Genomic DNA, 70,000 nt, shown 5'->3' on the forward strand with positions numbered 1-70,000 from the left:
TATTGTATTGTCATCGGAAACAAAGCTTCCCTGAAAATTTCAGCGCGCTAGCTAACTGGGAAGTGCCCGAAATTTCGATCGCGAGATTTGATAGAAAGACAAACAAACAAACAGACGCGAAAGCAAGTTAAAGAAAACGAAAAAATAACCAAAATATGAATGATATGCATAATATTTACGGCAAAAGAAACATACATCAAAGAAAGTGGAGTAATATCTTTAAAATAGGCTTTGAGGATATTAATTAAAAATTTGTTCGTTAAAGCCAAATATAGTACGCCATCAACAGTCTAGAATTGAAGACGGACAAGAAATACTACTTTTAAAATTTCTAAAATGTATAAACATAGTTTGTAGAAAAGTATAGATTTCTATTTATTTTCATTTGAGTTTATCTTATGTCAATTACCACTATTTTTTATCACCAACTTTCTTTACTCCAATTTAACACTGAGCAGGAGAAAAAGACTGCACCAACGACGCTTCCCAGTACAAGGACTTCAGCACCTTGAGATGTCCATCAGAATCTGGACGCTACGTTGTGCCAATGTTAATGTGGGTCTACATGATCTTGACCAACATCCTGCTCCTCAACTTGCTCATTGCCATGTTCAGGTACCCTTCAGATATATCTCAACCACCGTCTGTATGTACCAAATAACCACCTAGACACAACAATTTATCAAAAGATACATTCAAGTACCGATTATTTCAGCTACACCTTTAAAGAAGTGGAAGAGAAGACGATAAACCATGCCAGTTTCCAGCAGTTTAATATTGTTTTGGAGTACGCCCAACGCCCACCCGTCCCTACACCACTCACAATTTTGTTTATTGTTTGCAAGTGGATTTTCAACATATGCAACAATTCAAATATAAGATCCACAAAATTTAGTAAGTCACATTATTAAACGCTATTTGTGTTTTTTACACACAAGCGAGAATTCTACTACCAAATCAGAAAATGCTTTTAAAACGTTTTAATAACAAGCATTTATGCAATAATGCACTTAAAAGGAGAAAATTAACGATTTTCTTTAAATATATAATAATAAACTACTATTTAAATTAATATAAAGAAAAGCGTGGGTTGTTTTATTTTCTATTTGATACCTTTATTAGTTTTTAGGAAGAGACCCATGCTTTTCCTTATAAGTTTTCAAATATTAGTATATTATTATATATTTAAAGAAAATAATTGATGTTCTCCTTTTTAGTGTATTATTACATAAACATTTGTTATTAAAACGGCTTTATGCATTTTTTTATGTACATTAAATTTGTAATACAATAGAATTTCTAAAATGACTAAAAACAATTGCGAACCAAATGAACATAATAATGTGCGTATAATAGTATGGAAAATAGTATATAAGAGCCTACTTATTTCAGAACATTTTAAATAGTTTATTAAAAATAAATTAATTAGTCATCGAATTAAGTCCAATTTGATGTCAAATGGCATTGTCATCGAGTTTTGACCAACGTGCAGAATTTTAGAGAATAAGGTGGAAATAATGCTTGCCCGTTCGATCGAGATACAGAAATACAAAAAGACGGACGAGACAAAGCTATTTAAATAAAAGCTTGTAAAAACGAGTGACGTAAAAAATATAAGCATTTCTCAATTTTAATATAACACTAATACTCAACATAAATGTTGATTTGCATTATATTATAAATATATAATTGTCAAATGTTGTCTAAATGAATGGCATTTACGTATGTGTATTAGGACGTATCTATAGTCGCGACGAGCTAGCTGAACAAAAGAAACTCATTCAATGGGAGAACGCAATTATCACAACATACTTCGACACGGTTCAAAGGAAAGATGATGTTAATGGGATCTCCCGAAAAGAGTTTGAAAAGTACAGTTTTGTATTTTATTTTATTAAGGAGTGTAGCTATGAGCTTAGCTATATTTGAATAAAATTGAAAATTTAAAACAATTGTTCATTGTGTACATAATGCATTTAGTCTTTTTAAGTTTACAACTACTTGAATTCGAATATTAAAATATTTCTGTGATTTTCAGATTATCAAAACACATAACTGATCTTCAAAAACAGGTAACGTTTTTTTTTAACACATAAAAAACTAATTTGTAAATTAAATGCAAAATTATTATTTAAAAAAGCATTTATATATAAAAAAAAAAAAAAGGAAATTAGATCCAGTATTCTGTGTATTAATAAGTACTGGAATACCCATTATTCTTAAATAACCGTGTGTTTCAAGGGTCAACCATAAATGTCATGCTAATTTGATGATTTGTATCATTTCCCTCCACTCCCTACAGTAATTTAGTATTACAAAAAAAAAAGATACATACATACATACATGCATGCATGCATACATACATACATACATACATACATACATACATACATACATACATACATACATACATACATACATACATACATACATACATACATGCATGCATATATACATACATACATACATACATACATACATACATACATACACTCATACATACATACATACATACATACATACATACACACATACATACATACATACATTCATACATACATACATACATACATACATACATACATACATACATACATACATACATACATACATACATACATACATACATACATACATACATACATACATACATACATACATACATACATACATACATACATACATACATACATACATACATACATACATACATACATACATACATACATACATACATACATACATACATACATACATACATACATACATACATACATACATACATACATACATACATACATACATACATACATACATACATACATACATACATACATACATACATACATACATACATACATACATACATACATACATACATACATACATACATACATACATACATACATACATACATACATACATACATACATACATACATACATACATACATACATACATACATACATACATACATACATACATACATACATACATACATACATACATACATACATACATACATACATACATACATACATACATACATACATACATACATACATACATACATACATACATACATACATACATACATACATACATACATACATACATACATACATACATACATACATACATACATACATACATACATACATACATACATACATACATACATACATACATACATACATACATACATACATACATACATACATACATACATACATACATACATACATACATACATACATACATACATACATACATACATACATACATACATACATACATACATACATACATACATACATACATACATACATACATACATACATACATACATACATACATACATACATACATACATACATACATACATACATACATACATACATACATACATACATACATACATACATACATACATACATACATACATACATACATACATACATACATACATACATACATACATACATACATACATACATACATACATACATACATACATACATACATACATACATACATACATACATACATACATACATACATACATACATACATACATACATACATACATACATACATACATACATACATACATACATACATACATACATACATACATACATACATACATACATACATACATACATACATACATACATACATACATACATACATACATACATACATACATACATACATACATACATACATACATACATACATACATACATACATACATACATACATACATACATACATACATACATACATACATACATACATACATACATACATACATACATACATACATACATACATACATACATACATACATACATACATACATACATACATACATACATACATACATACATACATACATACATACATACATACATACATACATACATACATACATACATACATACATACATACATACATACATACATACATACATACATACATACATACATACATACATACATACATACATACATACATACATACATACATACATACATACATACATACATACATACATACATACATACATACATACATACATACATACATACATACATACATACATACATACATACATACATACATACATACATACATACATACATACATACATACATACATACATACATACATACATACATACATACATACATACATGTATGTACCTAAGTACATACGTACGTACGTACATACGTACATACGTACATACGTACATACGTACATACGTACATACGTACATACGTACATACGTACATACGTACATACGTACATACGTACATACGTACATACGTACATACGTACATACGTACATACGTACCTAAGTATAGACGTACATACGTACATACGTTCATACGTACATACATACACGCGTGTCGATTACGCTTTAAAAAATACAATAAATATCACACAGGTACTGACGACGAAAAAGGATCGTGAAGATGCTTATGAGATAAGAAGTTATGACGTAAGCATCCATCTTATTTCATTTTTTTCTTTAAATTGCGATTATTTTCTTTTTTTTTTCCCCAATCTAGTCTATTTAACTGTCAAAAATACATAGTTTTTCAAAAAGTTTTTGACTGTTCAATCTATTAAATCATTGAAAACATATTGCATAAATTGTTTGCGTTTCTTTTTCTTCGAGTTTTTCATTATCTTTTTGTACTCAAACCACTTTTTAATAATCCAATAGCTGTTTGTCAGCAAATATGTACCATTGCTTATAAATGAACTGATTACTCTCTTTCGACTTATTTGTTTTTATTTATATATTCCGGCCATAAAGCGAATTGTAATATTACCATTAACAATTACTCATAATCAATTAATTTTACGGCTGTTTTATAACTGTTTTATATAATTTACACATGAATTTTTCCTCTATCCAAATGTATTCTACTTCTATTTTTTGTGTGTAGTTGAAGAACTAGGGATATTAAAAGTTACAATTATTGACGCGGTTACATCTCTTTAGTAGTTAAACCATCGTTCAGGCATGTCAATTTACAACCCTTTGATATAACATTTCTGAAATTATGTCATTTTTACCGCTGGTGCTCACTGCACCAGAGCTATATCTGTGCAAAATATCAAGTTTGTGTTGTATCTGAAAGTAATTAATCTAATTCAAGAGCTTTAAAAATTGCATAATTTATAAAAAAAAACCTCCGTCATTCTAGGCTCAGTTTTTGGTTATTTTGAAAATGATTATTTAGATTGACAGCTACACCGAGAGTGAGTACCCGATGCAATAAGTGTTGGTAACCAACAAACAAATATCCCATACTTTTTATAGATATAAATTAACTCAATTTTCATATTATCGTATACAGATTATATAGAAAATAATGTGATCGTGCTTAATAAGTAAAGTTTATTGCGTCTGTTTTGCAGCTTTAAACTTCCCTATTTTATCGTGTGTTAGAATATAAATGCTGTATTATAAGTGTTTGAAATTATAATTCGAGATATGACACATTTTGACGTTTTACACCATCCCAGAACCGGAATAAATTAGATTTGAAATCATGTCTGATTATGGCTGATTTAGTTTGATTGTCGAAATTTCTTCTATATATGTTATATCGAATGTTTAGTTCTCTTTCACCTTTTGAGTCAGTTAAAAAAAGAGTTAATTGTACTTACTCCACTTCCATCTTTTTAAAAGTCAATAAATTGATTACCGATTGAGACAGGCAGACGAAATTTAAATGTTTATACATATTGTTGTCAAGTTTTCGAAGATTTCTGGTAACTGGAAGTGGTAATTTATTTCAGTAGGGACACGATAACTTGAGTACTGTTTCACACGAAATTTAATCTATAAGTATCAGTTCTTGTATTTGGATTGCAGTCAAAGTGTGTGTGACCTTAAATAACTAGAAACATCAATAACATGATTACAGTTTCAGGAAAGCGGACTAATTTTTATTCATAGGTATAACATCATCTTCTCTTAGTGCAACACATTTTGTATTATTTCTGGTAAACGGAAGTACTACTTTACGCTATTTCTTATGTCTCCAAAAAACCATAAGAATATGATAACTTTATATAATTTTGGTGCATTTAAAAAGAATGGCAAATGAATGCTTAAAAATGTTTTTGCTCTAGTTCCATGATTGATCAATAGATTGATAAAACAATTTAAATTGTAATTTTACATATCCTTGGAAAACAAAATCTAATCTTGAAGTCCTACTTAGCTTTCCGGGACTATAAAATTATAAAGTATTGATATTTCATATTTTCTTCATCACTTTGTTATCAATCTGTTTCTAGTTAAAGAAACTTAGCCCAAGAAAAGACAAGTCAACATATAAGTAAGTATTAATAATGCATATGCACATATACGCATATATCTAACTTGGCAATTTATATAGTGTTGTTGATTTGCATAGCTATTAGTTTAATGATGTGAAGAAAATGCAGACTTACGTACTTATATATATATATATATATATATATATATATATATATATATATATATATATATATATATATATATATATATATATATATATGACAATAATGCTTTTTTTAAAAATGAATTATCGAACTAGAAGAAAAGAAGAGGAAGAAATAAAAACAATTGTGTGGCATATCAATAGAGGAAGTGGCAAGGGCAGCGGCAAGGTAAGCGGCACGAGCAGCGGCAAAACGAGCGGCACGAGGAGCTGCAAGAGTAGGGGCATAGGAATCGGCAAGAAGGGCGGCAAGGGAAGGAAAGTGGCGCCTTTAAAAAAAGCAAAAACACATAAACTGAAACAGAACAAAAATTGATAAATAACTACCACACTGGAGCTGTAATGTTTGGGGAGGAAGGCGCCAATCTTGCGGTCACCATAATTTCTAATTTGTTGATTCATAAAAGCGTCTATTTACTTCTGTCTGTCTTCTTTTAACGTAGTGTATATACTGTTGGATCTCGAATATTACTGATAGCGTGACCATCGTAATACATGTAGTCGAGACCGAGCTATAAAAAAATAAGAGTTTCACAATAAAATTATATATGTTTATCAAATTATTATGGATTTCCTTTTTTTAGAAATCGGAGACATCGTAAAGTACTATTTTCGGTCCCCGGAAATAACATAACATTTTAAAGTATCAAGGGAAAAGTATATAAGACTTAAGTAGGCCTATTTCATTGCGTTAACTTAATGAAAGGGTATTAAATTTCAGAATATTAGAAACCAGAAAAACAGTAAAATACCATTTTCAGTTATCGAAGGTCAATCAGAATCGAGAGTAAATCAAGTATTAGACTTTATAATCATATATGAAATGTATATGAATATAAGTTTTTATTTTTATAAACGAAATATTAATTAAACAGGAGACTTTTCCTGTTAGAATGTACACACTGAAATGAAGTAACAGTTTTAGTTATTGAAAGTCATTTAAAAGTTGATAGAAATCTGCACATGTAATCTAACTAGCTGAATAGTCGTGCTTCGCCACGGTGAATCATTTTTAAATGTACCACCTTCGATACAGAAAAAAATCAAATACAAAAACAAATGAAAACACAAACATGAACGAAAAAGTAAACACAAAAGCAAACGCTATTGCAAACACAAATACAAACACAAACACAAATGAAACATAAATGTTGATATCTTTGACCTGTCAAAATAGTTTGTGCCTTTAAATTTTCAACTACGAATTTTCTCATTTGAAAACTATCCACTTTTAATTTCGTGTGTTTTACATTTTTGTTTTTTAATGAGTCTTGAAACATTTTTCTGAAGAGTACATATATATTTTAATTGCTTCTAAGCATTCTCCTTTAAATATGATGTTCCTTACTTTCTACCTCGAGTTTGTCTTACTTATTTTATATAGTAGATTTCGTTTTTATTAATAATTATATGACATGGAACACATTTAACAAGGCACATGAAAGCAATTTTTGTGATTATTCATTTTGAAAAATAGCTTTTTATAACTGTATATTCCATAATCATTGAATACAATACATCATGTTAACCTTTGCTTGACATTGATATTTCATCTTTTCGTCTTGGAAATTGTTTAATAATCCTGAAATTGTTAATATGTCATGGAAAATACTGTAAATGCACAATAGCTAATCGGTTGTTATTTTTTTTTTCATATGTCTTATTAAAGCTTAAACTTTGAATTGTATTTTGAGCACCTACATACATTTGAGCATGCTGCTCCTACATTTCATGTTTTGAAATAATCTAAGGTGGATTTCGTGTTAATGTTTTGAATTTCATAAGAATAATATGCGTTTCATAATAAAAAAATTAATGTGATGATATTTAAAGTTTTAAAAAAGTAACACTTCTAACAGTGCATTTGTTTTGTTAACGACACAGACTATTAAAATATTAAAATTAAACTATAGAAAATGTTGCTTATCAACAATTTAATTCACCTGGCGCAACAAGAGGAGAGTAGACAACAGACCACAGAAGTGGACAGAGACGATTTGTTAAATTTGTATTACCTGTGAAAGATTTTATTCATCCGATGAACACCCGCTTAATAAAACCTAACATTTAAAAAGAAATATTTTCTTAAAATTAATCGTTACAAACCCATTAAATAAAAGCATTAATGGTTTAACGTTCCATAATGTATTTTCTATTAATTTAAAAAAAAAGTGTGTTGTTTTCAATCATGATTGTTTGCCTTTAAGTTACAAATTGTAGTTCAAATATTAGATGAAAACATAATGAAAAGGTTAGACAAAAGATAATAACAAAGGGGTCGTCCATAAATGATATCAAACTTGTACGGGGGAGGGGGGGTCCGTAATTTTGTGATGGTGTGTGATGAGGGGGAGGGGGGTCAGATGGTATGACGTCACATTTTGCATTATAAAAAATGTTAGAAAACGAGTTTTAGCCGTTATTTCGCGTTTTAGAAAACGGTTTTAATAAATTGTAATAGGAATTGATTAAAATACTCTATGTTGACAGTGTTAAAATTATCGATGTTTTAAGATAAATTCAACAGCAATTTTGAGGGGGGTTGTAGGCTGAAGTGTGACGTCATTTTAGTTTTGGGGCGGGCGGTTGACTTTTTGTGACGACAAGTGACGGAGGGGGGGGGGGGGAAGGTAAAAATTGTCAAAAAAAGCGTGACGTCTTTTATGGATGACCCCAAAGCAAAAAAAAAATACTATTTCTTCGATGCACGATTTATCCCATTAATTTAACAAACCCTATGAAGCCAAGAATAAACTAGAAAAAAATGAGCTTAAAAATGGAGAAATAACCAGTCCGTAACATTTATTTTTTGGAAATCGTATTTTAAATAATATTTTTAAAAAACTATTAGAATATCAAAAGATGCACACGAGCGACTGAGGATGTACCAATAGTGTTTTAATTGCAATTTTGGATTTTATATTCAATCTGTGTCGATTTTATGTCACAAATTATTCCTTTTTTTGTAATTTGTAGTATTTATCATTACGTGGTTTAAGCCATTAATACATGACGATAATTTTGGACAAATATCTCAACTCCCTTTACTTACCTCTCTTATTAAGTAGCTTTATCCCCCTTTATTAGTTGACAGGCCTTATATAACCTTTCTAGATAGCACATAGAGTGTTTAATAAGTCTACATAGTCTACAACGTTGTTTTAATAGAGTTATGAAAATGCTAGAACGCATTAGTTATCCAAATACCTTCATTTATCCGATATCTACCACCTTGCCTATTTGATTTTTTTCTTAAAATGTTAAAACTTGCTAAACAGCCTTCGTATTCTGATACATGATACCCAAGTGCTGAGTAGTCAAACATGAAAGGCCATTTAAGCTAGCAATTTTTTTTTGGTATCCAGTCAGGTCACACATGGGTCACTCTCACAAGTCACATAAATGTGACTTTAATCATGTCATGCCAGAGTCACTTACAAATGGTGACACAAGAGTTACCCACATCAGGTCACAAGAGTGAGTCTCACCAAGTCACACAAGTATATAGGGGGACTCAAGGGTCACTTAATTGTTACACGAGTGTCACTCCATTCAGGTCACATATAAGACCCTCACATGTCCAATAACTTTCAATCCCAATTGGTTATACAAGAGTCACTCTTATCAAATCAGAGTCACTTTCATAAGGTGACCTTAGTGGAGGACTTCTCTCCCTACTCCCCGTGATAAAGATTATAGTCGGTCCAGAGAAAATAATGGACACCAGCGAGAAAAGTCTCAAAGGTATTTGAGAGGTGCATAAATTAATTTAAAAATCTTGCACGGCGTAGTTACAATAAAAATTGTTATAAAATCTTGTCTCTCTGGTTTTTTCGGACTTTACTAAAGATTGGATGTATTTTATGTTTTTAATATTTTCGGTAACTAAATAAAAATTTTAAAAAAGCAAAAACAATTTGGTTTTCACGTGTAATGGCGACATAAACAATGGCCGCCATAAATTTTATTGTACACATTGTAAGCTAAAAATAGAAAAAATAGGCCATGGTGTTTAAATTTGCATAGTTATTTAAAAACTTGATCTGCAAAGTTTTGTAAACAAAATAACTATAAAAAGGGGCTGTCAGAAATCGATCACGGAGTTCCTTTACAGCCAATCAATGTTTTTCTTACGAAAGTGAAACATCGGGTTATAACTTAGGCTTGATGAAAATAAATAGAAATGTAGCCTTAAACTCAACAAATTATTTTCAAGTTCTCTGGATCTGCAACTTGTATAGCATTGATTCTAAAAATATTAAATTTCTGAATTAATTTTAGGCTTAAGTTTTTAATAAAATTTTACCATTTATTATTTTTATGGTCCTAAATCTAAAAAAGCACATTTTTAGTCCATGTCAACAACATTACGGAAGGAATCTCGTCAACTCGCTGGTTTCCATTCCTCTAAACTACTGAGTGTCGTTGATATTGAGGTACTGGATATCAAAAAATGCATTTGCTATTTTATGACTATGACACAACTAATTGCACTTGGTGTCGTAAGACTGCAACAAATATAATTGCATCTGACATCTTAAGACTGCAACAAATATAATAGCACCTAATATCTTAAGACTGCAACACAACTAAATGCACCAGACAGACAGTCACACAACTAATTGCACCTGATACCTTAAGACTATGACACAACTAATTGAATCTGACATCTTAAGACATTCAAACAACTAATTGCGCCTAATATCTTAAGACTGCAACACAACCCCAGCATGGTAGATCTATACAGTTTAAAATCAATCGAACGAGATCGATTGTAAACCCAACAAGTGCTTGTTTAAACGGCAATGTCTTACAATGGCAATGATACAAACTGTTATAAACAAATGTACGCTGCTTGCAGTGAATTGAATTATTTATAATGGAGAAACATTTTTTTATGAGAAGCACAACCGTGTATGTTTTTCTTCATCGGTCAGCTCGCGATGAGAGCTTAATGACCTTGAAAAAACTAAGGTAGCCTTCAGAGCTTAGTGACCTTGAACAACTAAGGTAGCTGTCAGAGCGTATTGACCTAGGGAAAAAATACGCTGAGATTGAGGTCTGACCTTACTGACCTCGATGTAACTGTAGATGATATACCTAGAAACAAAAGGATATATATATATATATATATATATATATATATATATATATATATATATATATAGAGAGAGAGAGAGAGAGAGAGAGAGAGAGAGAGATAGAGAGAGGGAGAGAGAGAGAGAGAGAGAGTTCGATGTATCAAACACCGACATTTGAATATAGTCCATGATTAAAACTTCCATAAAGTGAATACTGACAGTTATTTTTTCTACTATGTTGATAGTTAAAAGATCTAGTCCTTTTCGTCTTACACAAACTCTCAAAAGTTACAAACGCGTGTGCTTCGAATCAGCTGAATAAGACGTTTTAAAACATATCTAAACAAACGTGAAGCTATTCAAAGTACTGACGTGCACATTTATTATTGATGATTTTTTTTCCCATGTCTTTAGTTATGCATGAAAAAAAAACTGTTCAAGCGTACAAAGTTTAAACCAATAAAATCAATGTAGGAGGGTTGGCTCCCAGGAAGATACTTTGACCCAGTTCTTGTGTAATAATGCAGGTAACGTCTTCAGACTTCGATAGCTCTGGTTGGATTAGGGTGGGTGAATCGATCTGATCAGCCTTACTGTAGGTATTACAGTTTAAACGCAATCGCTTATCGGGCAGTTATTTTTTTTATCTACAAGGTAGAACAACTAATATGAAATGAATTATCTTGGTATGGCAAGTTCCTGTTTGCGATTAAAAAAAAAACATTTTCTTTTATACTGGAAAAAAGGGATATTTTAAATGTAGATAATGTAAGTATTTTAAATTTTATTTAATTTACATTTCAACGTTTTACTTAATTAAATATACAACGATGTTTTCTTTGTTGTTTTTTTCATCTTTATCATCTCTCTGGTTGAGCATATTGCTGACCACACTATCTCTTCATACGCCAAGGTCACAGAAACAAGTAAACTCTATTTCACTTGCCCCATAGAACTCAGTTTGAAAGAGAACTTTACTTTATTATCATCTCTCAGTGCCGATTGAGGCTTCAAAAAGTGTGAGCAATGCCATACATACTCTAGATCAGGGGTTCCCAACCTTTTTTACTCTAGAGCACATTCTTAAATACCGGTAGGATGGCGGGCACCACCTATTTTAAATCGACATACTCCTTCCCGTCACCCGGGGACAAAACTTTCGATTAGCACCCCCCCCTCAAACTTTCGATTTGCACCCCCCTTAAACTTTCGATTTGCACCCCCCCCTCAAACTTTCGATTTCCATCCACCCCCCCCCTCCCCAAACTTTCGATTTCCATCCCCTTCAACCTTTCAATAATGTTTATATAAAAAATTCTGTCTCTGTCGAATAGTGAGAGGCGGGCACATACGAATCGTTCGGCGGGCGCCATTGCGCCCTCGGGCACAGGGTTGGGAACCCCTGCTCTAGATTAATCCCCTGCTCATGTAATACAACGAAGGCCACCCTCTTTAACATTTTTTCTTCGTTGATCTTTTCCATTTTTCTTTTGAAATCCTTGTTTTCTCTTGTCCTGTGGTATCTAACTAAAAACAATGCAACCTCTCTTGTTCTGAGAGTATAAACCAATATTTTAATTCAAGTTTATTTAAATTAAGTGTTTTTTTTATTAATAATGTTAAAACGTTATGTTCTGTATATACTCAATCATTCCTGAGCTTGCCTTTTAATTAGCTCAAAATTTAAGGTTTCTTTAAGTTTTCTTCGTACAAGTAAACATCCGTATCATTTATTAATTAGGTCAATCTCGTGAGTTAATTTATTTAATATACTAAACTGCAATAATAATTACTACATATATGTTTGAAATAAGTTATTACTATCAATCCCAAATACTGCATAATGTATCTACGGAAGTAATATGTTAGACGTAATTCGTGAAACACTGATATAAATGTGACCAAATACAATTAAATGCTGATCAAACGTCGAGTGTATAGATTACATAATGATATAGACAAACACGACTAAATAGATTCACTAACGACACTGACACGACTATATATACAAACTAACGTTTGATGTTTGGATAACATGGACATGTTTTGATTGTATTGAAAGTACTAAAATAGAAATAGCTGCATATAAATGACTGCATATGTCAAATACTGACAAAGAAATTATTGCATATATCAAATGCTGAAATAGAAATATTTGCACAGGTCAAATAGACATAGATATAGTTGCATAGGTCAAACATTTACGTAAAAATGACTGCCTCTATTAAATACCGAAAGTATGCTGCTCCTACATTTCATGTTTTGAAATAATCTAAGGTGGATTTCGTGTTAATGTTTTGAATTTCATAAGAATAATATGCGTTTCATAATAAAAAAATTAATGTGATGATATTTAAAGTTTTAAAAAAGTAACACTTCTAACAGTGCATTTGTTTTGTTAACGACACAGACTATTAAAATATTAAAATTAAACTATAGAAAATGTTGCTTATCAACAATTTAATTCACCTGGCGCAACAAGAGGAGAGTAGACAACAGACCACAGAAGTGGACAGAGACGATTTGTTAAATTTGTATTACCTGTGAAAGATTTTATTCATCCGATGAACACCCGCTTAATAAAACCTAACATTTAAAAAGAAATATTTTCTTAAAATTAATCGTTACAAACCCATTAAATAAAAGCATTAATGGTTTAACGTTCCATAATGTATTTTCTATTAATTTAAAAAAAAAGTGTGTTGTTTTCAATCATGATTGTTTGCCTTTAAGTTACAAATTGTAGTTCAAATATTAGATGAAAACATAATGAAAAGGTTAGACAAAAGATAATAACAAAGGGGTCGTCCATAAATGATATCAAACTTGTACGGGGGAGGGGGGTCCGTAATTTTGTGATGGTGTGTGATGAGGGGGAGGGGGGTCAGATGGTATGACGTCACATTTTGCATTATAAAAAATGTTAGAAAACGAGTTTTAGCCGTTATTTCGCGTTTTAGAAAACGGTTTTAATAAATTGTAATAGGAATTGATTAAAATACTCTATGTTGACAGTGTTAAAATTATCGATGTTTTAAGATAAATTCAACAGCAATTTTGAGGGGGGTTGTAGGCTGAAGTGTGACGTCATTTTAGTTTTGGGGCGGGCGGTTGACTTTTTGTGACGACAAGTGACGGAGGGGGGGGGGGGGGAAGGTAAAAATTGTCAAAAAAAGCGTGACGTCTTTTATGGATGACCCCAAAGCAAAAAAAAAATACTATTTCTTCGATGCACGATTTATCCCATTAATTTAACAAACCCTATGAAGCCAAGAATAAACTAGAAAAAAATGAGCTTAAAAATGGAGAAATAACCAGTCCGTAACATTTATTTTTTGGAAATCGTATTTTAAATAATATTTTTAAAAAACTATTAGAATATCAAAAGATGCACACGAGCGACTGAGGATGTACCAATAGTGTTTTAATTGCAATTTTGGATTTTATATTCAATCTGTGTCGATTTTATGTCACAAATTATTCCTTTTTTTGTAATTTGTAGTATTTATCATTACGTGGTTTAAGCCATTAATACATGACGATAATTTTGGACAAATATCTCAACTCCCTTTACTTACCTCTCTTATTAAGTAGCTTTATCCCCCTTTATTAGTTGACAGGCCTTATATAACCTTTCTAGATAGCACATAGAGTGTTTAATAAGTCTACATAGTCTACAACGTTGTTTTAATAGAGTTATGAAAATGCTAGAACGCATTAGTTATCCAAATACCTTCATTTATCCGATATCTACCACCTTGCCTATTTGATTTTTTTCTTAAAATGTTAAAACTTGCTAAACAGCCTTCGTATTCTGATACATGATACCCAAGTGCTGAGTAGTCAAACATGAAAGGCCATTTAAGCTAGCAATTTTTTTTTGGTATCCAGTCAGGTCACACATGGGTCACTCTCACAAGTCACATAAATGTGACTTTAATCATGTCATGCCAGAGTCACTTACAAATGGTGACACAAGAGTTACCCACATCAGGTCACAAGAGTGAGTCTCACCAAGTCACACAAGTATATAGGGGGACTCAAGGGTCACTTAATTGTTACACGAGTGTCACTCCATTCAGGTCACATATAAGACCCTCACATGTCCAATAACTTTCAATCCCAATTGGTTATACAAGAGTCACTCTTATCAAATCAGAGTCACTTTCATAAGGTGACCTTAGTGGAGGACTTCTCTCCCTACTCCCCGTGATAAAGATTATAGTCGGTCCAGAGAAAATAATGGACACCAGCGAGAAAAGTCTCAAAGGTATTTGAGAGGTGCATAAATTAATTTAAAAATCTTGCACGGCGTAGTTACAATAAAAATTGTTATAAAATCTTGTCTCTCTGGTTTTTTCGGACTTTACTAAAGATTGGATGTATTTTATGTTTTTAATATTTTCGGTAACTAAATAAAAATTTAAAAAAAGCAAAAACAATTTGGTTTTCACGTGTAATGGCGACATAAACAATGGCCGCCATAAATTTTATTGTACACATTGTAAGCTAAAAATAGAAAAAATAGGCCATGGTGTTTAAATTTGCATAGTTATTTAAAAACTTGATCTGCAAAGTTTTGTAAACAAAATAACTATAAAAAGGGGCTGTCAGAAATCGATCACGGAGTTCCTTTACAGCCAATCAATGTTTTTCTTACGAAAGTGAAACATCGGGTTATAACTTAGGCTTGATGAAAATAAATAGAAATGTAGCCTTAAACTCAACAAATTATTTTCAAGTTCTCTGGATCTGCAACTTGTATAGCATTGATTCTAAAAATATTAAATTTCTGAATTAATTTTAGGCTTAAGTTTTTAATAAAATTTTACCATTTATTATTTTTATGGTCCTAAATCTAAAAAAGCACATTTTTAGTCCATGTCAACAACATTACGGAAGGAATCTCGTCAACTCGCTGGTTTCCATTCCTCTAAACTACTGAGTGTCGTTGATATTGAGGTACTGGATATCAAAAAATGCATTTGCTATTTTATGACTATGACACAACTAATTGCACTTGGTGTCGTAAGACTGCAACAAATATAATTGCATCTGACATCTTAAGACTGCAACAAATATAATAGCACCTAATATCTTAAGACTGCAACACAACTAAATGCACCAGACAGACAGTCACACAACTAATTGCACCTGATACCTTAAGACTATGACACAACTAATTGAATCTGACATCTTAAGACATTCAAACAACTAATTGCGCCTAATATCTTAAGACTGCAACACAACCCCAGCATGGTAGATCTATACAGTTTAAAATCAATCGAACGAGATCGATTGTAAACCCAACAAGTGCTTGTTTAAACGGCAATGTCTTACAATGGCAATGATACAAACTGTTATAAACAAATGTACGCTGCTTGCAGTGAATTGAATTATTTATAATGGAGAAACATTTTTTTATGAGAAGCACAACCGTGTATGTTTTTCTTCATCGGTCAGCTCGCGATGAGAGCTTAATGACCTTGAAAAAACTAAGGTAGCCTTCAGAGCTTAGTGACCTTGAACAACTAAGGTAGCTGTCAGAGCGTATTGACCTAGGGAAAAAATACGCTGAGATTGAGGTCTGACCTTACTGACCTCGATGTAACTGTAGATGATATACCTAGAAACAAAAGGATATATATATATATATATATATATATATATATATATATATAGAGAGAGAGAGAGAGAGAGAGAGAGAGAGAGAGAGAGAGAGAGAGAGATAGAGAGAGGGAGAGAGAGAGAGAGAGAGAGTTCGATGTATCAAACACCGACATTTGAATATAGTCCATGATTAAAACTTCCATAAAGTGAATACTGACAGTTATTTTTTCTACTATGTTGATAGTTAAAAGATCTAGTCCTTTTCGTCTTACACAAACTCTCAAAAGTTACAAACGCGTGTGCTTCGAATCAGCTGAATAAGACGTTTTAAAACATATCTAAACAAACGTGAAGCTATTCAAAGTACTGACGTGCACATTTATTATTGATGATTTTTTTTCCCATGTCTTTAGTTATGCATGAAAAAAAAAACTGTTCAAGCGTACAAAGTTTAAACCAATAAAATCAATGTAGGAGGGTTGGCTCCCAGGAAGATACTTTGACCCAGTTCTTGTGTAATAATGCAGGTAACGTCTTCAGACTTCGATAGCTCTGGTTGGATTAGGGTGGGTGAATCGATCTGATCAGCCTTACTGTAGGTATTACAGTTTAAACGCAATCGCTTATCGGGCAGTTATTTTTTTTATCTACAAGGTAGAACAACTAATATGAAATGAATTATCTTGGTATGGCAAGTTCCTGTTTGCGATTAAAAAAAAAACATTTTCTTTTATACTGGAAAAAAGGGATATTTTAAATGTAGATAATGTAAGTATTTTAAATTTTATTTAATTTACATTTCAACGTTTTACTTAATTAAATATACAACGATGTTTTCTTTGTTGTTTTTTTCATCTTTATCATCTCTCTGGTTGAGCATATTGCTGACCACACTATCTCTTCATACGCCAAGGTCACAGAAACAAGTAAACTCTATTTCACTTGCCCCATAGAACTCAGTTTGAAAGAGAACTTTACTTTATTATCATCTCTCAGTGCCGATTGAGGCTTCAAAAAGTGTGAGCAATGCCATACATACTCTAGATCAGGGGTTCCCAACCTTTTTTACTCTAGAGCACATTCTTAAATACCGGTAGGATGGCGGGCACCACCTATTTTAAATCGACATACTCCTTCCCGTCACCCGGGGACAAAACTTTCGATTAGCACCCCCCCCCTCAAACTTTCGATTTGCACCCCCCTTAAACTTTCGATTTGCACCCCCCCCCTCAAACTTTCGATTTCCATCCACCCCCCCCTCCCCAAACTTTCGATTTCCATCCCCTTCAACCTTTCAATAATGTTTATATAAAAAATTCTGTCTCTGTCGAATAGTGAGAGGCGGGCACATACGAATCGTTCGGCGGGCGCCATTGCGCCCTCGGGCACAGGGTTGGGAACCCCTGCTCTAGATTAATCCCCTGCTCATGTAATACAACGAAGGCCACCCTCTTTAACATTTTTTCTTCGTTGATCTTTTCCATTTTTCTTTTGAAATCCTTGTTTTCTCTTGTCCTGTGGTATCTAACTAAAAACAATGCAACCTCTCTTGTTCTGAGAGTATAAACCAATATTTTAATTCAAGTTTATTTAAATTAAGTGTTTTTTTTATTAATAATGTTAAAACGTTATGTTCTGTATATACTCAATCATTCCTGAGCTTGCCTTTTAATTAGCTCAAAATTTAAGGTTTCTTTAAGTTTTCTTCGTACAAGTAAACATCCGTATCATTTATTAATTAGGTCAATCTCGTGAGTTAATTTATTTAATATACTAAACTGCAATAATAATTACTACATATATGTTTGAAATAAGTTATTACTATCAATCCCAAATACTGCATAATGTATCTACGGAAGTAATATGTTAGACGTAATTCGTGAAACACTGATATAAATGTGACCAAATACAATTAAATGCTGATCAAACGTCGAGTGTATAGATTACATAATGATATAGACAAACACGACTAAATAGATTCACTAACGACACTGACACGACTATATATACAAACTAACGTTTGATGTTTGGATAACATGGACATGTTTTGATTGTATTGAAAGTACTAAAATAGAAATAGCTGCATATAAATGACTGCATATGTCAAATACTGACAAAGAAATTATTGCATATATCAAATGCTGAAATAGAAATATTTGCACAGGTCAAATAGACATAGATATAGTTGCATAGGTCAAACATTTACGTAAAAATGACTGCCTCTATTAAATACCGAAAGTAAAAAAAGTGACAAAATACTGACAGACAATAACTAAAAAAAACCTCATACAAAACCTACACAATTATTGAACAGCTAGAAAGTAACACACCTGCACCGTTGAACATAAAACTCCAATACCCGACTGAACCGTATTATATGTACGTGTTTATAAAAACTTTGATCTTATATTGTAAATCAATGAAAGAATACCCGGCATTGACGAGTTGAAAAGATCTAGAACACCGCTGAATGAAATATTAATGTTAGCCTGACTAAATGGAAATTCATTCGTGCTTTCCTTTCATTTTAATGCTTAGACTATGTTAACATATATTGGCAGCCATAACAAACAAGTTCATATGATATTTGTAAATATCCTGTATGTGTTTCACACTCACTGGGTTGTGTGTGTGAGGTTTTGATTGCTCCGGGTCAATATTTTTTTATAAACTCTCTTATTTTAAAAAACAAATCTCTTTTTGAGTGATTTACAATAAAACATGTAAAGGTTGAAATACGGATTTGAAGAAGAAAAAAATATTCATACATTTACAATAACTGTATAATAGGAAGATGTTTCACTTGTTAGAAGGGGTCGGCGTGGTCGAGTCAGTAAAGCTCATGTTTTCTAATCCGAAAAGTCTCGAGTTCAAACCCTCGGGCAGATGAGGCTCTTTAGCTGGGGACAGTCACTCTTCTAGGAAAGACAGCTTCAAAAATAAAACAACTGCTGCCTTGTAGTTTGTTCTTGGTTGGACAAAGGCTATGGAAGCAAATCCAAAAAGAAAAGCAGGCTGAAATCGGAGTCAATGGCCTCAATGACGCATAACCAGTTGACACGTAATCCTTAATTGTGATGGAAGCATGGTCGAGTCGGCAAAGCTCATGGTTGATAAATTCGAAAAAAGTCTCGAGTTCAAACCCTCTGGCAGATAAGGCTCGATCCCTCCCAACACTAAAAATTAAGCACGAAGAAGAAGAAGAACAAAGTTGCTTAAAACCAATTAAACAAGGAAAAATTAAATTTTACCCACTATCAAAAACTATTTAATGTTGATTTCAGAATTTAGGAGACTGCAATATGCCTTCGTGTTTTTCAAGTGTTAACAACAAAACATATCCTGGCAATGAGGTATTTTCCTTCGTTGTACGTTGTTTTCTGTTTGCGTTCTATGTTTGTCTGTTTGAAACAGTAACGAAAAATAGTGTCTGATCTTTAAAGAATTTTTTAATGATTGTTTTTTTTTCTCACTGGCTATTTTTATTTTAGCATTTTCGCCGTAGGTATTGTAGAATGAAGGTCAAAGTTGAATCCTTTTAATCTTCAAATAATAAAAACCACAGCGCGTAATAACTTTAAAAATACAATTGATCAAGTGTTTTAATAGAAGTGTTTGTTCGTTTAAAATGAAAACTGGTTTTTACAATAATTGACTTCTATTACAGAGTGAAACAAGTAATGGACGACTTAGATCAACATCAAACGCAAACGATGGGACGGAAAATGCTGTTCCTACAACTAAGTATATAAGTCTAAGAGACCTTTATAGAATTCTTACTGAATAGTCTAGTTCTTTTGTATCTTATAATGGTTTTTTTGTATACATATGTTGTGTTACTTATTCGACTGAATCAATAAATGCAATAAAAAAATCCATATTTTACAAATGGGTTAACTAATATTTGGAGAAAACAGTAACAATTTTTACATAGATATTTTGAAATGTGTTTTGGTTAGAATAAAATATACAATACCTAGTTATACTATATGCGTGTGTTCAAGCGAGTTTATATTTTGTCTATCCAAATGGTTCTTAACCTAGGTTCAATCGAATCCTAGGTGTTTGTGAGTCTTTCTCAGGGGTTCGGCAGAGGTCAAGACACACACCCGACTCATATGACTCGCGGCCAATTACAGTTCAAATACGACAGTATAACATCGTAAAAAATTTCGCTAGAACGAAATAACGCGTTTAGATATCTTAATGTTTCTATATCGTCGAACACGACACGTATACTTCAAGAATCGTGTCAACGCCACCTATACAGGCGCACGTTGATCGTGTATTTTGGTGCTGTGACGAAATTCTTAATTGTATATCGTCTGCCCCGTCGTCAACTTGTGATCGTCTTGATGGTGCTTCGTGTGATCACTTGATTAATCTTTTAATCCCTTCATACGAAATAAGTCTAGCGAAAAAAAAAGAAAGTGGCCGATCGAATATGATCGGGTTTACATCGGGTTCAATATGGGTTTACATGTATAACGAAACTTAATAGAAGTCAGAATCTATACTGCATGATATGCAATGCAACATGAGCTATTGTAGTCTAGCATCGGTAAAACTAAGAAAACACTTTCTAAGCTGCGTGGAGATGGAATATATACGAACACAACACATATTTTATTTTTCCTACTAATAAGTGTTCGTTAAATTAATGTACTTACAAAGCTGGTGTTTTTCTTTACCTTCAAAGACAAGTGCATGCATCCAAAACTATTGTTACAATAAAACTTTCAATTATGTTTCTTTTTAAATGTAATGCAGGGTTTTATTTTTATCCAGATTCAACTTTCACTTACATATCAACATTTGTGTTCCTATATCTTTATTTACCCTATAGTGGACGAAGTCAGCAAACAATGACACTACAGCCGAAATCTTACGGAGAGATTGCATTTACATTACACGGCAAGAAAACGGCAAAAGTGAGTGAAAATTTCTTAACAGCTACATTGTTATATTGTTAACGATGCAATATATTTGCCGTTTAATAAATGTTATAGTACGCTTGTGTTTGCACAACCGATTTTAAATTAAAATGTGTTACTTATGGTAATGGTAATACGTGCATGTTTACTTAGTTATTGTGATACAAAAGGCAGTCATTACAAAGCTACACTTAACTATCTACTAGGTCCATTATAGAATGATGATATTATTATGTATACACTTAACATATGTTTATCAACAACACTACTTATATTTTAACTATATTTATTATTCTTTAAATTTAAATTTTAAATTTTAAACTACTTATTTGTAACTATATTTATCACTGTTAGTAACGTGTGTTTTAAATAGCAAAATATCATATTTATTACCTATAGTGATGCAAATTTTTAGTAGCAAAGCTACTGTTAGTGATGTATAGTAAAAATGATAAAACAACTCACATCGAAAACCTCGTGCTTTCTATTTCAGTTCATCCGCGTTGATTCTAAAACAGATGTGTCAGAAATAAAAGACTACATGGTGTCCAAATGGGATATGACGAGACCTGACCTGTTGATATCTGTGACAGGCGGAGCTGAACCCATGTCTTTAAAGTCAGGTCTAAGAAACGCTTTCAGGCGAGGGTTGATGAAAGCTGCAGAAAGCACGAGTAGGTTTTAATAAAGGTTTATGGGAGCTGCATATAATTAAATTTATAAAACTTCAGCTTTTGAATAATAGGAAGTACTAGATAAATCTAATAATTCCCCTCAACATTTAGCAGATTTTATGTTTTCAAACTTATTTTGTTGCTTTTTATTTTATCGTATATTGTAATCATGCAAATCTCGACGTTTCGCACCTTCATGACTAATCAGCATTTGATGATCTAAACCAGAGGTCTCCAAACTACGGCCCGTGGGCCGAATGCGGCCCGCGAGGCCCTCTCATCCGGCCCGTGGGGATCATTTTGTTCACGGAAAAATCATTTGCTGGTGATGGCTGAGGAACTTTGCCCAGAAAAATCAAAGACATGCCTGGAAGAAACTGGCCCCCGAACTGAAATTTGATAGTTAATGCGGCCCTCGGACTGAATAGTTTGGAGACCCCTTATCTAAACCATATATGGACTTAATTGCAATCTAAAGATTACAAGTCTATACTAAAGGTTTCAACTTCTAATGCTTTTCGGTCCATTTCTTACGGTCAATTTGTTTCGGTAATACAACAAGATTTTGGCTTATAAGTGTGATGTTGTTGATTCAGACGCCTGGATCCTGACAGCCGGTACACACGCTGGGGTGATGAAACATGTAGGGGAGGCTGTGGAACAGTTCAGTCTTACAGCAGAGAAAGACTTCGTCGCCATTGGGATAGCGCCATGGGGTCGTGTCAAACATAGGGATCAATTAGAAAACGTAAGAATTTCTATGAAAAATGTTGAGTTTACATGTTTTCAAAAATATTTTACATTTCGACCCAATAACCAACATATATATATATATATATATATATATATATATATATATATATATATATATATATATATATATATATATATATATATATATATATATATATATATATATATATATGTATATGTATATGTATATATATGTATGTATGTATATATATATATATATATATATATATATATATATATATATATATATATATATATATATATATATATACCTACATATACATATTTATATTTATATAATATACAGATACAATATATATATATATATATATATATATATATATATATATATATATATATATATATATATATATATACCTACATATACATATTTATATTTATATCATATATAGATACAAGGCACTACTATATCATACGAAATACTGGATGGTAAATCAATAGAATCAAAACCTGAAAGCTATCTCGACCCCAACCATACACATTTCATACTTGTTGATGACGGTAGGGAAGATTATGGGGGAGAAATTGAACTGAGGTCTAAATTTGAGAGACATATATCGCAATGGAAAAGTAAATACTGGACGGGTAAGCATGGATCAAGCTTTGTAAAAAAAATTATCTCTAAATATTTCTACATATGATCAGTATAGAAAACCGAGGCCTGATATTTATTGGTTACAGAATATAATTGACTATTTTAATGTACATAACATTGTGAAATGATTTTTAAATATTTTTTTCTTATGAAAAGAACTAAACTGTAGATTATAAAAGAGAAATAATATTGGTAAAAAGTTCGATTATTCATTTAAAATCCTTGTTATCTCAACAACATGTTGGTGACATGAGATTTGTAGATAGTAATCGCATGACTACGTCATCTAAATAATAACCACTGTCATACTTGTATGGATTTCCATTGTAAAGTTTAATGAAGAAGCCAAAACAACTGAACTCAAGAACAGACGATTTGCAGACAGTAATGATTTGTGTTCTTACGTCATTATTGGGTCTCCAATAAATTATCCACTGAAAATCCATACACGTATGGCGGTTGTCATTTTTTCTTTTTTCTTTTTCTACACAACACAAATTTATCGCCGTGTCACCTATTTCATTACACTCGCACATGTAATTTTTGTTATATCTAATGTAGAAGATTACCCAAACGTGCCCGTATGTTTACTTGTGTTAAATGGAGGTCCGGGTACGTTAGACACGGTCAAGAACGGATTAGCGCTTCAAACTCCAACTATTGTCATAAAGGTAATTCAAAAGTTCTTTAATATTTTTATTATTGTCTGGAAACACAGTGAGGGTGAGGCCTGTATAGTTAGACTACATGTACGTAGTTCGTAAAATAAAAATAAAATTATATTTGGCCTTAACCCAACAATTAATCTATTTCAGGGATCAGGAAGAATGGCTGATATATTGGCTGACGTTGCTGCTGAAATGAAAGAAAGAAATCAAAAGTAATAAACTAATTTCAATTTTTTTACAAAGAGCATGAGTTAGAGTTTTAAAAAAATAAAAAGTGTCGATAAATGTAATTATCTTAAAGTAAGTTTAAGTTGATTGTTATCCAAATAATATACTCCCTATATCATATTTTTTTAAAATTTAGATTCTCTTATGCTTAAATTTCATACAAAATTAGTTTTTATGAAAAGATTATTTTCTTAGTAAAAACAACAGAACAAAAACCAGTGGGCTTGGGTTTTGAGATGAGAAAAGATTTATGGTAATTTATATAATTTTGATGGAGAAATTGCTACGCGATAGGAACAATTAGTCATTTGAAGCAATGTTACAGAAAATAATATATAAACTAGTTTGTCATGGTATCTTGGTCTTAGTTATTCTACATATACGCAAAATTATTTGAAAAGTAATAATGTAAAATAATTTCTATCAATTTTAACGAAATTTTTAAGTAAACTAAACCGATATTTCGTATATTCACCATACGATAAGAATAATAATTTTATTCGATTTTCGTTACTAAATCCCTACAAAAAGGCTGAAACCAAATGAACTAGATGAAATCTTTAGAAGACATGACAAAGACTTTGAAAGCAAATGGTTTAAACAAAAAGACTTAGATGAAATCAAACTTAAAAAGCTTGAAAGCATTCGAGAGAATGTCAGCGATTGCTGTAAAAACAAGGAGCTTTTTTCTGTCTACGAGCTAAAATCATATAGCTCGGAAGATGACCTTGACTCAGCAATACTTCGGTCAATTCTAAAAGGTTGGTCGTATTTTAAGCTTCCTTACCTCCTTGTTTTTTAAATATTTTTGAAAAGTAATTGCATGTTATAACTTTTTAGGTCACGCAAATGTTTCGTTTTAATAACAAAAATATGCTTTTTCACTGATGACATTATTTGTATATTTATAATTATATCAATCATATTTATTTTAGATAACAGCAAGGGAAAAAACACAAATAAACTACTCTTGGCCTTAATATGGGACAGATTCGAAATGGTGGAATCTTACATAGCCGAGAGTGCTAAAACAAGTCCGGTATGTTTCTTTAAATTATCCATGCATGCATATCATATACCATCTCTCTCTCCCCCCCCCTCTCTCTCTCTCTTTATACATATATATATATATATATATATATATTTATACATATACATATATATATATATATATTTATATATATATTTATATATATATATATATATATATATATATATATATATATATATATATATATATATATATATATATATATATATATATATATGCGTTATATACATTCTATTCTCGATCAACCCTTTTCACTTTACTTTCCAGGACGATGCTATCTTCGACGATTTGATGAAATATGCAATAAAAAAGAATCGGCTTGAGTTTGTGGAGCAGTTTTTGAACAACGATAACATTAACCTAGAAAAGCTTATCAAAAAAGAAACATTAGCTAAATTGTATCAAGAGGTAATCAAATACGTTTTTGTTCAAACAGTTGTCTCTACATGAATTTGAATGGTAATGATGGAAGCGGGAGGCTAAGATGTGTGTATCAATGCGATGAAAGCAAGGGAGCGTGGGTCAAAATGTGTGACGTAGCATATATTTGTAACTTCTACTAATTTGTAAAAAATAATTCTAACGTGAGGTTGGCAAAAATTCAACAGTTTTACAATAAAGACTTTTAAGTAAATCTCCCGAAAAATAAATGGCACGTAATTCATGAATGGTTTGCTATGAATAAAAAGAGTGTGCTTAATTGAATAATTCAAATGTATTTTTAGTTTCTATTAATATTACACATTTTTAGCGCAATTTCGATTCTGGAGAATTGCGATTATTAACTCGACATTTCTGGGAATGGATGTCCGCAGCTTTAAGTCGTATCTCCTCCTCAACGAAGCAATATCGAGGACTAGTTCCAAAAGCAAATATGTTAAGCAAGTTCAGAGGATGAGTGTGGGCCAAAAAAATTCCCGGAATCCCTTCCTGGATTTCCCGGAAAAGCAAAAAAAACTCGAAAAAAAATGCAGTTTTTGGCCCATATCTCGGCAACCAGACCACTTAGCGACTTGAAACATTTACCAATCGATTCCTGCCATAATTTAGAACAATATTGCCGAAGAAAGTTTTCAAAAATATCCCTTTGTTTGGTCACATAAAATTTATTTCTTCTAGACCTAATTTGTATTGGCTAAGATTACTAAGAATATACAAATATAGCACAACGGCTGAGGCAGTCGCTAGTGAGAGGTAACGTCTACACACGCTGCCATTGGCCAGACTCGCTCAGATCTCGCGAGTGGGCGGGGACTAGATCTGCTCGTGTGGTTTAAACTGAGCATCGTGTAGGAGTTTATATTTATAGGATGATTTACTTATTAACATAAGGAAATTGCGCTTAAATTGTCACTAGACTTTTTATTAACTTGTTTTTTATTTTGTCTGTTCTATTTTTAGGAGGCATCGTCAAAGAAAGCAGATGGGAGAAAAGAAACTTCAAAGACGCCAGAAGTATTATTTGTTAAGACATTTTTAATTTCCTAGTACATTTTTTTAATAATCATTATAATCATCATTAATATGTTAAAGCTATTTTAGTAATAAGATCAAGTTAAATAAAGCGGAAGTAATCTCCACTAAACTTTCTCGAATAGTCTTTTAAACACTACGGGGGACGGCAACTCGGGATTTAGGCATGATTTTAATCCAGTTTACTTAAACTTTTAAAAATAGAATAGAATCTCGTAAAAAAAAAGAACTGCGCACCAAGTGAATGGCAAATAAGATCTGTATAATAGTGCGGAATATTAGTACTTTATAAATTCATATGATTTTTTTGAGAAATCGGAAATAGCGTAAATAACTACATCCGGTCAACGGAAATTACTCAAACTTTGTTTGAAGGTGGAAAATTTGATCTTTCACTTATTTGTAAAATTTCATTTATCTATCTGAAATAGTATTCAAGTTATAGGCTCTTGAAAAATTGAAAGTAGAATAAGTCCCACTTCCAGTTACCGGAAATTGCCGAAAAGTCGATACAGTACTACAAATTTGATATAATACTTATATATGAAACTTAATTAAGCTAGCTGTAACAGTACTCAAGTTATCGTGTTCACAGACACACATACATACACACACACACACACAGACATACTGACATAATTGCAAAACCCAGTTTTTCCGACTCTATTACGCATAAAACGACTATATTTTGATTAATCTGGATTTATTATTTTTGCCTGTTTAAAATAAGTCCCCTATACTCCGTATATGATAAAGTACTGAGGTGTAAAAAGTTGAAAACTGTCAAAATTTCATGTGATTTTTGTGCGCGATTACAATACTTCCTGTATACTCTTTATACGAGAAAATAAAAAAAAATGGTGGATTTTTTTTTTTTTTTGCATTCTTATTTTTGTTTTCACTATATAAGCAGATGCATATTGTCAGTTATATTCAGTGATTGTTTTTATCCTATGTTATTAGGCTTTGATGAAATTTTAGCACGATTATAATAATCTGTTGAAGTGTCCAATCTTTTAAAATATGTGTTTTTTTCACAATGATTCTCCATTGCAAAGTGTGATTTTAAATTATAAGCTAACATCGCAGTTAATTGTGTATAACTTTTCTTCCGTTTTGTCATTAGGAAGATTTGAATAAATACCAAAGTGATCTAAAGAAATATATGGGAGACTACTATCAGATACCTGATTTAAAAACTGCGTCTAAAGGTGAGCAATGAATTGGATTTTCATGAGTTTGAGAATGTCGATCGTTAAAGCTAAAAGTTTGACACAATTGTAGTTAAAGCATTCCTGTGCTGCATAACGTTTTGTATTAATTGTAAGATGATTAAAAACTCAGTAAAAGACTCTGCCATTTTTTTAGATTAGGTTATTAGATGTAGATGGCGTCTTTCTGCTTAAAAATCTGCTAAATTAACGTAAATTGCTAACTCATTATCGCTAAACCAAAATGATTTACTCTACAGAAGCTGCGGTTTCTGTTTTTACTATTTAATTTGTTTGTATACCATTGTAAAGTTATATTTTGTCCAAAACTACCTTATGTGATGGAGATATTTCGCCATTGAATTGTTAATAATCCATATTATTTTCAGATCCATTCTATGATCTTTTTATTTGGGCAGTTCTTAAAAATTATTTTGAACTTTCAAAAGTGTTCCTAAAGCACTCAAACGTATGTACACTTTATATTAGATGCTAACATTAAGTAGTTTAAATAAAAAACAAGTTTATATTCATTCATTAATTGCTCTGATAATGGTTATTAAAATTTTGGTTTTAAGAATACAAGATGGCAATGTTACCATACAAAGTTATTTTACAAAATAACATAGACATATATTGCTGATTTAATTATAAATTTAGGTTAAACACAAACTTAAAAAAATGTCTATAGATAACTTGTTTTAAGGGGATAGGCTCCAGTAAAAAAAATGTAATACTAGAGAGAAAGCGCTGTTTCTCTACAGCCTTTTAAGGATACATCCGCATATGTGTTTAACACAAGTTTCGGGAATTTTCGGGCATTAAAAGTAGTGTTTTTAACGGATCTACAATTTGAAAATTCATAAAAAATTAGTTTGTATATATGCACTTAAAATGTTTAGCTGATTACCCCAAAATATGGAAGAAGATTATGAAGTCGTTATTTCTGGGGCTTGAAATAGAATATTTTATGAATGTTGAAAATCATACGAATGGGTTATTTTTTTCAAGATGGCCGCCGTTGTCACAGTTACCAAGATTTTTCCCACCAATTGTTTTTATGGAAACATGCAGATGTACCTTTAAAAAGCTGTAGAGAAAGAATTAGTTCCTAACGAGTTTTAAAAAGGTTTTTTTTTTACCGGAGCCTACCCCCTTAATTTGTTTCAGGAATCCTCAATTTCGGCGTGTTTATTTGCATCCGATGTTCTATCTAAGCGTTCATCTAAATCAAAGGATAGATCTAAGGAAGAAATAGAAAAGAGTGCTGAGTATGGAATTTACAAATACGATTTTTACCATCTTTTCAAAATATATTTACAGAGTTGAACAAACTTATCCTGTAACATTTCTTAAAAGTTAAATTTTCAACTGTCATCTCGATTTACATCCAACTCAAAAGGATTAAAAATTGTAAATTAAACGACTCGAATTAATAGCACTGTATAATTTACTTAAGTAGTAGCATCGTAATACTTTATGTTACTTTGTACGAACCAGAGCCTACAAGCAACTCTCCATAGACCTGCTAAAGCAATGCTACTCGTCCAACCGTCAGAAGACCCACGACATTTTGTGTATGGTTAGACCAGAGTGGGGTAACACGTCCTGCATGTTCATGGCTGCGAGGTCTGAGAACAAGTTGTTCATAGCAGAGCCGGCGTGTCAGGATCTCATCAAAAAAGTCTGGAGGGGCTTAAGCAACAGCGGAGACACAAATGTAAGTCTCAAGATGGCAGGCCTAATATTTTTACCGTGTAAAACTAATTTAAAATATATATATATATATATATATATATATATATATATATATATATATATATATATATATATATATATATATATATATATTGTATTATATATATATATATATATATTGTATATTATATATATATATATATATTGTATATTATATATATATATATATATACATATATATATATATATATATATATATATATATATATATATATATATATATATATATATATATATATATATATATATATATATATATATTGGATGTTTGTGTTGATATATTGACTAAAGTACTAAAATCATAAAACAAACTTCCAAAATATCTTCTATATACTACCAGAACTCAAGTTTGTTTACATGTTTGAATATTTTTTTTGTTTGTTTGTCCGTATGGCTACAGGATATCTGCACTATGTGTAGAGCTGTAAAATAGTAATTAGGTAGAGAACAATTTTTGTTTTTAGACAGACTGTTAATCACAAATTAATTTAAGGACGTTAATTCATTTATTGATTTATTCATTGGTAGATTAACCACATTAATTTTAAAAGTTCAGATCAATGGCTTTACTTAGAGTAAATAGTGACGTCAAATGATTTATTTACTTTTTACAACATTAATGGCTGCTTCCATACAAAATTGTGTTGCCCATTCAGATCTTTAACACGTTATATAGCTAATTTTCTGTCGGCTTTAGCTTTAACGATGCGCCCGTTTGCTATTTTTATAAGGTTTAACACTATTATCAATGTTTTAACAGTTCTTTTTATTTTATTATATAATACATTTCTCTAGATCTAGATCTACAGATCAGCTGTCGAAGGAAGAAAAAGTTCTAGATCTAGATCAAGGTCACTAGACTATAATCCTAGATCTAAACTTAATGTAAATTATCTAGAATAAAGATCTAGAATCTATTTCAGGCCCTAATTATTTTATATAAATCTTTGTTTATCTTCAATGATCAACTAATTTTATACGCATTGGATTTATCTATCTAGGTTCTAGATCTAGATCTAAAGTTACGGCAAAAACTAGAATTTAGTCTCAACGTAAATTCTACATCTAGATCTAGACTTAACGTAAATTCTACATCTAGAATTTAGAACTAGAATCTAAATGTTAAACTTATTTCAGGCCTTAATTATTTTATATATATCTTAGTTTGTTTAGCTATGGAATTTGATAATTTGGGATATAGGCCCTAATTAAATTTAAAATAATAGGACCTATTCGCCTAACTGGTTTCTTACTTTGCAGTACATTATAGGACTAATTCTACAGTGGTTAGTCAGTGCCCCTATATCTAAGATGGTAGCGTAATTGCTACCATGCGGGTGGTACGGGTTCGAGACACATCACGACAAAGCTTTTTTTTTCAATTTTTTGTTTTTTAAACGTGAATGACGAAGTTGCCTATCGGGACCTCGCGGGACACAGGGCAGGTCAAATAGAGTTCACCTGCTTCTTTGTCCTCGGCATATGAAGGGATAGTGTGGTCAGAGACATGTTCGACCGGAATCGTTTTTTTAAACGATAAAAACATGTTCTCTGAGACTTGGCGGGACACTGAGCAGGTGAAGTAGAGTTGAGTAGGTCACCTGTGACGTCAGTATATGAAGGGGTAGTGTGGTCATACCCATGCTCAGCAGAAATCGGTGTTTTTAAAAGATTAAAAAAACGTCTTTTTAAATGTGGGGTCTGGTTATTTTGTGATGATAAGTGACAGACGTGATGTTATTTATGGCAGACCGCCGAAACCCACAGTGATCTAACTAGATAACAGGTAGTCTAGAAATACATAAATGTATGTGGCTTTTGCTGCATTGTAATTTGCCAATTTAATTCCAATTAAACAACGTTTGTTTTAGAATAAACGATGTAAAATATATCAATTTATTAATAATTATGTTGCATTTATGTATTAATAATGTTTGTAATTTTTTGTTGTATATAGTTAGGCCTATATAGTTATTTTTCGTGCATTTGTTGACTTTAAATTCGGTTAAATAAGCACTTTTTTATGTTTACAATTGCAGAAGAATAGGCCTAAATATGAAATCGTGTCTCACTTGTAAGTGTAAAATATATCCTTGTAGCTTAGCACTTTGTAAACTCTTTGGTTGTCGTTTGATTACATTTTATCATGTTACTTAGAATATTTTTTCGTTCACATGCTAAAATATATTTTCTGTTAAAGGTTTCATTTTTTTTCAGTTGTAAATCTGCAAGATTCAAGTTCGCAATGAACATAGTGCGTGGTGAACCATTGATAACGTATTTGATTGGACACTTATCATTTTTCAAGATTTTATCTTTCTTGAGTCCTTTGTCTGTCGTACTTCTGTCTTTAGTCATAACGATGCAAAACAATTTCCGAACACAATTTTATCAACTTTGAAACATAATTAAAAAACCCTTAATTATGCAATCTGACCAAAAAATTTACGTAATTAGTTGTTTAATTTATTTTGCTGAAAACTAGATTAATTAATGATTGCTGTATAAGGTAATAGTTTTCTGAAATATATAATACAGCTATCAACGCTTTTGTTTATTGTTATTTAATAAACGGCGAAAGAACATACTTAAAAAACATTTCATTTTTCTCTATTTAGTGTACATTACCGTCAAAGAGATGTAGTGTTAGGTTTAGGGGTTGGGGTTACGGTTACTGTTAGGGTTAAGGGTTAAGGGGTTAGGTATTGTTTAGCGTTAGGACTAAATATTTTCTTATGTTCGTTTTGCATTTTTTTTGTTCATTTTTTGACTGATTGTTGTTTGAAGGGGTAGGCTCCGGACAAAAACGGGAAATTAAACTTTTTAATTAATAAGCCTTTTTTTATTTATTTGTGTATGTATAAGTTAGTGTACATAAGGCAAAATATTTGCTTGTACCAGGGACTCTTCTGAAAATATGGTTGCCATGGAAACGGCGGCCATCTTGGAAAAACTACCTTTTGTGGAGTTCTAAAATTTTATAAAGTAACATATAAACCGCCCCTATAATCATTAGTTCTTCTTGTACTAACACCAGTAGAGTCAGCTGGCTAGTATTTGTAAACGAAAAACAGCTTGAAATATTTTTTCAAATAAAAAAAATGTATGGTAAAATTCCATTGAATTTTGCATTAATTTTAATGGAATTTCACCACACCACATTTTTAAACATTAAAAAAAATATTTCTAGAGTGTTTTCTGTTACAAAAACTAGCCAGTTCACTCAATTAGTCTTAGTACAAAAAGGATAAATGGTTAGATGGCCGATATATATGTTAGTTAAAATTTTAGAACACCAGAAAAGGATTTTTTTTTCAAGATTGCTGCCGTTGCCATAGCAAACATATTTTCAAAAGAGTGTCTGATGCATGAAAACATTTTCCTTTAATTACCCTAGCTTAGATATACACAAATTAATCAATAAAACGTTTAAATTAAGAAGTTGTTTTTTTTCTGGAGCCTACCCCTTTAAGACATTTCCAACCTGGCTATTTCACACTTTGCCTAAACAGTTCTTGGCGATCTGTATAATGCCATTTTATGTTATGCCTGGGAAAAGTGAAATAATTTTGTCTAAAAGCGACATTTATTGATACTCCATTAAATAAAAGAAACAATAAAAAGTATCTTTTTTAATACTATTATTTATTTTCATTTTATCAAAAACTGATGTAACTTTAATTAAAGTCAGATTTTATACATATTCAAGTCAAGCTTTAATTGTCCGAAATCCAGTAGTGCGAACTATAATCGTTTATTTTTTTTATTCAATATAAACATTGAGCGTTAATTTCTCGTTATTTAAAACTTTAATTTAACAACTGTTTAAAATTAATATTTTCGAACTCTACTAAATTGTATATTCATGCATTTTAATGTTAAGTTCTTGAAAGCTAATTCTCAAGGCAAATTTAGTCGGAGATTTTAAAGTAACACTTTAGAGTTTGTTACAAACCTTGATCCTATTATGTATTTACATCTCATCCGTAACACCAACACTGATTTAACACTACCCACTCTAACTCATTGGCAATTTAGCGATTCATTTAAGCAAATATTTGTATTTTTCAGTTTTCCTACGCGTTCTTTCTGGTTCTGTTCAGCTATATTCTAGTGGTGGAGCTATCACAAAACTTTCATTGGACGGAGGCCGTTCTTTTAACCTGGATCATTGCGTTTGCATTTGAAGAGTTGGCTCAGGTAAGTTATGTTTTGTAACTGTAAAAAAATGACAAATTTATTATTTATCACTATTTATACGTAATATAATTACATAGCAGTCTGTTCAAAAGGGATTTTTTATTTTATTGCTTTAAAAAATTCATGAAAGTCCATTGTGTTTTTTTCTATTTATGTTTTATTTAAAAAAGATTTACTTCAAGTATTTTGATAAGCAAACAAAAACTAAAATCTTTAGGCGCGTTTTTATTTGTTTTTATTTGGTCATACAGTATATTACAAAATTTTATTACACAAATATATTGATCAAATTCCTCAGTGTCTGGAGATAGAAGCAGCTGGGTATCTCTCAATGCTAAGCCTCTACATAAAGAATGGTTGGAATAAGATGGACCTCTTTGCGCTGTTTTTGTTCATAGTTGGCTTAGTTCTGAGAATCGTTGGACGTAACCATGGCGATGTAATGGCGGCGGCTCGCATCGTGCTTAGCCTCGATTTGATCTTGTATTTTTTTGGTGTTCTGCACATGTACACGGTGCTTGAGAGAGTGGGGCCCAAGATCGTTATGATAAAGAAAATGGTTTGTTTTCTCTGTTGTTATGTTATACCTTAAATTTAGAACTTGTGCATATTTCTTATATCGCTAATTTATACTAGTGATGACTTACATATATTTTAAAGAATCTCACAACTTTTTAATGTTTTTTCACAATATGATATGCTTAAATATCTAAAAAAAAACCTCTGACAATAAAATTATGTATACGATGTCGTGGTAATAGTAGCAATTATAATAATATATTGTTTAAAAGCAAACTGTTTAATGCTTTTTCTAACAGGTAGTACAAGATCTGCTGTTATTTATAGCAATTCTCGCGGTATTTGTGGTCTCATACGCCATCGCATCAGAGGCCATATTGTACCCAAACACAGAATTGACGTGGAGACTTTTGTTCCAATTGCCTCGTCGAGCCTACTGGAACATCTACGGGGAGCTATTTTTAGATGACATCGAAGGTAATGGAGAACTCGTTGTAAGCTAGTACAAAATTCTGTCAGCGTCAATCAAGCGAAAGATGGGGTTACGACAGGCCTGTAGTATTCATTTATGATTGTAAACTGAGTTTTATAAGAAATGACGACAACTGTGCTATTCACTGAATACTGAACACTAACATCATTGTAATTGTCGGATGTGTAAAACCACCATTTCAATTAATTGAAAATTGAAATTTTATATTAAGGAATAAAAACAAATATAACAGAATAACAGAATTTAAAAAAAAAAACTTTATTAGAAGGAAAATGTATTTTTTTAAAGTTGTAGAAAGTTTCTATTAGAAAAATCACTTTTATATATATATAAATATAAATATATATATATATATATATATATATATATATATATATATATATATATATATATATATATATATATATATATATATATATATATATATATATATATATATAGATATAGATATATATATATATATATATATATATATATGTGTTTGTACTTTTGTACTTTAATGAATGTATACGTGTTTTTTTACTTAGTATTCGCATTTGTTAAAATATAACTTAACTTTTTATGAGCTTGCACCATATTTAAAAGCGATTATGTTTTATCAAATAAACAGTTTTAATTTTTTTTCCAAATTATTTAACACCACCCAATTGCGCAGGACAAAAAGACTGCACCAACAACGCCTCCTCGTACAAGGACTACAACAACTTGAGGTGTCCATCAGAATCTGGACGCTACGTTGTGCCCATATTGATGGGGTTCTACATGATCTTGACCAACGTCCTTCTCCTCAACTTGCTCATTGCTATGTTCAGGTAACTGAGCTACTTCCTCATTATCCACACGTTGATATTCACAGAGAAACATACTATATTAAGGTGACCGGAAAGATTCACAACGGAAAACTGCGCAACGGAAAACCGAAGCACAAAAAAGTGCGCAACTGCATTTGTGTTTTCTTATATCGAGCATTTATAGAAATTAACAAAAAATTACTGTGTAGATTGTAGCATAATGAAACACATTTTCTCGAAATATTAGAGTGCTTAAGTATAATTAGTTTGCATTGGCGTATTTTTCTAAATGCGCAGATTTCCGTTTCGCAGTTTTCCTATGGCGCATTTTTCTGGGAACCACTATATTAACCCGATAGTTTCGAGTTTGAATCAGGGTTCAAGCTAGTAGAACGTCTGTGAGTCAACCCAACTCTGATGGGTACCTAACTCATGATAGGGAAAGTAAAGGCGGCAGGGCATAGTGCTAGCCTCATTATCCCTTTTTATGCCGAGGTCAAGAAACATATGAACTCCTCTTCATCTGCGCGAAGGATCGTTAGGTCTAAATAAGAATCTTTACTTTTTTTTTACTATATTACAACCTAACTGAAACAAGTTATCAAGTTTAATATTCAAGCACCGAATTTTTTTACAGCTACACTTTCAAAGAAGTAGAAGAGAAGACGAAAAACCATGCCAGTTTTCAGAAGTTTAATATCGTCTTGGAGTATGCCCAGCGACCTATTTTACCTACACCGTTAACCATACCCTTCACAGTAATCCAGATTGTACGCAGTATTTATATGAAGTGCGGAAAAGTAGAGAAAAAGTCCACTGAATTTAGTAAGTCACAACTCACAAACTCTACATGTTTTTACACACAAACAAAATACTACAGTATTAGGAAGGAAAGATTGTGTAGAGAGTGATACGATAATATAAAGAGATTTCTCAACTTTTAAACACACCAAAAACTTATTACCTTTGTAAACAGCTTATTTACATTTCCTAATAAGTAAACACCAAACCCACATCTTTAACGCGACAGTATGTCCTAGTTGCACCATTCTTACGTTTGTTTTCATTTTTGCTATCCCGCTGAATGACCTTCACATTCGTGCATTAGGCCGCACCTATTCAAGCCCAGACGAGCTCACTGAACAAAGAAAACTCATCCAATGGGAGAACGCTATAATCACAACATACTTCGACACGGCTCAAAGGAAGGAGGATGTTAAAGGGATTTCCCGAAAAGATTTTGAAAAGTAACTTTTTGTATTACTTTTTTAAGAAGCAAATGATGTGTTATTCTTTTAAAAGCAGATTGCGGTTTACAATTGAAATTGCTAAGTTTTACAATTTTTTACAACTGCACACTTAAGCTCTATTTTTATTTTTTTAGATTATCAACAGACATTTCTGCGGATATTCAGAAAAAGGTAATTTTTAAAAAATAACTATGTATACAAACAAAGAATGAGCAAATATATTATGTATGATCGAGAGGTATAAGATCAGAATCCCTCAAGATAGGTCTTGGTTTGACCCAGGGGCTAGATAAATATATTCTGTATCATTAGCAGAGGTGCACAAAACATTGCAAATACAGCGGCCATGATAAAACTTAACACCACGTTATCTCTCAATAATTTACATTAATGTTCCAATGGACATTACAACTGCAACACTCCAGCATTGCAGGGCTCTATTTCCCTTTTTTCCTTCAATCTATATCTATTTCTGCTTATATACATACAAAAGCCCAAACATATATGTATATATATATATATATATATATATTTATTTATTTATATATATATGTATATATATATACACAACAATATATATTTTTTTATCATACTGTTGTAGATATTTCACACAAAATATATACGCAACAGTTAACGTACTGAGACTTGTTAACTTACAAATTGCTCACATGAACAATCGGTCTACTTAGTGGAAAAATATATTCTATTTAATATTAATTAAACAGTGAAGTCTTAATATTATTGTTTTTAAATATTAAAAGTACGAGACTCTTTTAATGTTTATTTATGTAAGCCGATATACAAATTTACATTATATATAATCTTAAGCACTATACTACGCAACAAAGCATTAATCATTTGTTGTGACTAAAACAATTTATATTTTAAAAATACTTCCTAATAAACTTTTTTAAAAACTTAATATTTAGAAATTTTAAAATTTGCTTTAATCCCGTAACATTTATTTCCTATTTAGTTAAAATTTAAAGGTCACGGAAATGTGAAGACGAAACATAAGTAAGTAATAAAATTACAAACATGCATATGCATGTTTTTTCTAGTCTCTTTATTACATATTGTAAACAATTACTGTTGCTTAAATTGTCCAAAATGTAAAATAAATAAATAAAATAAAAACAAATAAATATGTTTTTTTCTTTTCAAGATATCATTGTGTCTTTTCTACAAACCGAATATTTGCTGTGTTTTAAAAATAGATTTAAAAAGGAATTACTAGCATAAGACCTACTGTAAATTACATTTTGCCTTTTACTACTGGCGAAACAATGTTAGTAAAATAGCGCACTAATATATATATATATATATATATATATATATATATATATATATATATATATATATATATATATATATATATATATATATATATATATATATATATATATATATATATATATATATATATATATATATATATATATATATATATAGATACATATGTATATACATATATATATATATATATATATATATATATATATATATATATATATATATATATATATATATATATATATATATATATATAATTGATCTTGTAAGCAGGAGAATCGAAAAACAAGAATTAAATACATCTGCCAATACAAATCAAGAGACCACGTCAACTGAATGCTGAAAAGTGGTTTTGTCTGCAAAACATTTTTGCCTTAGTAAATGTTAAATAATCTTATTACAAACCTATATTTTCAGAATCTGTTAAATCTTTTACATGTAGATAAACTATATTTTATATTAGCTGGAAAATAATTTACCTCTATTTCATATTATTTTTAGTTGATAAATATTATTTACTTACATGGTATATTATAGAACTTTTTTATATGAAAATACTTGGTACAATCTGATAGAACACAATACACCAAAATTCAATACTTTTTTCGTTACTCTTATAAGATTATGTTTTAAGACATATACATACATTCATGTGATAATTTTCTCGAAATATGTTTTATATATTTTAAGCTTTATGGTATGCAAACTACTGTGTGTATTTTAATTATCCGGTAATTATTTTAACTTTATGTCTGGATTTTTTTATTATCCTATGTTTTCATCAGCTGCTTTCAAAATTAGACAGATTTAAAAATTCAAGCAACTATTTTATGTAAATCATAAACATTATTAAACAGAATACTTTTTCTCTGTCTCATTAAATAATATGAGTTCCCTTATTTTTTTATGTAGTATCTGTCTTGCTACTGATTGTATTTAGCTGAAATTGTTCTTGTTCACAATGATATGTCAAGGAACACGTTACACCAATCAAGTGAAAGAATTGTGTTTATTTTCTGTTTTTAATTTTGAAAACCTAATTTGTTATAATATTTAACTAACTGCTCTATAATTGTTATATTAGTTATATCAGTTTTGCTATTATTACATTATCAGTGAATACAGTCTTTCATTTATTCCTCTACAAAATTGTATTTTAAATCTAAAAGCGTTGCATTTAAAAACGAAAGACAAAATATCTCTTTTACAATACCGTAAGACTGAATGCAAATATTTTCAGCAATTTACTGTGCTAAATTACTGTTAAAATTTTGTTGGCTACATGCTTAAAAATAATCAGAAACTAACTTTGAATTGTACTTTAAAGTTTAACACTCAAATACATTTTTTTTATCCTTATATACATTGTATTTCAACAATTATAATGTGTGTTTCGTTTTAATGTTTTGAATTTTCTAAGAATATTGCGTGTTGCGGAATAGAATGATTGTATAATACTAGAGAAATAATCAATGTGATATTATTTAATGTTTAAAAGTAAAATTAAAGTTTCGGTACCCATAAAATATGCAGTCGATGATTTATTTAATTTTTAACTCACCTTAAAGAAGCAACGTTTTTAAAGTATTCAAATTGAACCTTTTTATTATTAAAATAGTTAGGTTTTATTTTGGAAGATTTAAAAAAAAAATTATCAATGCCTTTAATTTTTACTGTACATTTTTAACAAATCCGTAGGCAAAATTCAAAGAAGAGACTGACTCCAGGTGGTGTATATTTTTTTTTTAATTTCAAAAGAAGTTTTTTAAAAAATAGCTTTATTTATAAAAATATAGAAATTATCGTCTTACGTAGATAGAAAAACGTTTCTACACAAAATAGCATTTTAAAATTGTTATTAGATCGAAGTATTTTAAGCATTATTCAGTAAGAAACAAGATTACCAAAACTTTATTAAAAAAATAGCTTTACATTACAAATTTATTTATTTTTTTGTAAAGTGTAGGCCCTATTTTTGTTTTTTCTAAAAACATTTTCTCTAATTTAAGCTCAACCATGATTAGATAGTCAGTTCTTACTGTCTATAAATCAGGAAGCAAAACAACGGGTTACATTGAAATATTTAGTTGTATCTACGTAGTAACGTAGTTTCTGCAACATATTTGAATTAAATCTTGTATCATATCCCGATATTGCAATTTAAATGAAGAAACTTAATCACTTCCTTATTTATTTAGCAAACATTATCATGGTTTGATGAACTAACTATCTTCTCTTGAGCATTAAGATTATTAACAAACTTTGAAGAAATTGTGCTTTAAGTGAAACGGTTTTTTTTTTCAAAAGGTTCAGAATTATTAAATTCAAACTCTTGCCATGCAGAACATGTGAATAAAAAACAATCATTGCATGTTTTTGTTTTACATTATACAAAATTCTATATTCAAAATCATGTTGCACCTTATATGAAAAAATAATTGAAAAAGTAAATTTGATCATACTTTTTAAAGAAGAAAAATATTTATTTATATTTTCACTGCTGTTCAATACTGCATAAATTGCTGTCACTGAAACTTTTAATTCAGGGCGTTGTCTATTGTAGTTTTATTTAGGAAAATAATTTTGTTTTTAAAACTGGTATGCTTCAATGGGGGTTATACACTGTAGATATTAATACACGGTTATATTTAGGATGCGATTTTAAACATCTTTTTTTTTTAAGTCTGTACATAGCTTGTCAGTATATCTAGGCAATCTTTCAGTGATAAATGATTATAGAACAATAGATCTCAGAGAAATTATTATGTACAAGTTATCTTTTCCCCCTAATACCATTCGCCTTGAGAGATTTTTCCTGAGATATTTTTCCTGAGATAAATTGCCTTTAAATAATTTGTTTTATCAACCTAATAAATATAAGCAACCAGCTACTTGTGTCACCACATAAGCAAGAACATTTGAAAGAACCATCATTACAATTTGATGTGGATACTGTTATTTTGATCTAGTTTAATCAACATTGAACTGATTTATACATATTCTGCTTAGTTTGCTTTTTTTCTTTAATTATTTTTGTATCCAAGATTTCTCCTAATCTCATACTATATAGGGAGCAGTAATGATCCCTAGAGCAACCATCATAATCCAAAATCTCTCTGTGGAATAAATAACAACCATACATTATATATATATATATATATATATATATATATATATATATATATATATATATATATATATATATATATATATATATATATATATTTATATTTATATTTATATATATATTTATATATATATATATACGTGCGTACACGTATATGAACACGCAAACGTACACGCACAAGCAGAGGCACACGCACTCGGATGCGTACACGATCACAAGCACAAAACATGGATGTCAATTTCTTATGCAGCCGTTAAATACACAATATTAGCAACCTTTCAGTGCAGTGTTTTGCTGCCCATTTGTTGAGTAGCTAACCCTGATTCCTGCACTTAAGTTGTAGCACATAGGGTTGTGTTCGTTTTCTATCCAGCTTGCTACAAATTCTTCTGTTGGGTCATACCCTGTAGAAATATACAACTATTTTATTTTCAATATGTTACAGTGTGTCGATTGATTTTTATCGATATATATCCTCACGTAGAGGGAGGGGGTGAGAGATACAATCAAGTTTAGCCTGGTTGTAAATCAAAATGAGCGATGAAAGTATCCAGATAAAACCGAAAGTAGCCCATTCTAGACACCTTTATCACATGTGTGCTGACATTACAAAACGTTCTCGTGTTAGCTTAGCAATAGGGGTTGGGATGGTAACCGAAAGTGGTACTTTACATTCCAATTATACAGACACGTTTTAAATTGAAGATGGAATAAATAAGCGTAAAATTGCATATTTTTAGAACTTTTTACGAGCGTATAGGGAATTAGGATATATATATATATATATATATATATATATATATATATATATATATATATATATATATATATATATATATATATATATATATATATATATATTTATTTATTTATTTATCTATATATATATATATATATATATATATATATATATATATATATATATATATATATATATATATATCAAGGGATAGAGGGGATAAACCGAGAGGGAATCGAATTTAACTCCAACGCTCTGTCGCCAACATCGGTAACCCTTATCGAGACAACATCTCCACCCTCCTGTCCCCTCCACTCTCAGCATCCTCCCACAACCCTACACCCTCCTTGAATTACCTCGTGCTTACGTCACCGACCAGAGCTACAAGTCTTTACCTAATCCACAGCGATCAAATTCACCGGTCTCTTTGTATTTTCTCCACAAGTTCAGAGCATTCCGACCGACGGTTTTTCTACAGGTTTTGTGGGTAATGGCGGAGGCAGCACAGCTCAACATCAAGCTAAGTGAGCTGATATTTTGAAAAAAATGTACAATTTATTTAAAAAAAATAGTCCTGATTTTAAAATAAGTTTTTTTTTTGTTCACTGTGTTTCTTTGTTTGTTTCTATAGATTTTTTTTAATGTGTTTTTATAGTTGCTTTTTCTTTATTGTAATATTTTAGTATTTTTATTTGTTTATTTGTTCGTTTGTTTCATTGATTGTTTCTCTTTTTGTTTCTATGTTTCATTGTTTGTTTAATGCATTGTCTCTGTCATTGTTTGTCACTGTTTTTCTTAAATTATTTGTTTCTTCGTTTTTTACTTTCTCGTATATACAAAGTAGAAAGAAAATCTTGTAATCGTGCAAAAAAAAAATCGAGATTTTTATAAATCTCGACGTTTTACACCTCACTGTCCGTATGTCTGTGTGTCTGTCTGTGTGTGCGTAAACACGATAACTTGAGTACCGTTACAGCTAGGTTGATGAAATTTAATATATAAATATTTTATCAAAATCGTAGATCCGTATCAACTTTTGAGCGATTTCCGATAACTGGAAGTGGTACTTTTTCTACTTTATTTTTTTCAAAAGCTAATAACGTGAGTACTGTTTCAAATAGATAAATGAAATTTCACACGTAAGTAAGAGCTCTAATTTTCTACCTCCTATTGAATTTTGAGTAATTTCCGTTGACCGGAAGTACTAATTTACACTATTTCCGATTTCTCAAAAAACGCATGTAAATTTATAAAGAACTAATAATATTGCGCACTATTATGCACATTTCATTTGGCTTTCACTTGGTGTGCAATTCTTTTTTCTACGAGATTTTATTCTATTATAAAAACTTTAAGTATTTAAAATGGAGTTCCCATCCCCTGTTGTTTTATATAAGAATATTCGAGAAAGTTTAGGGGAGATCACTCCCGGTTTATTTCTAAGTGGATTTGTAGATTTAAATCCACTTCTCATATTACGATGCCGTTTCATTTTATTTAATACTTTTCTGTCCGATGAAAACAAAGCAATATTTCTTGTCTTACGTTATATTTACTTCACTAAAAAAGAAATTACCAATATATAGAAAATAAAAAAAAAATTAAACAAACTTGTATATACATAATATTTTAACCTTTTAAATAACATTTTTTGTATCATCAAAGCGTTTGATGCTCGGTAAATATGTTACCATTTTCTTTTTTGTAGGGATTTACTGTAACCGTGAGATTATTTAACAGCATTCGAAAAACTCAAAATAAAAACTTCAGAAAAAATATTGTTATATATGATATTGTAATAAAGCATATACAAATAGCTTTCAGCCTCAATAGATGTTATCAAAAAAAAAAAATTATTCGAAAAAGTTTAGAGAAACTCAATTTTGGTTTATTTTTTCAGTACATTGAAAGTCTTGTAGTAGTTTTTCTTTAATTTTCAATTTTAAATAATGAACAATTTGAAAAATAAAAGTATTAAGTCGACATTTATGAGGTATTATGTTTTACTTTCTCGTATATATAGTACAGAGTATAGAGCGAGTATTGTAATAGTGCTGAATAATTAAAAAATATTTTTACATATTTCACCGGCTTACACCTTCCTACTTTATTGTATGCGGATAAGTAATGATTATTGTAATCGTGGAAACAATCTAAATCAATATTTTGACAAATGTTCACGTCTATATCCTTTCAATTCTGGAAGAACTTAGTATTGCAAATAATGCCTCTGTCGGTACGTAAACATGATAACTTAAGTACTATTTCAGTTAGGCTGAAGAAACTTCATTTATAAATATTACATCAAATTTGTAGTTTTCTTTAAACTCTTGTGCGATTTCCATTAACCGAAGGTTATTATTACTAAACTATCACTTTCTGAAAAACCTATAACTTGAGCATCATTTAAGTTAGGTGGACGAAATTTCACACACTAGTTTAAGATTAGTGAGCAAGTTTAAGCAGCTTTTTAACGATTTCCGGTATCTGGAAGTGTTTTTTTTTTTACTTATTCAACGTGAAAACGATAACGTGAGTACGGTTTCGTATAGATCGACAAAATTTCATTCCTAAGTATAAGATCTTAGACTTGGATTGCTCTCAAATTTTGAGTGATCTCCAATATTTTTAATTGATCCTTTCTGTTTCTAAGATACCTAAAATATAAGTATCCTTTCAGTAAGGCGGGTGAAATTGTATAGTTAGAAAAGAGATCTTATTTTACTGACTGTCAAATTTTGAGTAATTTTCGATGACTTCTCGCTATTTCCGACCATTTAACATATGATTTCTACTGGACCGAGTTATTTCAAAATTTCACGTAGGTCAGGACTCGATAACAATGTACTTTGACACACAATGTGACTTAATTAAATGTATAGTTAACTTTTTCAAAAATAATCAGTGTCTTCTTTATAAGGTAATAATTCTCCGCTTTATGATACACGCATTAATTGCGATCCGTCGGTAGTACTTTTCATTTACGTAATTCTCTTCACTTTAAAAAAAAATTAAGAACTAAAGACATTTTTTTTTAAAAACACGTCTATTGAACGATGACACTTGAAGTGCCTTCCCTTTACTATTCTATAAATACATACGAGAACATCTAGGAGTGATCACTTCCGCTTTAATTTTAATGAGCTTTTTATTCATTCTTAGTATAAGTCAGCAGAAATATTTGCTTTAGAGCTCGATCACCAACATGAGTCTTAACTCTAAACTACATTTCTCTGACCTACGTTACTTGTACGTAAACGATAACCAGATTTAAAAACATCCGTGAACACAACTCACTTCAGTCACCTGTCTGTGTGATTGTACCTGAACATTGTATCCCCACCTTATTATTAAATACAGTTATCTTTAACTTAGCTTCTGTTGACTAAATTAAAAGCCAACTCGAATTCTAATTAAAATTCCATGAATAAACGTCGAAAGTAAATGTTATTGGACACTGATTTAAAATATCTGATCACAAACTCACTAATGATAAAATAATGTATGTTACTTTAACATATTTTTATATTATTTCTGTTATTTTCAAAACTGTGACAAATTAATTTATGAAAATCGCTCAGAAAGAGGCAGCTTTATAATTCTTACTATTTGCCACATCATAGGTTATATAGTAACTATTTCTAGCATCGTTGTTTTATAAGAAAACATGTTTAAATAAAAATACAATAAATTGAATGAACTGGGTGAGGCTAAGGTGCCATTATTTATCTTACTCAACATCGGATATTTGCGAAATCTACAAGATTAAAGCTATTATTTCATACTTGCAATTCAGGTTTTGGCTTGGATTTGAGTCTTTCCAACAAACATTGTAAAACCTCGTACACGGATCTGCACCACCTGGGCATATTTATTTCATCAGATTAACTTTATAGCTTCAAACAAATGTAAATACACAACAAGATAGAAATTATGTTATGTTAAGTCTATCTATACCCATGTGTATTACCTACATACCGTCCTACTAGACAAAGTAATCTCAAATAGGAAATCAATACTTTTTAAAGCAAATTTGTCCGCATATATTAAAATGTATAATTGCAACATTTAGGTTATGCATACTTTCTATGATTTGATTTATTTGTTGTACTTAAACGCAAATTTTTCTTAGTTGATAAAAAAATAGTAACGTAAACAGAAATTAGGAAAATCAGACGTTGAATTGCAAGAATCATTGGGAACCCCAAAACTGGCAATTAAAATACAGGTTTTTAATTTTTAAAATGGTATTAAATCATTGAAGAAGAAACAAAATGAATCACAGTATTGTCCCAAAAAGCGAAAATCGTAAAACGGTGATTTTTACGAAATAACTAGCAAAAGGGATCCGTTTCACGTGAATTATTGGCCTCTATATTTTTACTGTTATACTTACTTAGAAAAAAAAAATATTTACTAGTTATTGGTCAAAACTTTGTGTGCTTTACTACACGTTGAACGATATTAGTGACAAAGAAAAGAACTAATTAGCTAAAAATCCCACACATTTAAAATAATATAGGCTACCGACCCCTATTAGAAAAATTAAAACCAAATTATATACGTTACTAGTCAACACAACACCATATTAAATTCACACATTCAGTTGAAAACACGGTTGTTCAATGGTCATTATGTTGTTTTTAAAGTAATTTGTATTAGTTTGAACGAGAAAATATTTTACATTTTATAACCTACTTCTTGATTAGTGAATTTATAGAATCTAGATCAAATTGAAATGTGAATGAAATAGTTCATTTCTTCATCTTCTAAAGTTGGAAGATGACGCCTTTAGTGTTGCGTTCTTTCCATAGTGTAAACATGTGGCATGTGACGTCATTGTTTATTGGGTAGTTTTCACAACTATAAATACTTTTCCGTTTGCACAATTTAAAATGTTTCTACATTCTAATATTGCTTTATTTTATTTTCTTCTTTTAATAAAATTTAGCTTATACATTAAAAACACCCACCATATTATCTATCTATCTATATACTCCTAAAACTCAAGTTTGTTTACATGTTTGAATATTTATTTGTTTGTCTGATTTGGTACTGTAAGGAAACTGCTTTATATGGGGGGCTGTAAAATAGTATTTTAGTAGAAAACATTTTTTATTGCAGACAGACTGTTAATCATACATGTATTTAAAGACGTTAATTAATTAATTTATTTATTCATAAGTAGATTAACTACATTAATTTTAAAGTTTTAGAACAATGGCTTAACTTTGACTGAATAGTAACGTTTGATAACTCGTTTTTTTGTTTGTTTGTTTTTCTGATTCATTATTGGGAAGAATCTGCATTATGTGTAGAGCTGTAAAAGAGGATTTTGGGTGGTAAATATTGTTCTTTCTTAAACACACTGTTAATTGCAAACTAATTTAAAGCCGTTAATTAATTTATTGATATTGGTAGATTAACCACATTAATTATAAAAGTTTAGAACAATGACTTTAGTATTAGTAAAAAGATTTATTTTCTTTTTACAACAATGTTTTCAATGATTTTTTCTTAAGGCCTATATGTGAATGATAAGGTTGACTATCAGGACCTCACAAGGCACAGGGCAGGTGAAGTAGAGTTCACCTGTTTCTATGTTCTCAGCATATGAGGGGATAGTGTGGTCAGAGCCATGCTCGGCCGGAATCGTTGTTTTTTTTTAATACAAACATGTCTTAGACTTGGCGGGGCACTTGGCAGGTGAAGTAGAGTTTAGTAGAGTTACTTAAAATATAAAAATCGTCTTTTTGAATGTGGGGTCTGGTTTTTTTGGGATGATAAGTGCTGACAGACGTGATGTCATTTATGGATGACCCCCCCCCCCCCCCCCCGAAACATACAGTTATCTAACTAGGTAACGGGTAGTCTAGTTTTCAACTAAAGTTCATATCTTTAAGTTCTCCATCTATCGCTGAAGATTCAGATCTCTAAGGCTCGGGATATGCGGACGGAGAGATAGATGGAGACAGAGATAGAGATAGAGGGAGAGAGAGAGCAGTTCGCACATACGCTATTATTTCTTAGGATAGCCACTAATTTTGTGTGTTACAAATGTATGTCTGACAGGTATATAAATAGAAACATGGGCCCAAAGATTAAATACGTTTTGGTCCGCGCGTAGATTAATTCTAAGCTCCGTCTCAACCCTCTGGGTCGATGCCTCGAATAAAACACCAAAGCAGTGGTTCTTAAACTGGGTTTGATCGAACCCCGGGGGTCAGAAGTGCGTCAGAAGTTCGTTGGAGGTGAATACACACACCATTTGAACCAGTGTGCGCGATAGGTTTAGCGGCCGCGGCCGTTGACAGTTCAAATACGAGAGCACGACAGCGTGAAATAATAATAAAGTACGCCCGAGCGAAACAACGCGTAAGTTTATACTGTTTCTATATCGCGTAGCCCTTGACGTCACGACAAGCATACGTAACGTATCATGCCGACGTCACTTATACAGGCGCGTTGATCGTGTATACAAGTGCTGTGACGAATAAACTTCTTATTTTTATTTCATGGGACAGAAGTCGACTTGTAACTGTCGTGACGGTACGTAGTATGATTACTTTCTTAAATTTTTAATCCCTTCATACTTGTTTTGGTCCCTCGAAATATAAACTGGTCGAACAAATATGTACAATTTGGATTCACGTGTATAACAAAACTTGATGTGAGTTATCGTCCAAACAACATGATTTTCGATACCAATCTATTTTATTCTAGCACCGGCAAAACTAAGAGAACACTGCATGGGGATGGAAAATACAAGACCACAACGCTCGCTAGCATTTCTGAACAGGTGTCTGAAAGACAAGTGCAAAAGTCGCAAAATGATGTTGATGCAAGGTTCATTTTGCTCAATAGTAAAATATGTACCTTTGTTTGAGTATTTTTTAAAAACATTTATTTTATTTTTTTTCTAAATGCGGCCATACTAACACCTTAAAATTGCAATACGAAATAATTTGTATATAATAAATATGAATATATATATATATATATATATATATATATATATATATATATATATATATATATATATATATATATATAACAAGCTGATATCAATACGAACTTGCTGGGGGTTGTTGATAAAAATCATAGCAGATTTTGAGTTCCGATCGGCTTTCATCAAACGAAAAACCAGTTTTTGAGCTTGGGTCTAAATCTGTAAATATCAAACAAAAAACTTTTTTTTTTTACTTTAGCGTGCACCAATACACACAAAAATTATGTATCATACTTGGATAAATAGGTCAAGATAGGATACAATTCAATGTGATGTTTAAAAAACGATTGATTTGGATGCTAACTTTGATTTCAAAGGATTAAAAGTATAATAACAGTTAAATAATAACTATAGGAAAAATTGTATATTAACATGGAAACAAAAAAAACAGTTTAGCAAAATTATGTTTAAACATAATAAATTCATCACAATTTATACTATAGGACGCTTAGTGTCGTAGGACATCCCTGAGTAAACCCATCTTTGATGTATATCAGATTCACATTTATAAAAATAGAGATGTCGAGATCATAGAAACAGATGAACTCGACTTCACTTACCTCATGGGCTGCTTGGCTAGAGACTTTCCCCTACTTTACTATTTATATGACTGCACGAATATATATATATATATATATATATATATATATATATATAAATATATATATATATATATATATATATATATATATATATATTTATAGCCACAGCCACAGCCACAGCCACAGCCACAGCCACAGCCACAGCCACAGCCACAGCCACAGCCACAGCCACAGCCACAGCCACAGCCACAGCCACAGCCACAGCCACAGCCATAGCCATAGCCATAGCCATAGCCATAGCCATAGCCATAGCCATAGCCATAGCCATAGCCATAGCCATAGCCATAGCCATAGCCATAGCCATAGCCATAGCCATAGGTTATAACGGATGAGAATAGTCAGAACTTAGGTGTCTAAGTGGAGTTAAGACGGGGGTTTATATGCGTTTTTATCACATGGGTGAGTGTAGGTCGAAAAGAAGGGGGGGGGTGACTGCCGACCGGGTAGCGTTTGTTATAGATATGACAATAAAGAAGTAAAATGCATAGTATTGTCTTTATTGAAATTATTTAATTTCGACGCAAACAATATACAGACACATGCAGGGCTGGCGCTACCTACAAGGCGAAGTAGGCGGTCGCCTAGGGCGCTATTCATAGGGGGGCGCAAAAACGTGTAATCGCCATTATTAAAAGTACCTAATAATTAATAACTTTTATTATTTTATATAAACTATAGACAAGGTAATATATAAATCTTTTAATTTCCAACATTTCAGATAATTATGTAATTTTAATGTTGACTCAGTGATCGTTCTAGCTCATGACGCGAAGTTGTGAAACACGTGCAGTTTTGATTTTTAATATGGCTTCTAAGTCTCGTTTTCTCTCACTTTGAATTAAAAATCTCAATACTCAAGGAGATATTTATATTTTAAAACTAAATTAATTGTTGGCACCAGAAGATCCTAAACAGAGCTCTACTCACTATCTTGGGTATGGGTATACAGTTTTTGGAAGAGAGGTTTCAACAATTAGAACAACATGATATTCTAATCTTAATGATATATCCAACATCAACAAAAAGATATTGATGATGATAATCTTCTCAATGAGTTTCCAGTTGTAGCTTCCTTAGCATATGTCACCATCCGATGTTCTTCTCTATATAGTACACCCACCATTGGAAGATATTGTACTTAATGTTTTATTTCCTTGAGAATACAATTAACACTTCCGGTGTCCAGGGGATAGGGGTGGGGGGGGAGGCCGTTTAGTGGATGGGGATCATAATTCGGCAAAATTTTAAAAATGGGTTTTGCACCTTGATAAACTAGTGGTTTTGTGAGTAAAAAATCGACTGCAGCAGTGATTGTTCTACAGTAACTGACACTCACTGTTGCGTAGAGAGAAAAAGATGTAGTATGAGAAACGGGGCCTTTAAACCACTTCCATGACACTGTTCATAATTTTCGGCGATATATAAATGCGATATTTTAAAACTGGATAATCTCAGATTAGAAATGAGTTTCAGCCTATCTCTGTGTGGTTTGTTGTCGAATTGTTTGAATGAAATAAATAGGTTAAATGGTTTAATTTTAAATTTAGTGAGTTAGTCTGCTAATTTATATATATATATATATATATATATATATATATATATATATATATATATATATATATATATACATATATATATATATAAGAATATATATATATATATATATATATATATATATATATATATATATATATATATATATATATATATATATATATGTATATATATATATATATATATAATAATAAGGGGCCCGAAAAAAAATTGCTAGGGGGGGGGGGGGAGGGCGCGTTTTTTATAAGTTTTGCCTAGAACCTGGCTCCGGCCCTGGACTCATGTATATAATATGAGAGTGTGGTGAGAAATGGTACGAGATATATGAGATAGGGGCTTTGTTTTTAATGTCCCTGCATAACACATAAAACTACAAGAAAAACGTTATCAAAAACATTTTGATTTTCATTAATGTGAGCTATATAAAGAAGTCTCTAAAAAATATTTTGTATATTCCTTATACTGTCAATATTTCTTTGACTCTGACTTTAAATTGTTAATGTAAGCACTTTATTTATTTTATAATTTGATTGAAACATTTTTAGTGCTAATTGCAACGACGATTATTTACAAAAGCCACAAACTAGTTTTGGTTAGAAATGGGACAATGTATACTCGTTTTTAATACAGCCTTTAAGTATTTCATAATTAGTTGAAATTTTAATGGAATAGTTTCATCTTTACAGTCAAGTGCTTAGCCTATATTCTATTTTCTTAAACGTCTATCGATTTACTGGGTTTTTTTTTTTACAAAATTTAAAGACAGTCCCGCTTCTCTTTTAAGTGTCCCCGCATAAAAACTTTTAAATTGTGGGTCATGTAAGTCTACACAATCAATGTAGAGTGATAACGACTATGTCAGAACTAGAACAATTATATATTTTTGTGATAAATAAAGTTAGTGATTTTTCCAGACCAGTAAATACGAATGCGAATACGCATTATATATAATACATAGTTTTTAAAACATAAAACTCAACTGTATCCACAGCGTTGAAACTCTCCAGCTTGATTTAGTTGAGCCAACACACGTTGTGCCTTCTCTTTCAATTCAGACCAGCAATCTCCGTTGATTGTAGCTTGATAGGCACAGTAAGCGTAATCAAAGCTTTCACTGTATATATATAGGGCCTATATCACTATATATATATATATATATATATATATATATATATATATATATATATATATATATATATATATATATCACTTTAAATTTATATCACTTTATATATATATATATATATATATATATATCCTATACGATTTTTTATATATAAATATTATATATATATAAGTTATATTTATACTTATAAGTATAATATCTATATAATTATATATATATATATATATATATATATATATATATATATATATATATATATATATATATATATATATATATATGTTTGATACATTAAATTGAGTTTACTTAAAGAGATAAGTCTGTATTTTAGACTAGTTAAAACAAAATGAAGATAAAAAATTTGAAACAAATTATTACAAGCAAAACATTTTGGACATAGCTCCATTTGGAAGACATCTGGCCTGACATACACCTTCTACGGCAGGATTAACTGCAATATGTAACGTCAGATTAGTGGCACATGAGAGTTAAACTACAGCAGGATTAACTGCAATATGTAACGTCAGATTAGTGGCACATGAAAGTTAAAATATTAGAGATATTGGATACGATTTGTATCTTAAAAATCAAAATCACATAGTTTAATAAACTCTCTCTCTCTTTCTCTTTCTCTTTCTCTTTCTCTTTCTCTTTGTCTTTCTCTTTTTCTTTCTCTTTCTCTTTCTCTCCCTCTCTCTCTCTCTCTCTCTCTCTCTCTCTGATTATGATAAGGAGCTGTTGCAATTATAAAAGATAATTAATTATTAACATATCAAAGAAAATACATATTGATGTTTGGGATTATTATTAGGCATTATGGTTTTAGGGATTATGGTTAGCCATTATGGTGGTAGGGATTAGGGTTAGCCATTATAGTTTGAGGGATTAGGGTTAGCCATTATGGTGGTAGGGATTAGGGTTAGCCATTATGGTGGTAGGGATTAGGGTTATGCAATATGGTTTGAGGGATTAGGGTTAGGCATTATGGTGGTAGATATTAGTGTTAGGCATTATGGTTAGGAATTAGGGTTAGAATTAGGCCGTATAGTTAGAGTTTAGGGTTAGGCTTTAGGGCTTAGTGTTAGGGATTTGGGTTAAGCGTTATAAGGGTTAGTTTTAGGGTAACGGTTATGGTCAAGGATTAGGGTTAGGTTTTAAGCATTAGGGCTAAGGATAAAGGTTAGTGATAAGTTATTAAAAACATAAGACCTACAGAGCAGTAAATATTGGAACTACAGAATCACTGATTTTAAAAGAAATGCTCTGATTCACCAGTGAACTACCCATAGCCGCTTCCTCTTTCTGTATAAACAACGTTTATTAAGCCGGGATATAATCTCCATCAAGCTACCGGCACTTGAGCCGGAAAAAAAGAATTATATTCACTACATTTTACTGAATAAAGCATTAATTCACGTTACATTAAGTACTTTTCTAAAACTAAATTAAAAGGTAATAAATATTGAATAATTCAATAGACGACATTCTAACTTACTGTTTAGATATGTAGCAATGGAAAATAGAATCACAAAGGCGGGGCTGTTCATTTTAAAAGCTGTTAACTATCCAATCCTGTTTTTTAAACTTTCGGCTAGATCTAGGCCTACATCTTTTCTCTCTCACAAGATATAGTCAAAACATGTAAAAAAATTCAATGTTATCCAATGATGGTAGCAAAACCGGTGAAGTCATTATAAACAGGAAATGTGGAGCGAAATTGTGCACACCGTGTGGGGATTACTTTTTATGCATAAAATAAAACTTAAACATATTTTTTTTAATAATGGACGATTATTTTAAAATAATATTTATATTTAAACCAGCGTATTCTAAAAAAATTAATAAAAAACGTTTTAATTACAAGATTTTATATAATAATGCACTAAAAAGTAGAAAATAAGATTATACACTACTACTTAAATAACTATAAAAAAAGCGTGTATTACGTTAATATCTATTGGATACCTTTACTAATATTTAGAAAGAGTCCCACTCTTTTACTTATAGTTATTTAATTGAAGTGTATAATTTATTTTCTACTTTTTAGTGCATTATTACATAAAAGCTTATTATTAAAATGTTTTAATGCATTTTTTCAGTACTTTAAATTTTTTATTTACAATATAGTATATAGTTGAATGACTAAAAACCAATGCGCACCTAATCAACATGACAAAGCGCGTATAATAGTGCCGAATAGTTGGATAAGACAGCTTAATTATTTGGACAAAATTTTAATTAATTGATAAAAAAATTAATTAAGCATCTAATTAAGTCAAATGAATTGTCAGATTATATTGTCTTTATGTCTTTACCCACGTGCCAACATTGAACATGATCAGTTAGAAGTGCCCGAAATTTCGCGCGGGCGTTTCGATCTAGACAGACCGACGACAGGCAATTTAAATAAAAGCTTGTAAAAATGTTTTTATAAAAAACGTTTGAATAACAAGCTTTTATGCAATAATGCACAAAATAGGAGAAAATAAATTATAGACTACTTTTTTTAGATAACTATAAAGAAAAGCGTGGGTCACTTTAGTATCTATTGGATCCCTTACTAATGTTTAGGAAGAGAACCACGCTTTTCTTTATAGTAATTTAGATCTAATAAATAAAGTTCAATTCGGTATGTTTGTAAAATGTATGTGTGTCGTGGATTACAAATGAATAGAAAAAAACAATACTTAAATAACATCAAGTGTTAAATGTCTAAAGTGCTCATGGTCTAAAGTCTAAATTCATGATTTTAAAAAATAATATTCAAGGTAATGTAAAACAATTTTCAGTTTTCAAACTTATAATAATAATTGTCGGCATGTTCATTAAACCAATTTTAAAAAAAAATGTATCAATGTTCACAAAACTTCTAACTGTGTCTGAAAATTATTTACATTTAGTACTTTAGGGCTCATTACGTCCCTTGCAAAATTAGGAAAACACAATTACTTCCCTTTATAAAAATCACTACAGCGGGGGGCGGGGGGGAATAATCTACTTTTTATTACTTTATTTTGGTGTTAGGAAAAAAAAAATTACATAATTAGCATGGATTGATCAAGTGCAATATGGTAGGTATTTTAAATCCTGCCTTTTATTTATTTTATACAATGAGCGTGCTGTTTACTAATTATTGTTTTTAATCGAAGACACTTGACGTAAAAAAGACATCTTTATTTGGGAACGGGAAATCCCGCAAGTTATTTTTTGTGTCTTTTTTGTGGTAATTTGTTTTTATCTGTCCTTTTTTGCGGACAAAGGGGAATTTTTTTCTTCACCATAGTGTGTACCTTTTTTAAGCAGAAGTTTTAACAGTACATTTAGCAGTGTAAAGTTTTACTATGTTCTCGATTGTAAAGGCAAGATCGAAGAAAAAACGTCTTTTAAGAGCTATATTTATGTTTCAAAGCATCAAAGTTTCCATCAGATGAACAAAAATATTTGTTTAAAAATCAGTAACAGTTTAGAAGCAAGCTCCTAAATATCCTCTATGTTTACTTTTATCTGTAGTCTTTAACTGAGCCGAATCCGGGCGTCCTTCGGTGCCCTGACAGAGTGTTTTTTGGCGCCCCGGGCTAGACTGTGAGCATTTTGCGTTTATTTTTTTGCGTTTGTTTTTTCTTTGAGTTTGAGTTTGGGTTTGCGTTTGTAGTTGGGTTTGTGTCTGTGTTTACGTTTGTATTTGTATTTGCATTTGTGTTATGTTTGAGTTGTTTTTTTTTGTGTTTTTGTTTTGTTTGGTTGTGATTGGGGTGTTGTTTGCGTTTGGATTTGGGTTTGATTTCGTTTGCTTTTTTGTTTCCGTTAGTGTTTTTGTTTTCTTTGTGTTTGTTGTTGGGTTTGTCCTTGATTTTGATTTTGTGTTTTCGTTTGTGTTTGTGTGTTTGTGTTATGCTTGCGTTTTTTTTTTGTGTTTTGGTTGATGGTGGTTATGGTGGGAAATGCCGGGTATATGCTGATTACTAAACACACAAGTCATGGTCGTTTGTAGATAATTTTTCAGATATGCCAGTTCAGGGCCTGGCCCGGACGGCGAGTAGTAGTCTATAATTTATTTTCTACTTTTTAGTGCATTATTACATCAAAGCTTGTTATTAAAACGCTTTTTATGAAAACATTTTTATTTACACTTGAGTTGAATGACTAAAAACCATTGCGCACCTATCGAACGTGTTGACGCGTGTCTAATAGTGCGGGACAGTTTGATGAGACAGCCTACTAATTTGACAAAATTTTAATGATTTCATAAAAAATTATTCAGGCAACCAATTAAGTCAAATTTAATATCCTGTTCCATTGTCATCATGTTTTAAACCACGTGTCAACGTTTAAAAAAAATCTGTCAGTTAGAAGTGTCCGAAATTTCGCTTGGACTTTTCGATCTAGACAGACACACAAACTGACGAGGAAGTGAATTAAATTAAAGCTTGTAAAAATAGGTCAAGAGATAGTCCATATTAATTTACTAAAACAGTTCATAAAATTCTAAATGTCAAAGCAACCATTACATATTGCCTTAAAGGTAGACAACACCTGAAATGCAGAAATTTAAATTTCAATTCTGCTGCTTCCCCTTTTTAACTTTTGAAAATCATAGTACTCTCCCTTGAAATGACATACATTTCTTTAAAGTTTTTTTTATTTTTACTTTCTCGTAAACAGTATAAATGAAGTATTGTTAACATGCACAAAAATCACAGGAAATTTTGATAGTTTTTTCGGTTTTACACCTTCAACATATACGGAGTATAGGGGACTTTTTTTAATGGGCGAAATTTCTAATTCCAGATTTATCGAAATTTCGGCGTTTTCCTTGTAATCGAGTGGAAAAACTGGGCTTTGTAATTCTGTCTGCATGTCTGCTAGAAAGTACAAGCATAAAATAATATACAATGCAAACATTATTTAAATGTTCATTACAGCATATCCCTTATACATCATTACAGTTTTGTTTTATTTTAAAACAAAACATCCAGTTTCATTTTTTGCCCGATATCTGTATTTTATTAAGAAAGGTTTTAAGACGATGATAAAATGAGTTGCTTTATCTTTTACACTAGCCATAGCTACTATATGAAACTTGTAAGGCGAACAACTCTTCCTGTCTGAGGACAGTGTAGTTTTTCGTGTTACCGGACCTAGCGATTTTGCTAGAGTATTTTTACTTTCTCGTATTCGAAGTAATCGTGCAAAAAATCTCGACGTTGTATACCTACCTTAGTCAGAAAAACTTAGTTTTGCAATTGTGTTCGTATGTCTGTGTATGAGTAATTGTATTTCTGTGATCACCTGCATATGAATTTATAAACTAATATCCTGCATACATTGTTTGCTGTTCACTTTGTGCGCAATTCTTTTTTCTAAGAGATTCTAATTTATTACTTTCTTGTACATACGAAGTATAGAGAAAGTCTAGTAATCGTGCACAAATATCGCATTAAATTTGGACAGTTTTCACCGTTTTACTCCTCAGTCCTTCATCACATACGGGAAATAAAGGACTTATTTTAATCGGGCAAACATTATAAAGCCAGATATATAAAATTTTTGGCGTTTTATGCGTAATGGAGTTTGAAAAACTGGATTATCCAATTCTGTCCGTGTGTCTGTGTATAAACACGATTACTTGAGTACCGTTACAGCTAGGTTGATGACCTAGACCTAGACCTAGACCTAGACCTAGACCTAGACCTAGACCTAGACCTAGACCTAGACCTAGACCTAGACCTAGACCTAGACCTAGACCTAGACCTAGACCTAGACCTAGACCTAGACCTAGACCTAGACCTAGACCTAGACCTAGACCTAGACCTAGACCTAGACCTAGACCTAGACCTAGACCTAGACCTAGACCTAGACCTAGACCTAGACCTAGACCTAGACCTAGACCTAGACCTAGACCTAGACCTAGACCTAGACCTAGACCTAGACCTAGACCTAGACCTAGACCTAGACCTAGACCTAGACCTAGACCTAGACCTAGACCTAGACCTAGACCTAGACCTAGACCTAGACCTAGACCTAGACCTAGACCTAGACCTAGACCTAGACCTAGACCTAGATCTAGATCTAGATCTAGATCTAGATCTAGACCTAGTAGCGTAAGCGGGGAGGAGAGCATGACTAGCAGAAGATTTTGCTGATCCTTTGTTATATGTATACCTGCAGGAAGGTAAGTTTTCATTTAGATTCTTTTGTTGGAGAACAGCATAAAACCAGGTTAAATTTTCACAGGTAAGTACTAGAATTCGTGCATCGCGCCGAGAGTAGGGTTTCACCCTTGCGCTCGGTGTTGAGATAGATATATAAATCGGCGGTTCAGGCCAGGGGCGGAACTACAGTGCCGCCAGACCCCGCCATTTAGGGGCCCACAGCCGAGCATAATTATTTTTTTATTGTTTAAAAAAACTCAATTTTTCTTGTATTTTTGACTTGATGGTTGTTTTGTAAAAAGAATACCGTAGCTGCGGTTGGATTATCTTTATTCTATAGACACTCTCTCACGCTCTTTGATTTTAAACCATTGTGGAAGCCGAGTCCTCTTTCTTTTACAATCAAATACTCGCTGTTGTCGGCAAAATTATTTTGAAAAGAGGCCGTTATAAATGGATGTGCCTTAACACGACCTAGACGACGCCTTATACTGTACGTCTCTGGTGACACTATACCCTAACCACGCCCCCACTGACACGTAGCGCCACCTGAGAAACCTTTCAGCCACGTCGCTGATGAGCTCGCACGCCGCGCAGTATCCGGGCTAAGTTTGGCAATACCAAAGTCTTTGGAGTCTGTGTGTTCTAAGTGAGCTTCTACGTGTTGACTAGCGAGGCGATCGTTTGATGTGAGGTGATACTCTGGGATACATTTGGGATACATGTGATAATTGTGTTTAATTAATTTACATTTAAAATCAGGAGAATTGTTAAACATTAGTAAAAGTGTGACAGAAAAGCAAAAACAAACATTCAGTACCTGGTTTGATGGCGCTTGTCCATGGCGTATTTTAGTGTTTTTGTTAGAGTGTGAGGCTGACTATACCTCCTTGTGTTTCATTAAAAAAAAATTGTATTTGAATAATTTGGAACATTTCAAACACCTGTACCGAATAACAAAGCAGGACATTACATTTCTTATTTCACCTGTAACCAATTTTAGTAGCGAGTCACAATATTTAAATAATTTGCTTGGATCGTTATCGACATGACTTGAATTTGGTTTGGGCGCTGGTTTGCTTGGGGTGCTTTTTTTTTTTTTTTTTTTTTTTGAAACATGGAAGAGATAAGCTTTTACAAAGAAGACTCCAGGTGTAGAATATAAGGAGTGGTGGGGGGAGGGGGAAGGCTCCCTCTTCACCATACACATCTCCACCAAGATAGTTTTAAGAAAATTTTTTTATCAAGTTCAAACTATCAGATCATGAATACAGATTTAGTTCAGCTCTTTAAGCTAGTGCAGGAAAAGAACTTCAAAGCGCCATTTTCATCATGAAGGACGACATTCACATCTTTACAGCTGATCTTAACTTAGTGATTGTCATCCCTGTTTGGATATTTCCAGAGGTAGGTGTTTGTGGTGTGTGTGTGTGTGTATTTGTTTTGTAGTGTGGTTCTGTGTACGTGTAATTTTGTGCTTGATTATGCCTTTCTGTGCCTGCATTTGTATATGCATATGTTTGCTTGTAATGTTTGGGTATCTGAGTGTGTATGTTTGTATATGTGTATGCATGTCATATGTGTCGTTGGTCATATGTGTTTGTATGCGTCGTAGGTTGTGTATTTGTATAGTTGGATAAGTGTTTGAGGTAATTGTATGCTTCTTCAAATACCATCTTCTCCATTCGCTTTCTATGGTTTATATAAATGTTCAACAGATATGTAGCATATAGAATGATGGATCAGGGACTTTTAACATGATTGTCTTTCGCCAAGCTGCTGACAATAATTATCAGGCAAAACATCACGATGGTAGACGTAACAAATATCTTTCATGTAACCCATCTACGAATTTCGCTGGTAGATGCCGCCTCTTTTATCTACCTTGAGATTACGCATTGAGCAATAAACATTCACCATCTCAGACAGCATCGGAAGATCGTATTACTTCGAATACAGTTGATAAAGTCATCAAGACTTAGTGGATTATAAAAATTGTGTAACATTGAAATAATTCAGCACAAAGGTCTACTGTTTATAGAAAAAAACTATTTTGATCAAACTTTGATCAGTGCATATCTGAGTAATCTGCAGTTAAGATGAGCCATTCCGCAAAAAGAAAAAAACAGCTATAGTTCTCATATATGTAGTAAGAATGTTTGATGCCTAGTTTCGAACCGACTATAAAGTAGTTCTTTTTCTTCTTCGTTTCTAATTTTAATGATGGAAGGGAACCCATCCATCACAATTAAGTATACGTGTCAACTAGTTTATGCGCCATTGAGGCCATTGACTCCTATTTCAGCCAGCTTTTGTTTTTGGATTTTTTTCCATAACCTTTGTCCAACCAAGAACAAACTAGGAGCAGTTGTTTAATTTTGAAGTTGTCTCTGCAAGAAGAGAGACTGTCGCAAGCTAGCAAGCCTCATCTGCCAGAGTATAATTAATATAAACAATCCCTAATTATCTGAACATAACTCTTATGCTCTAACACAATCCCTAAACTAACCTGCCTAGAAAAAACCCACGTACCTTAAAACAATCCCCAAACCAAGCTACTAAGACCAACCCATCCAACTTAGCTTAACACAATCCACGAACCTAGAAAAAAACCCAAGCCACTTACCTTAACATATACCACGAGACTAGACCAACCCAAGCCACTTATCTTACCACACTCCAAGAGCCTAGACCAACTCAATCCACTTATTCTAACATAATCTACGAGCTGAGATATACACAATCCAAGAGCCTAGACCAACCAAAGCCACTTATTCTAACATAATCTACGAGCTGAGATATACACAATCCAAGAGCCTAGACCAACTCAATCCACTTATTCTAACATAATCTACGAGCTGAGATATACACAATCCAAGAGCCTAGACCAACCCAATCCACTTATTCTAACATAATCTACGAGCTGAGATATACACAATCCAAGAGCCTAGACCAACTCAATCCACTTAATCTAACATAATCTACGAGCTGAGATATACACAATTCAAGAGCCTAGACCAACCCAATCCACTTATTCTAACATAATCTACGAGCTGAGATATACACAATCCAAGAGCCTAGACCAACTCAATCCACTTATTCTAACATAATCTACGAGCTGAGATATACACAATCCAAGAGCCTAGACCAACCCAATCCACTTATTCTAACATAATCTACGAGCTGAGATATACACAATCCAAGAGCCTAGACCAACCAAAGCCACTTATTCTAACATAATCTACGAGCTGAGATATACACAATCCAAGAGCCTAGACCAACCCAATCCACTTATTCTAACATAAACTACGAGCTGAGATATACACAATCCAAGAGCCTAGACCAACCAAAGCCACTTACCTTAACACAATCGAAGAGCCCAGATCTACCGTAGCCTCTTACCGTAACACACTCTACGAGCCAAGAAAAACTCAAGCCCTTTATCTTAACACAATCGACGAGCCTAGACCAACCCAAGCCACTTAACATGATCCACGACCCTTGAACACCCCAAGCCACTTACCTTATCACAATCAATCCACGAGCCTAGACCAAACCGAGCCACGTATTCTAATACAAATGACGAGCCTAGACCACCTCAAGCCACTTACCTTAACTCAATCAATCCACAAGCATAAACCAACCCAAGCCACTTACCTTATCAAAATCAATCCACGAGCCTAGACCAAACCGAGCCACGTATTCTAACACAAATGACGAGCCTAGACCAACCCAAGCCACTTACCTTAACACAATCCATGACCCAAGAAAAAACTCAAGCCATTTATCTTAACACAAGCCACGAGCCTAGAACAAAATCCAAACCACTTACCTTAACACGATCAATCCACGAGCCTAGACCAACCCAAGCCTCTTACCCTACCACAATACCCGAGCATCAATCCACTTATTCTAAAACAATATTTACCACAATACCCGAACTAAGACCAGCCCAATCCCCTTATTCTAACATAATTTACGAGCCTAGACCTACACAATCCACTAGGCTAGACCAACCCAAACCACTTATTTCTAGCACAATCCACGAGCGTAGACCTATACAATCCTCTAGGCTAGACCAACCCAAGCCACAATCGAAGAGCCTAGCCCTACGGAAGCCACTTACCTTAACACAATCCGAGAGCCTAGACCAAACCAAGCCACTTACCTTAACACAATCTACGAGCCTAGACCTACCCAAGCCACTAAACCCAATCTACTAGCCTAGAATATCTAAAGCCACTTAACTTAATACAATTAACGAGCCTAAACCAACCAAATCCACTTATTCTAACACAATATATGAACTGAGATATACACAAGAGCCTAGACCAACCCATGCCACTTACCTTAACTCAATCAATCCACAAGCATAAACCAACCCAAGCCACTTACCTTATCAAAATCTATCCACGAGCCTAGATCAAACCGAGCCACTTATTCTAACACAAATGACGAGCCTAGACCAACCCAAGCCACTTACCCTATCAAAATCAATCCACGAGCCTAGACCAACCCAAGCCACTTACCCTATCAAAATCAATCCACGAGCCTAGACCAAACCGAGCCACTTATTCTAACACAAATGACGAGCCTAGACCAACCCAAGCCACTTACCCTATCAAAATCAATCCACGAGCCTAGACCAACCCAAGCCACTTACCTTACATCAATACCCGAGCCCCAATCCACTTATTCTAACACAATCTACGAGCCTAGACCTACACAATCCAATAGCTTAGACTCTAGACCAACCCTAGCCACAATCGAAGAGCCTAGTCCTACCAAAGCCCCTTACATTAACACAATCCGAGAGCCTAGTCCAACCCAAACCCCTTACCTTAACACAAGCCACGAGCCTAGAACAAAATCCAAACCACTTACCTTAACACGATCAATCCACGAGCGTAGACCAACCCAAGCCACTTACCTTAACACACTCCATGAGTCAAGAAAAACCACAAGGTAATTACCTTAACACAATCCACAAGTCTAGACCTAAACAAGCCTTAACACAATCCACGAGCCGAGAAAAAACCCAAGCCCCTTATTCAAACACAAATGACGAGCCTAGACTAACCCAAACCATTTACCTTAACACAAACCACGTGCCTAGAACAACCCAAACCACTTACCTTAACACAATCCACGAGCATAGACCAACCCAAGCCACTTACAGAGTTTCTTGCAGACTTTTTTCTCCGGGGGGGGGGGGGGCACTTGAAATTTTCGGTGGGGCGGTAGACTTTCTTCCGGGGGGGGGGGGGGGGCGGACACTGTTAAAAGTATATATTTTCTATATAAATAATATAAATTTCTTTTCGTTCCGGGTGGGGGCGGTAGAATTTTTTCGGGGGGGGGGGGGCTTCGCCAATTTTGCAGCTTTGATAAAAATGCCCCGATATTATCAGGAAAAGTGATAATATTCGTTCATTGTCCCTGAAGCTTCAGGTTAAGCTTTTGTTGATTTTCGAATATTTCTGCTAGGTATGATACTCTCTCCAACCACTCTTGTCGTTAAAGAATATCAGAAGGTCTTGTTTCTCTTGTACTTTCAAGAACAATTTGATTCCAGATTTCAATTAAAAAATAAAAATACGGTTCACAACATTTTGTTTGACAGCCAACGTACAGTAGTGTAGAAAAGCAGAACCTTGTGATCTATATTAATGTCTTTGCTCAGTTCTTTGAAGGCTACAGATTAAATATGATGTACGACTGTTTCTAGCAATGGAGTCTTGATGGCGAGGGCATACTGGTGAATCATTCAGTAGTTAGGGAGCTAAATCTTTTCTGTTTTCTGAAAGACCAATTTTGACCTAAACATAGATGGCGCACCATCCGTTCAAACCCCATAGCTGTTTTAACCCATTTTAATCATTCAGTTTCAAAAAACGTATTTCTATTTTCAAAAATAGCAACTCTTAGCTATCTTCTGAATGAATATAGACAAAGACGAGCAACTGCGAACACGAACTCACGTCTGTTGATTTATCAACTTGAAAAGCAAACAATGGTGAAAGCTTGATTTCAATAAAAATTTGTTATTTAACATCTACGGAAATGTCTGCTATAAGCCGCTGAATAGTATTATTAGACAGAGATATTTGTTGCATCTTTATTGCACTGTAATTAACTTCACCATCTTCAACATGTAGGATATGATAAGATTTTCTCCTAATGCGATTTTTTTTTTTTGCTTGACATTTTCTATCGCGACTTCATTTGATGCTTGCACTAATGTTGTTTCCTTGGTGAAAACTTCCTGTTCGATCAAGTCACTGCCGTCTGCAACTAGCTTCATGCCGACGAAAGAACTTAATATCTGTTTTGGTGTGTTCCGAAAGACTCGTCTCAAATGATGTTTTAGTTTTGAAGATTTCATAAACTCGTGACTGAGAACAACTTTGTACAGTTCGCATTGCTTTTTCTCTATTCCATTTCCAGTAATGTTAGTAAAGCCGATTTTCAGATATTCTTCTAAATATTTGTTATTTTTCTCATTGCTAAGGTTTAGTATACCAGTTGGCGACCCCCAAGAAAGCCCTTCGCGACCCCCAGTTTGAGAAACCGTTGCCTAACCCAACCCAAGCTACTTACCTTAACACAATCCAAGAGCCTAAACCTTCGTAATCCACTAGGCTAGACCAACCCAAGGCAGTTACCCTAACACAATCCCCAACTATCCCCATACTAACCTGCCCTGAACAAACTATCCAAGTTACCTGAACACAATCCTGAACTTAACCTGAATAGACCAACCTAATTACCTTAAAACTATCCCTAATCTACTCTGCATAGAAAGAAGGCACTCAGAACGCACAAGAATATAAATATTTTATCACACAATTTATTTTTAAATCTTAATTTTAATGACAAAACACTCTTGTTTTAAAAACTTATCTATATATATAATTCTCTTCTTCGAGCCGTTAGAAAACAAGCTGCAAGCTACCACCCCCCCCCCCCCCACCCCCTCACACGGTCTGGTGAGTTGTGGTTCACGCTGTTTACATTTTACAATCATAGAGACGGGTTTGGTGACGGCTATTAGGGGCAGATAATTTAGTTTGAAACGATTTTAAACTTAGAGGAGGTAACTAACAGGAGGCTGCTTTCACGTGGGGGGGGGGGAGGGGTGTTTAGTGTTTATAAGGAAATATTTTCAGTGGCAGCATTGGTACTGTCGAATTTACAAATTATAAATTACTGAAACGTAGAAAATAAAACAACTTAATAGCGGCGTATGATACGCAGCGGGTCGGCTCGTACTTTTTAATTAATATTTTATAACAGATTGTCTTACTAGATAACAATATAGAGTAATCTATAACGTTAAATAAACCTTTTGAAAAAATTGTCGTAAAAATAGTTTAGGAAGTGCGAGAAAAAATTACTTTATTAAAATAACTTTCCTATTACAATACCCATATTCTATTTTTTACTTTTATTTTTAATTTTACACTTACAATATTTTTATCCAAACCCTGTCCGATAATTATCCATACCCTTAACCTAAACTCTAGCCTTTATTCTACCCAACTCTAGCTTAGTCGTTTTATTAGTGTTGTGTAGATCGTTGTATAGTTAGCATCAAAAAATGTTGGGGTTTCAAACGTTCGTTGTGTGGGTCACATTAGAAAATGTTTTTTAGTTTTTAAACGTTCGTTGTATGGGTCGCAGCAGTAATTGTTTGGATTTCAAAAGTTCGTTGTGTGGGTCACATCAGAAAATGTTCGGTTTTCAAATGTTCGTAGTGTGGGTCGTATCTCGTTGTTTTCCTGACCACACCATTGGTAATCCAGGTGACACCGTGTGTTGTACGGTGTGTGGGTCACCTGGTTTACTAATGTTGCTTATACACCTGTGTTCTGTGGGTCACAGTAGTTTGTTAACTGCGTCCAATCTTATTTATGGGTCACATGATATTTTGTGTGTGTTAATACGATGTGTAGTGGGGGTCACACCACTTTGGTGTGAATCACACAATCCTGTTGTGTGAGTCACACACAATGTGTTGTGTGGGGTACTCCAACACTGTCTTGTGTGGGTAAACGCTGCTGTGTGGGCACACACAATTGTGGTGTGCGGGTCACACCAATGTGTTGTGTGGGTCACACCACTATTTTGTGTGGGTCACACCATTGTGTTGTGTGGGTCACACCACTGTGTTGTTTGGGTCACACCACTGTGTTGTTTGGGTCACACCACTGTGGATCACACCACTTTGGTGTGTGGGTCACACCACTGTCTTGTGACGTCCCACCCTTCTAGACTGTGAGTCACACCATTGTATCCTGGCTGTAGATCACGAAGTTAACACTTCTCTGGGCCTAGCTGTCTTTAAATTGCGAACATTAAGTCAAGTTTTACTGCAGGTGGAGACGGGCAAAGAAACCATTTCATGTGTCTGGTAAACTCAATAGACAATTCGACCTGGCTTCAGGTCACCGCGACTTTGTCACGTGATATCACCCACACACATGCACACACACACACACACACAAAACCTTAAGGGCGCTACTGTTATGCCCATTCGCTTAATACTTAAAGCGTATGTGTCTACTTAATTTTTTTTAATTTCCTAAATATTACTGCACATATTATTGGTACTGTATGACTGACTCCAAATATTCTTGATAGGGCCTACTGCATGATTGACTCAAAAAAAACAAAAACAAAAAACTACATTGCTGACTCAAAACACAACTCACGACATGTCTCCGATTACTAATAAATATTCTTGAATAAAAGACTGACTCCAAACATTACTGACTCCCACCATTCTTGAACTAAATATGTGTCCCTCATCATTTAGACTACAAGGCAGATTTGCACAACATAGAACATTAGACCACGAGTTTAAAATCTATAGGTCAAAAAGATTTTTAAAAAATGGTTTGTATGTGGAGCGCAAACTTAACTTAAAGACTAAACCAAACAAACATATTCTTTTTGGATTTGTGTGGCTCGAAAGTCACTTGTCGTTTTTACTTTCTCGTATATACGTAGTATAGAGAAAGTATTGTAATCGTGCAAAAAAAAAAATCGAGATTTTTACAAATCTCGACGTTTTACACCTCACTGATACGGAAAAACATAATTTTGCAATCTTGTCCGTATGTCTGTGTGTGTGTGTGTGTCTGTCCGTGTGTGTGTCTGTGTATAAACACGATAACTTGAGTACCGTTACAGCTAGGTTGATTCATATATAAGTATTTTATCAAAATCGTAGATCCGTATCAACTTTTGAGCGATTTCCGATAACCGGAAGTGGTACTTTTCCTACTTTGAATTTTTCAAAAGCCTATAACTTGAGTACTATTTCAGATAGATAAATGAAATTTCACATGTAAGTAAAAGATCTAATTCTCTACCTTCTGTTAAATTTTGAGTAATTTCCGTTGACTGGAAGTAGTAATTTACGCTACTTCCGATTTCTCAAAAAACTAATGTAAATTTTTAAAGTACTAATAATATTGCGCACTATTATACGCGTTTTTATTCGGCGTTTGCTTGGTGCGCAATGTTTTTTTTATGAGATTCTATTCTATTTTTAAAAGTTTAAGTATTTACAATGGATTAAAAATCATAACTATATCCCCAGTTACCATCCCCTGTTGTTTTATATAAGAATATTCGAGAAAGTTTAGGGGAGATCACTACCGGTTTATTTTAAAAAGGGTTCGCCACTCAAAAAAGTTTAAGAACCTGTGACTTAGACTAATTTTTTGTTTACTTCCCAGCTTTTTAGACTCTATGACTGATTCTATGACTTATTTTCTGACTCTGAACCGACTTCCAAATATAAAGGTACCATGATGCCAGGTAGAATTTTTTTTTATGACACCTTGAAGATGTCTGTTTAAGATGCACAGAGCAGCGAATCAACGTTTTGTGACGTAGCTTGCAGCCATATTTAACAATTACCTTTGAGCAGTGGCGTAGCCAGGATCGTCTCAAGGGGGGGGTTCCAATTTTTACCCGGGGACAAACTTTCGATTTGCACCCCCCCCCCCCTCAAACTTTCTATTTGCACCCCCCCCCCCCCATCAAACTTTCGATTTGCACCCCCCCCCCCTCAAACTTTCGATTTGCACCCCCCCCCTCATACTTTTTATATATATACCGAGGGGTCTATGGGGGGGGTTATGACCCCCCCTAACCCCCCCCCCCCTGCCTACGCCACTGCCTTTGAGAGGCCTCTCTTTTTTTCTGCCCTCCACCCTCAGGTAAACAATACAGGACGTGACGCTAACTGTATTTATGTCGCGAAAACGGCGGAGACATTGGGTGCAACAGCCGAGCTTCGTTCGTGGTCTGCGTGCAGATTTTAACTCCATGTAGTAATTACACATATTTCTATTGAAACATATGACGTAAGCACGCCCTACTTTAAGTCTTGACAGCTCTAATGATCGGCTATACAAACTTTCAAACATCTTTAGGCAAACTGATATGCAAACCCCAATTACATAAGACAAGACACTTGTACTCTATTTTTTTTTCCATTGGTAAAAATTTCTAATAATAAGATTAAAGTGCTTCTATTATCATTTCCAAAATCTATGTGATATA

The 70,000-nt window shown here is 32.3% G+C and overlaps 2 protein-coding genes and 2 long non-coding RNA genes across 7 annotated transcripts; 3 read left to right on the forward strand and 1 right to left on the reverse strand.

The window, feature by feature from the left end:
- The first annotated feature begins 810 nt into the window (after positions 1 to 810).
- Positions 811 to 7,940, forward strand: LOC131944597 (uncharacterized). 2 transcript variants are annotated; one of them, XR_009387056.1, is made up of 6 exons: positions 811 to 894; positions 1,736 to 1,871; positions 2,039 to 2,072; positions 4,455 to 4,508; positions 6,326 to 6,366; positions 6,607 to 7,940. It is a non-coding gene; the product is annotated as an uncharacterized LOC131944597 (long non-coding RNA). The 2 variants fall into 2 exon arrangements; XR_009387057.1 differs by having other exon boundaries at positions 6,610 to 7,940.
- Positions 7,941 to 17,813: 9,873 nt separating this feature from the next.
- Positions 17,814 to 20,945, forward strand: LOC131944588 (uncharacterized). Its single transcript, XR_009387054.1, has 3 exons — positions 17,814 to 17,969; positions 20,486 to 20,554; positions 20,869 to 20,945. It is a non-coding gene; the product is annotated as an uncharacterized LOC131944588 (long non-coding RNA).
- Positions 20,946 to 22,634: 1,689 nt separating this feature from the next.
- On the forward strand, positions 22,635 to 40,432 carry LOC131944592 (transient receptor potential cation channel subfamily M member-like 2). 3 transcript variants are annotated; one of them, XM_059305276.1, is made up of 24 exons: positions 22,635 to 22,809; positions 23,406 to 23,557; positions 23,976 to 24,168; positions 24,740 to 24,849; positions 24,994 to 25,058; positions 25,606 to 25,835; positions 26,010 to 26,113; positions 26,393 to 26,533; positions 27,527 to 27,580; positions 28,725 to 28,809; positions 29,199 to 29,278; positions 29,980 to 30,080; positions 30,310 to 30,529; positions 32,607 to 32,641; positions 32,785 to 32,821; positions 34,639 to 34,767; positions 35,066 to 35,326; positions 35,586 to 35,763; positions 36,435 to 36,591; positions 37,208 to 37,395; positions 37,679 to 37,817; positions 37,955 to 37,991; positions 38,797 to 38,837; positions 39,384 to 40,432. In XM_059305276.1, exons 1-24 carry the CDS (start codon positions 22,677 to 22,679, stop codon positions 39,454 to 39,456), a joined length of 2,943 nt encoding a protein of 980 aa, XP_059161259.1. In that variant the 5' UTR covers positions 22,635 to 22,676; the 3' UTR covers positions 39,457 to 40,432. The 3 variants fall into 3 exon arrangements, with proteins under 3 accessions (XP_059161259.1, XP_059161260.1, XP_059161261.1); XM_059305277.1 differs by having other exon boundaries at positions 39,387 to 40,432; XM_059305278.1 differs by lacking the exon at positions 27,527 to 27,580.
- Positions 40,433 to 41,085: 653 nt separating this feature from the next.
- LOC131944587 (uncharacterized) lies at positions 41,086 to 54,963 on the reverse strand. Its single transcript, XM_059305274.1, has 8 exons — positions 54,766 to 54,963; positions 53,649 to 53,721; positions 53,125 to 53,258; positions 50,055 to 50,147; positions 46,765 to 46,840; positions 43,375 to 43,508; positions 42,516 to 42,644; positions 41,086 to 42,229 (listed from the first exon to the last, which is right to left on the reverse strand). The coding sequence occupies exons 1-8, from the start codon at positions 54,815 to 54,817 to the stop codon at positions 42,171 to 42,173; spliced, it is 750 nt and encodes a 249-aa protein (XP_059161257.1). The 5' UTR covers positions 54,818 to 54,963; the 3' UTR covers positions 41,086 to 42,170.
- Between the last annotated feature and the right edge of the window lie 15,037 nt (positions 54,964 to 70,000).

This window comes from Physella acuta, unplaced genomic scaffold, assembly GCF_028476545.2.
Source record: "Physella acuta isolate Inbredline_101_S28 unplaced genomic scaffold, ASM2847654v3 ptg000499l, whole genome shotgun sequence".
In the NCBI taxonomy this organism is placed as follows: domain Eukaryota; kingdom Metazoa; phylum Mollusca; class Gastropoda; family Physidae; genus Physella; species Physella acuta.

Coding starts and splice junctions, on each gene's coding strand:
- LOC131944592 (XM_059305276.1), top strand. CDS start 22,677: ATGGTGTCCAAATGGGATATGACGAGACCTGACCTGTTGATATCTGTG. Junction 25,836..26,009: donor ACTTCGGTCAATTCTAAAAG/GTTGGTCGTATT, acceptor TATTTATTTTAG/ATAACAGCAAGGGAAAAAAC. Junction 32,822..34,638: donor TCAAGTTCGCAATGAACATA/GTGCGTGGTGAA, acceptor TGTATTTTTCAG/TTTTCCTACGCGTTCTTTCT.
- LOC131944587 (XM_059305274.1), bottom strand. CDS start 54,817: ATGAACAGCCCCGCCTTTGTGATTCTATTTTCCATTGCTACATATCTA. Junction 53,722..54,765: donor CATTGCTACATATCTAAACA/GTAAGTTAGAAT, acceptor TACATATTGCAG/TTAATCCTGCCGTAGAAGGT. Junction 53,259..53,648: donor ATGTCCAAAATGTTTTGCTT/GTAATAATTTGT, acceptor ATATATATACAG/TGAAAGCTTTGATTACGCTT.